The sequence below is a fragment of the Melozone crissalis genome, unplaced genomic scaffold (genome assembly GCF_028551555.1).
Source record: "Melozone crissalis strain CALT ecotype California unplaced genomic scaffold, PUWL_Pcris_2 ptg000231l_1, whole genome shotgun sequence".
NCBI lineage: Eukaryota > Metazoa > Chordata > Aves > Passeriformes > Passerellidae > Melozone > Melozone crissalis.
Genome location: NW_026535993.1, coordinates 2,462,710 through 2,534,069, shown reverse-complemented (window position 1 = coordinate 2,534,069; position 71,360 = coordinate 2,462,710). Strand labels below are relative to the sequence as shown.

At 51.6% G+C, this 71,360-nt stretch overlaps 1 protein-coding gene across 1 annotated transcript; it reads left to right on the top strand.

Annotated features, from left to right (window-relative positions):
• Window positions 1–31,937: 31,937 nt before the first annotated feature.
• On the top strand, window positions 31,938–69,181 carry LOC128949410 (olfactory receptor 14C36-like; the record flags this gene model as incomplete). The annotated part of the gene is made up of 3 exons (XM_054294273.1): window positions 31,938–32,399; window positions 68,583–68,650; window positions 69,124–69,181. Coding segments are annotated over 3 exons (588 nt in total), but the record flags the coding sequence as incomplete, so codon positions are not given.
• Window positions 69,182–71,360: the final 2,179 nt, after the last annotated feature.

Sequence of the window (71,360 nt, the reverse complement as noted above, 5' to 3'; positions counted from 1 at the left end):
GGCCCGTGGCTATTTGGGAGGCAGCTCCTGGTGGGCACCCTCCTCTGCCAGCCTTTTCCAGTCTGCTTGGCCATCCCTCGGTGACAAGGCCCTCTGGCCCACAACCTCGGGGACTGTGTGGAGCTCCCTGGGCACGGAGCACAAATGTCAGAGGCAGTGGGGAGAAGGGGGTCTCACCTGGCCAGAAGAGCCACGGCATAGTGGTGGGTGTCAGCACACAGCAGCGTGTCCCAGCCACAATTGCGTTCCATTGCCACCACCACATCCTCGTGCTGCATTCAGCAGAGCAGGGACTTCAGGGTCCTCACTGCAAATCTGCGTGCACAGCAAAGCCCAGGTCATGCTGGGAACACTGGCTCTTGGCCAGGGACATGGCAGAGACAGGAGGAGTAGGATGGAGCACCTGTTGGGGCTGGTGGCAAGGCCGTATTCCTCCTGGCATTCCTTCCAGAATGCATCAACCTCCTCTGGCATATCCAGAGTGCTCAAGAACACTTGGGAGAGCAGATGTACAAAGAAGCGAGGGAAATACACCGTCACCATGTGTGGGACACAGGGCACCTGGAGGATCTTCCACATCACCACAGTTGCCTGCAAAGGACAAAGACCCCGAGACAGGGCTCAGTGCCGAGGTGTCCGTGTGGCAGGGCCTGAGCAGGGGAGGGAGAGGCCCAGAGACATGCAAGGGGAGCACGGGGCTTGGTGGGCCTGAAGCTGCCCCTGGGCCGGGTTTCAACCCAGCGCCTGAGGCAGGGAGATGCACTGGGGGAAGGAGGATGGAGAGCTGCTGGAGAGGCAGCCTTGGGGCCAGCAAAGGCCATTACAGAAACTCACAGCCAGGACAAAGACACCCGTTTTGTCCCCATCGGAGGTGCACGTGCTGTGCTCTGGCCAGCTCCCCAGGACATCCAGGAGTATGAGCAGTGCCGGCTCTGCAGTCCTGGGCGAGCACATGATGCTCTTCCACATGGTCAAAGCAGCTCTGTGGGGTTAGAGCTCTGTCTCAGGGGGGTCTCAGACATAGCACCATGGCCTGGGCAGCAGTGGGGGCCTGAGCTGGCTGCTAGCTCTGCCTCTGCCCATTGCCACTCACCAGCAGCACCCAGGCAGCCCAGCCCTGTGGGGACAGGCCCCTGAGGGGCAGCGAGGGAGCACGGCAGCAGGCTCGGGGACTGACGTGCTAGGGCTGGCCAATGGAGCAGCCAGAGGGCCCTGGAACTCTCTGTTGGTCAGACACCTGGGCCAGGCTGTACAGGCTGATGGGCTGGTGAGCCCTGAGCCCTCTGGGCAGGTGGGGCCCATACCTGTCACAGGACACGGCCACACGCAGGAGCGTCATGACCACGTCAGCGGGCTGTGCTTCCGTGAGATCCAGCAGGGTCCTGTTCAGTCTGTGCTCAGCAAACTGATTGGCCAGGAGCCACTGGTGGATGTACCTGACCAGGGCAGGAACCTGGAGAAGGCACGGGGAGACTTGGAAAGCTGCCAGAGGGAGGAATGTCCCCAGCGAAATGCTTCCCTTCCCACCACACTGCCATGGACTCAAAGGCTTCCAGTAACCAGAAGGTGTGGTCAAGCAATTGCTGGGAGGATCAAACCCTGGCCACAGGCAGCTTACTTGCTTTGGATTGGTAAAGCCCTCCTCTACGAGCATATCCAGCAGGGCAGCACTGGTCTTGGTTTTGAAGATGTGCGAATATGCTCTGAGCCCAGTGCTCATGGGGCTGGCCTCTTCCTCCCGAATTCTCCTCATTAATTGGCAAACCAGCTGTAGGAGAAGAGCAAGAAGCCATGGATGTTGCAGGGAATGCTCCAAGCGCGGTGCCAGCAGGCCCAGCCCAGGTGAGAATGGCTGCAGGTACCTGGGCTGTTCTGCGGAAGAGGCCGCGGGCGGGGTCCTGCTCTTCTGTGCGCTGCAGGGCTGCACCTGGCAAAGAGCGAGTGCAGCCAGAGCTGAGGGGCTGCAGGAGAGGCCGGAGAACACGGCCCAGCCCTGCGCTCCCCAGGCAGGGACAGCCCCTGGATGGCTCAGGGGATGGAGCACGGCCCCTGCAGGGTGTCTGCCTGGCCCCTCTTCTGTCCTGTCCATGGGCATGTCCCCAGGGACTGGGATGGAATGGGATGGGATGGGATGGGATGCGATGGGATGGGATGCAAAGGCGCCAAGCTGGTGCAGGCACCAACCCTGTGGCCCAGCTCTGGCACTCACCCTCCTGCGGCAGCTCAAGTGACACCACCTCTTTGGTTTGATGTGCTGGGGCAACTCCAGGGCCTTCTTCCTCCTCTTCCAGCCAGGCCAGCTTGGGCACTCTTGGGGGTCTTTGCTCCATGTCAGTGACTGGATTTGTGGCTACTTGCAGGAGAGATGCCTCGGAAAAGCTCCGAGTTAGCAAGTCCTGCAGTCCTGCCTGGAAGGCACCTTCAAGACAGAAGCCTCGGGAAGGCTACAGGACAGAAAGTCCTGCACTGTGGTCTCGAGGGCTCCTGCCACAAGGACAGGAGACTCCTGTCAAGGATTGTGGTCTGGCCTCGAGGGCACTGGAGGCAGGGATGGGAGATGCGTCTGGGGCACCAAGTTCTGTGGTCTGTCCTCGAAGTCAGCTGCAGGATTAACGCCTCGGAAAGGCTCCGGGTCAGACAGGAACGAGTGTGCTGTGCGGGGGCTCCTCACGGCACCGCTCTGTCCCATTCTGCCCCGTCGCGCGATCCAAGCGCTGTGGCGTGGTCTTGTCACCACCAGCTCCTATGTGTCACAAAGGGCCCTTGGACACCCGTTCCATGCCACAGTGACCGTGCTGCACCATGTCACAAAGGGCCCCTGCACACACCCTGCCCTGCCCTGGGGCTGCCCCCAGCCAACCCAAAATGGCCCAGCTTGGAAGGAATCTCTCACACCAAGTGTCTAAGACAGCCCAACAGGGTCTTTAGGAATGGCTCAGTCCATCAGCAAATGCTGCCCTGCTCTGTGGGCTCCGTGCAGCAGAAGGAGCCCCAGGGTTGCTGACGCAGCCGCGCTGGGAAGGGCACAGGACCTTCCACAGAAGCTGGCATGGCCTCCTTCGGACACGTCCCAGCTGGCGAACATCCTAAACCCACGGGTGTGACACAGGCAAGGAACGTGTGGGCCAGGGCACCAATGGTGCTCTGACCCTTTCGGGCCTGGGGAGCTCTGACATCAGCAGGTGTGGCAGAGTCCCTGCCCAAGCAGAGCGGCCACCCCCGAGCCCTGGCAACGCTGGTGCCCATCTCCTGCCCCAGAGGCCTGTGCCCCCAGGGGGCTTCTGTGCCACAGGGAGCCAAAGCCCACGTGCATTGGGGGCTGTGCTCCTTCCTGCAGGGGCTGTTGGCAGCAGCACCTGGAGCAACTGCTGGCAACACTTGGTTTCTGTCAGAAGCTCTTACTCCATGCTGAAATTATTTTCTCATTGAAGTAATTTCCTTCAGCACAAAAACACCTTAGTTGCAAAGTCACAGAAGGACCTGTCATTTAACACTCCTCAATTCAGGAAAGTTTTACTTCCCATTGGTCAACTCACATAGTTCCAAAAAGTTGCAAACTTCCCAAATTCATTGGGATGGGGAAGGTGAAGAGTTGGAATTTTGCTTCCCTTCTCAAAGCAGCAACTCATTTGCCTTAATGTCATCCTCTGAGAGTCACTTTACAGAACATAACACTGCACAGAGGCAAGAAAAGGCCATTCTTTGGTTTGCAAATGGTTTTCTGTGAAGGGATGATAATATCCTAATTCTCTTAAGGATAAAAGCTCTCAAGAAATGAAAGTCCACTCAGTGTTACAAAAGTAGCCCAAACAAATGAGTAGATGGCGAAGGGGCTAATCCTCCCCCTGGTACAGATATCCAAGTGGCCAGTAAAGTACAGCTCTCCTCTCTTGTTCCCTTTAGAAGAATCAGGACCATGAACAGGAAAAATCACAGATATTCTTTCTGCCCTCCGTAATCAAAGCTGTGCCAAACCACAGATGCTGCCTTCAAACTGACTCAAATTCCAGCCTAGACCTCTCACCTTCCAGACAACTCCTCCTCCAACAGCCCACCAACACCAACCTCCCCAAACTCCCCCACAGAAGCCCTCAACACCCCACCAGGACCCCCAGCTGTCCCTGTCCCTCCGCAGAGTTTTCCCCCCTCCAGCAGATGCCCTGGTTCCCTGCACGTGCCGTGGGATGGCACTCAGGAGGATCTGCTCCAAGGCCTTCCCCGGGGGCAGCTCAGGCTGCCAGGCCTGTGGTTCCTGGATCACCCTTCCCACTGAGCCTTCCTGGGCACGGCTGTTCCATTGGCGCCTCTGCGCTCAGCTCGGACTGCTCCACTCAGCCAGGGCTGCTGGTAAAGGATCCAGAGCAGCCTGGCCAGCTCTTTCTCCAGCTCCCTCTTTACTCTCCGGGCAGGTAGAACATCCCACAGGAAAGCAACTGGTGCCACAAGGAGCAGGGGGCCTCAGGCACCTTTGGCAATGGAACAAGGCCTTTGTTTTACATTAGTAAGCACAAGCAATTCACAATAGTATGCAAGTGCTTAGTGCAGACAGACATAAGTGCTAAGCACCAGTTAGCATAAGAAAAACCTGGCTGGCCTAACTTGACATGAGAGTGACTTGACAAAAACCTTTAGACATAGTCTGCCAGAAGAACTAAGGGCAAGCAGGGAATCAGCCCAGTGCAGGAAAGCCCTGAGGAAGACTTTGTGCTGCTTTAGGGCATGGTGACCGCTCCTGGCCAGTGCCTGGACATCAGCTTCAAGTCTAGGAATCTGACACAATGTATTTCTAACCCCCTGCCTATCGAATCACCTCAGCAGTGTAAAGATAGATGGTATTTTTGATACAATTCCTACATTAACCCACTGAAATGTATACATGGTGGAAAAACATTTTAGTGGGGTGCAGACTCCTGCACTCCTGCCAGGTCAATAAAAGGGCTTCTTGCAGACAATGCATTTGTCTGCTGATTTCTTTGAATAAGGGAGAGCCCTCAGGACTGCTGTATCCTGAGGGAACACCCTTGGCCTTGACCTGTAGGCACCTGCACAAACTTAAAATCAGCTGCCTCAGCTACCAGGACCTCTCTTGGCCAGCATCCTGACGTGGATGCAGGGCTGCTGCGAGGCACTGCTGGGACCCAGAGGGACAGGACCGGCTGTCTCGTGTCCATGTAGCACCCCTGACACAGCCAGGGCCATCCCAAAACCAGACAAACACTCACGTGTCAGCAAAGGGGAGCAAGGAGCACTGGCTTCCTGTCAGGGTATCTCAGCTGGCCTTGCTACACAACACGCCCCCATTTTAAGGCCTGCTGATGCCCAGCTGCCAGAAATGCCCACCTTGTTCTCTCCAAGATGCACAGGGAGAGCCAATGAGCAGGATGCCTTGGGAGGCAAACCTTCCAAGCCTTTTCTGAGGCCAGGGACACACCAAGATCAGCCAAGGCTCTCCACACTGCCTGGCCCACACAGCCCAGCTCTGTGCTGGCCCTGGGCCACAGCAGCTTCCACCAGGTAGGAGGCAAATGCATATTGCCAAGAGTTGAAGCACAACAGACAGGGAAAATGTGAAAAGTGTGTGTGTAAAGGCCTTTTAATTCACAGCTCTCAAGGAGAGCTTTGGGGCTCGTGGCTGGACAGAGATGCTCCTGCTAACACCTCTGTCCAAAGGGGGGAACACACCCTACTGCAGGTGCTTGGGTTGGTCTCTGCAGGTCCAGGTGGATGCCAAACCTGCTCTTCACAGCCTTCTCCCTTGCCCTGCCCCTCTGCCAAGTGCAACAGGCCTCAAGGACTGAAAGGAGCACAGCGAGCCAAAGGGGGACACTTGCACCTACCTCACTGGAGCCCTCTGTGGAGCACTTTCCTTGAGAAGCAAGCCCCTTTCCTCCAAAGGCATTTCCCCAAATGTGTGGCTTTCCAGGGAAACACCAACACACCCTTAAGAAAACCTGGCAAGGTTGAATGACTCCAGGTCCTTTCAGGACAGGCACTCCAGCTCCAGCTTGTATTCCCCCTTCTGTGTTTCCAGGTGGAGGTTCAGAGGTGCAGCCCCAGGCCCTCTACAAACACAACCTGCCCGCTGCCTCTTCACTTGCCTCAACTCCTGCCTGCGCTCACAGCAGCAAAACCAGGCTGTTCCCAGCCAGAGCCCAGAGCCCTGTCCCCACAGGACGCTCTTGCCAGCACCTTCCAGGACTCTGCTGTGCACTCAGAGCTTTTCATGCCCACTGCCAACAGGCTTTGGGACAACCTGGCTGGCTCTGCCACCAGCACAGCCCAAACACAGGCAGAGGAAGAAGCAGCAGGGGCTGTTTTGCGGCCATGCCCAAGAGAAACTGGAAGGGTGCCCTCCCTCTGGTCTCACTTGGCTTTCTGGCTGGGTCTGAGCCTGGGGCTGCCATTCCTCGCTTGTGGGGACCAGAAGCACAGCCGGGATCCCGGCACTGCCTGACAGCGCTCCGGGCACCGGCACGGTCACGCGTCTGAGTCTCGGGCACAATGCTGCTGCTTCATTTGCTCTTAGGCACAGCCAAAGCTCTCTGTTAAACCAGAATGTTCTCTGGTTCTGCCCTCTTCCTGATCCTGTGCAGGGATGGAGCACTGCTGTGCTTTCAGGCAGCTGTTCTTGAATTCTTCCAGCATTCCAAGCTCCTTTGCCCTCCGTGGACGCTTGCCATGGAATCCCTCACAGCTGGGTTCAGAGCATCCATTCTCAGCTTGGCTCTTCCAATGTCCAGGGGCTCCAGAGTGCTCAGCAAGATCTGTAACTGCACAGTGTTGTGGAACTGGACCTTCAGCACAGGGACCTTTCCAGCCTGATCTGTCCTCGTTCCTCTGTGTCTGTGCACAAAACACGGCGTGGAAGAGAATGGCAGGAGGAGCCTGTGTGTCCCGGGGCCCCAGATTTGCATCGCTCCAGCTCCACAGAGATGCAGGTAAGGTGAAGAAGCCAAACAGTTTATTAATGGAAGGCAAAGCAAAGGGATAAGTTGGAAGGGAAGAAAGGGGATGGGCAGGTGTGGAAATGCTCTGCAGCCACGGGATGGAGTTTCTCTGGCTGGCACACCCTTGGTGGCTGAGGGCACACAGGAGAGCGGCCGCCCCCTGATCTCTGCCGAGATTGTCTAGGGTGGCGGTAATCTCTACAGCGTTGGTGACACAGCAGAAACCAGAGGTGAAGGAAACAAGGAAGGATCACTTGTCTGAGTTTCCAAGGAGGCTTTGTCTGAGTTTCCAAGGAGGCTTTATTCCTTAAAGGGTCAGGTGCAAGTCACAAAGAAAATGGGTCTGACTAGCATTTTTCAAGAGGGGATGGTGCAAGGGGTGGATACAACTCTCACCCAATGAGGGGATCTTAGGGGAGGAACAGATCACATAGCAACTCCAATAAGGATCATTCAGGGGAGGGAAGAAGCCTCACGAAGCAATCAACCATCGAGACATAGCTAACTGACACAGAACATTCGAGAATACAAGGGGAGTGACTACAGAGACTGACAAGAGTAAGGGGTAGTAGAACTGAGATTGACAAGGCTTATAAGGGAATGAGGGGAGGAGCAGGGAGACTGACACACTGATGGGCAGACAAGTGGCGGGAAAACTTTGTGGTAAACAAGTTGGGACTGAACCATTAGGGGGAACAAAATGGGGTACATGGGAGAAACCATTGGGGTACATGGGAGAAACCATTATAACTGACTAACATAGGAAATCTAACTTTTACGTTAAAATACCTGTAGAACACCAACTACCACAGGTAGGGTCCTAGGGCTGGAGGGAGGGAGCTGTCAACAGGCAGGGAGAAGGCAGGAGCTATGGGAGCTTCCCACAGACTCAGCTGTGCCAATCATCAGCTGTGCCTGGAGCTCCAGCGGGTCTCCTCTGGTCTCCAGGTGGTCTCACCTTCCAAGGGATCTGGAGAGATCTCTGAAGCCAGGCTGTGGAACTTGCAGTTTATTGCAAAGTGTGTGGGGCCTGGGCCCTGCTCAGAGCTGCCAGATGCAGCTGAAGCAGGCCTGAGAGAAGTAAAGAGAGTGGTAAAGAGAGAAGGCAAGAGCGTGGTAAAGAGATGAGAGAGAGAGAGAGAGAGAGAGAGGATGAGAGAGCGAGATTCTCGTTACAATACAATAAATCATCTTCTGTGTTGAATATTCTAATTCTCACTAACCAATCTAGTACAAGATACAAATCCTATAGCATTTACATACAGCCTATAAGAATCATTACATCACCATACTGTGTTACATTTTAAACCCTAAAAACTCCTCTTTGGACCCCTTCTGCCAAGCTAGTGGGGTCTGCTCTGACCCTTGGAGCTGTCTGCAAGCAGGGGGAATTGTTTTATCAAAAGGGGATTACCTTCAGTTGGCCATACCATTGTTTTCCAGTTGTTCAGTAACTGAGGTATCTCAAAGCTTGCTTTCATTTCAATCTTGCTTATAGTTTCTATATCCTCAAAATCTTTTGAAAGGCAATCATATTTATAAGGCTTTCCTGTTTCATCTTCCCCAGCAATTCAGTTTGTTTTATGGCTTAATAATGTTATACGTAGTAAATTATAAAGCCAATCAATAATCAATAAATTTTTTTTTTTTAATTTTGCAACCAAGATTCGGTCTCCGATAGCCACAATCAAAGGGACAGCTTCGAGCCCAGGATTGGCACTGGGTGAACACTGATCTAAACTCTATCGCTTTGGATCCCCTCTGCTTACAAATGTTGTCTCCTTCGGGTTGGTTTTATACAGCTTTTTCCACCTAGGGCAGAGTTTCTCCTATTCTTCTTGTCGCTTCCCATATTTATGTAGTTTCCTTTTCTGTGTGCTGGGCTGGACAGAACTGTTTCTGGGTAGTGATGAATGCTGATCGTCGAGTTACGGGAACATGGCATTGGGATTCATACCCTTGAAGACTCTGACTATCTTGATCATAGATACTTACTGAGGATTCATCGCTTGGGTGTCTCTGGACTGTCCTGGGAAAGGGCCCATCTCTGCACAGAGCCACGTCTTTTTGTTTGCTAATTAGTTTTTTCTCTCCACTGCCATCTGTGATTTCTCAATTTGTGAAGCAATCTCGTCAGCGGCTGCAGCTTGTGGTTTTAAATCTTTAAGAATTTTTTTTGTACAAGCACAACTTATTTCACATATATTTTACACAGGCACGAATTATTCCATAACATATATCACAATAAGGTGAGGAATTAATGGATCTTTAACTTCTGCTGGAAGGCAGGCACATGGATTCAGAGGTATCACACACTACTAGTGTGTGTTTGGGCTTACTTTAATAATGGTACTTGCTGTGAGGAAATGACACTGGGGAACTTTTCTCCCAACCCTTCACCCAGCTCTTTGGGTCTGCCCCACCAGTTTTCAAAGGGTTCAGACCCACTCTAAATGCTAATGATATCATACAGTGGTTGGTGTTGCTGATAGGCCTGTTCTATTTAGTATTCAGAGATAAGGGAAGATTGACCTGGATAAAACCATGCTGGCACCTACCCCAGAGACAAGGGATGCTGCTGCCCCAGAGCCTGGCCCTGCCCCACAGCCCACCTCAGAAATGAACCACCCAGACTGGGTGGGGGTTCTGGTGAAGGAGATGGGCCAGATGCTGAAGGAGCACATTTCCCCAGCTGGTGAGAAACCCTCCCCCTGCCCCAAAGAGGGAGAGTCTGATGGTGCAGCAGTGGAACCCACAGATGTTACAACCGTCCAGGTTCCAGCTGAACTGCAAGGGCAGTCACAGCCAGCAGCAGTCGCCCATGTGGAAACAAGGAGGTCTAAGATGAAATCAGAGCACCCAGATAAGGATAAGAAAGGAGGGCCCCATAACCCACAGGGGAGCCAATGGTTGCCACAGGGGAGCCAATGGTTGAGATCATCACCGAGTCCCTGATGTACAAAAGTCTCTGTAATCTGCACAAAGACATTGTACAATGGGGACGTGAGGCTTATACAACCTGGTTACTCCGTGTCTGGGACCTTATGGGTACAGGTGTGCAACTGGATGGTGATGAGGCAAGAAATTTGGGACCCTTGACCCAGGACTCAGGTGTGAATCAGATTTTTGTAAGGGAGTCAGGGTCCCTTTCTCTCTGGGAGCAGCTTTTAATGAGTGTCAGAGAGAGGTTTGTCCACAGGGAGAGAATGCAGGAGCACCACCATAGAATGTTCTGGAAGACCCTCAAGGAAGGGATCCAAGAGCTGAGAGAATTGGCAATGTTGGAGGTACTCTTTGGGAGGGATGGACAGCATGATAATGACCCAGACAAGGTCAGGTGCACAGGGTAAATGCTGTGGAGTCTGGCAAATCTGGGGCCATCTCAATACACCACCTTCATTGCAATGATTAATGCTGATAACAACCGAGAGACAGTGGGTTCTGTCACCAACAAGCTTAGAAATTGTGAGAGTGTGATCAATGGCCCAATGCAGGCTCATGTCTCTGCTGTGATTAAGAGCCTACAAGAAGACATGAGGGTGGAGGGAGGAAGAACAGTTCCCATATGGCATCAGTGCAAGTCACAGGCCCCCAAGTCAGAGCCCAACATCCCCCAGCCAGAGAGAGAGGGTACACCCCATGGGCTGACCTGTGGTTCTTCTGGCATGACCATGGGGAAGACATGGGAAGGTGGGGTGGGAAACCCACTTCTGTCCTGGCAGCATGGGTGCATCAACTCAAGGAGGGAAACACTAACTGAGGGAGTTCCTCTAAAGTGAAAGTAGCCTCAACCTCCCATGACCGAGCTGCCAGGTGTGATCTGTCAGATCCCCTTGAAGGAACCTCTACCATGTATGCCCAGGAAAGAAATAATAACAAGGGCTAGGGGTGTCCTGCCTCTAGCTGTGGAAGGGGCTAACAGCAGGCCTGTTAGCTAAAGGAGCGAGAAGAAGCTGAGAAGCAAGAAGAAGCTGATAAGGAGTTCTCTCCAAGGCTGTAACCAAGGGGACCAAGAGAAGTGAGGAATGGAAGAAAGATAAGAGAACTTTGCAGCTGGACGAAGTATTTTTAGAAAGTTAGTTGAAATCACTGTAACTTTTCACCAATAGTGTTATGTTGACTTATTGTGGCCAATAGTTAGGATAGAAGAAGCATAAAAAATTGGAAAATGTATAGAAGGTCAGCCCTGTTCAATAATTAAGAGTTGCCACCTGAGACTGCTTGTGGTCTCTGCTTTGTTTTGTGACTGCCTCGACAGCGACATCTAGTCAGGAAGAGGCACAGGAAAACCGGATTTTCTGGACGGTGTGGATCCAATGGCCTGGCACATCAGAGCCACAAAAACACAACACCTTTGTTGATACAGGTGTGCAGTGTACCCTGATACCATCGGGACATGGTGGGGGCAGAACCTGTTTCCGTTGCTGGGGTGATGGGGCGATCACAGCAATTGACCCTGTTGGGAGCCCAGGTGAGCCTGACTGGGAAGGAGTGGCAGAAACATCCTATTGTGACTGGCCCAGAGGCCCCGTGAATTCTGGGCAGGGATTTCCTCTGGAACAACTTTACAAAGACCCAAAGGGACTCAGGTGGGCGTTTGGAATAGCTGCTGTAGAGGCAGAGAACATAAAGCAGCTGAACACTTTGCCTGGACTATCAGAAAGCCCATCTGCAGTAGGACTCCTGAGGGGTGGAAGAGCAATGAGTGCCAATTGCCACCCTGACCGTGCACCGCCAGCAGTATTGAACAAATTGAGATGCCTTGATCCCCATCCACAGAATGATCCATGAGCTGGAGAGCCAAGGGATGGTCAGCAAAACCCACTCACCCTTCAACAGCCCCATCTGGCCTGTGCACAAATCTGACAGAGAATGGAGATTGACTGTGGGCTATCATGCATTGAATGAAGTGACTCCACTGCTGAGCACTGTTGTGCTGGACATAGTGGAACTCCAGAACAAGCTGGAGTCCAAGGCAGCAAAGTGATTTGCCACTGTTGACATTGCCAACGTGTTTTTCTCCATTCCTTTGGCAGCAGAATGCAGGCCTCAGTTTGCTTTCATCTGGAGGGCCGTGCAGTCCACCTGGAACTGACTGCCCCAGGGGTGGAAGCACAGCCCCACCATCTGCCATGGACTGACCCAGGCTGCACTGGAAAAGGGTGAAGCTCCAGAACACCTGCAGTGCATTGAGGACATCATTGTGTGAGGGAACACAGCAATGGAAGTGTTTGAGAAAGGAGAGAAAATCATCCAGATTCTACTGGAAGCTGGCTTCACCATCAAGAAGAGCAAAATCAAAGGACCTTCCCGAATGATCCAGTTCCTGGGTGTAAAGTGGCAAGACAGATAGCATCAGATTCCCACTGAGGTCATCAACAGAAGCACCGCAAAGTCTCCACCAACAAACAAGAAGGAAACACAAGTTTTCCTGCATGCCAAAGGTTTTTGAAGAATGCACATTCCCAAGCACAGCCAGATTGTGAGCCCTCTCCACCTCGTCACCTGCAAGAAGAACAATTTCCACTGGGGCCCTGAGCAGCAACAAGCCTTGGCCCAGATCAAGCAGGAGATCACTCATGCAGTAGCCCTTGGCCCAGTCAGGAAAGGACCAGAGGTGAAGAACGTGCTCTACTCTGCAGCCGGGAGCCATGGTCTGTCCTGGAGCCTTTGGCAGAAGGTGCCTGGGGAGACTCAAGGCCAACTACTGGGATTCTACGGAGGATCCGAAGCCAACTACACTCCCACAGAAAAGGAAGTCTTGGCTGCCTATGAAGGAGTCCAAGGGGCCTCAGAGGTGATGTGCACAGAAGCACAACTCCTCCTGGCACCGCAACTACTGGTGCTGGGGCAGATGTTTAAAGGAAGGGTTCCCACCACCCATCACGCCACTGACCCCACATGGAGCAAATGGATTGGTCTGATCACACAGCGCACCCGTATTGGAAAGCTGAATCACCCTGGAATTTTGGAGATAATTACAAACTGGCTGAAAGGTGAAAATTTTGGTCTCACTGATGAAGGGAATCAGGAGTAAGTGAGAAGGCTAAAGAAGCTCCACCATACAATTAGCTACCAGCAGAGGAAGCGCACCATGCTCTTTTCACTGATGGTTCCTATCGCATCGTAGGGATGAACTGGAGGTGGAAAGCAGCCATATGGAGCCCCAAATGCCAGGTTGCACAAGCTACTGAAGGAGAAGGTGGATCAAGTCAACTTGAGGAACTCAGGGCTGTTCAGCTGTCCCTGGACATTGCTGAAAGAGAGAAGTGGCCAAAGCTCTACCTTTATACTGATTTCTGGATGGTTGCAAATGCTCTGTCGGGTTAGGTGGAAAGAGGCCAACTGGCAGTGTAGAGAAAAATCAATCTGGGCTGCTGGTGAGTGGAAAGACATTGCCTCTTGGGTAGAAAATCTATCTGTGAATGTCCGCCATGTAGATGCCCATGTCCCCAAGAGTCAGGCTAATGCAGAACACTGAAACAATGAGCAGGTAGGTCAGGCTGCAAAGATAGAGGTGTCAAAGAAAGACTTAGATTGGCAACATAAAGGAGAGTTGTTCCTAGCTCGATGGGCCCATGATGCCTCAGGCCATCAGGGCAGGGATGCCACCTATAAGTGGGCACGAGATTGAGGGGTGGATCTAACCATGGACAGTATTTCTCAGGTTATCTATGACTGTGAGACCTGTGCTGCAATCAAGCAGGCCAAGCGAGTGAAGCCCCTCTGGTATGGTGGGCGGTGGTCCAAATACAAGTATGGGGAGGCCTGGCAGATTGATTCCATCACACTGCCCCAGACACGCCAAGGCAAGCGCTACGTGCTGACCATGGTGGAAGCCACCACTGGATGGTTGGAAACCTACCCTGTGTCTCATGCTACAGCCCGGAACACCATCCTGGGCCTTGAAAAGCAAGTTTTGTGGAGACATGGTATGGGAGGATCTTTGTCCATTTGTCCAGGTGTCCATGGAGTTGGGTTTCTTACCTACGTCCAGGCAGTCATTTGGTGACAGGGGTACTCCCACCTAGAATGTTAAGAGCGTATCGTCTATGCTTTCCATGGCCATGCAAAGATTGTCTGGCTTTAATGACTTTGCCAAAGTGACCCAGATGTTTTGATTTGGCTGACGGATGATCCAGCTGGTGGTCACTTGGATACGGATGAGGGCGCTGATAAAGACGATGGCAACGGTGGCACTGGTACTGCTGCGGGGTGCCCTGGAGGGTAACGCAGGAAGAATCATACTTCTTCTTTCCCACTGGGTAGTTTTCACTTGTGGATGGTAAAACCACACATTAGTTGACTTATTTTAAGACATTCTTAAATATTCTTAAGTTCCCTCTATAGTTCTTACCAACTCCTCCCAATCACTCCCTTCTCTTTTTTAAGGGAAGTTTGAGGCAGGGGAAAAGGAGTAGTTTCAAGAGGGGAAAGAGGGAGGGGTAGGGATAAAGGGTCACTGGTAGAGGGATGGAAAAGGGAGGGGTGTGTCTGCATTAGAGATTGACATGGACATAATCAGTGGGATATATCTACGTGTGATGAGTGTCCTTGCCATAATGTTTGGATATGTGAATTTCTTTTTTCTTCATCTCCAAGACAAAGCTGCTTCTGTGGCATGGTGGGAGAGGGAGCTGACTTTGTGTTCATTCAAGGGATTGTCTTCAGGTCTGTGTTCTACATAGGGACTGATAAATCTTCTGGGAATCCACCGGGGTCCTGTATCTGTAGAAACACAAGCATATTCTGTCACCCACATAATGAGAGGCTATGGCCCTTCAACAATTTTAGATTCCTGATTCTGGTCAAGTACTGGTGGTCCTTCTTTGAGGTGTGTGTACATGTTGTTATGAAAGTGCCTTAAGACAGGGGGGTTTGGTTCTTTTTGAGAGCAATTCATGAAATATATATGACATTAGAATTAATGAAATTTGAATAATGTAAAGTACTTTGCAGAGTCTCTTGTATAGAGAGAGCCAGGGGCTATGTACAAATCACAAACGGGAAAGGCACTGCTGTGGAACGTGCCTTGAGCTGTTTTATTTTTCAGCATCAGTCTCATTACATGGTTACGACAATGTGAAGAAGCCAGCAGCTCACATCCCAAACAGCAGACCAAGAACTTAATAGTACAACTTAATTTATAAGTTTTTTAACCAATCCCACAAAGCAAAAGCATATTGACAGCAGTTCTATCCAACCACTATAAGCACATGTACCTCTGGTAAAACCAATGCTTGCTTATTTTGAATACAATACCTGCTTGTAAGCTTTAAAACACAATGCACAGAGCTCCATTATTAAGCTTCAAACTTCCTAATATGTTGCTAGATAAACTTTTCTGTATCTTAGGGAGTTATTCTAGACAAGCGTTAAGACATAGACCATTGTTCTATTTCTCCTTGCTTTTCTACTTTTTAAATAATTTTTCTGCTGACCTATCTCATGGCTACTGCTTAGCTCCAACCACAGTTCTGCTGTCTCTGAGGCCTGCCTTTTGCAGCTTCCCCAAAACCCTCTGATTTTGTGGATTCCCACACTGAACACAAGTTCAGCTATTTTAAATCAAATGCTCACTGATGCAGATAGTATTAGACATGGCACACTGCAAAATAGAGCTGCTACAGATTTTTTGCTGTTAGCACATGGACACAGGTGTGAGAATTTTGTAGGAATGTGTTTTATGAACCTACTCTCTTCCACTCACAGGAAACTCAAACAACTAGAAGACAACATGAAGAAATTAACTGTGAATGATTTGGGCTTGGATGAATGGTTTGAAGGATGGGGAATAACTGGGTGATTGAAAGATATCTTAAAGGGAGCTTTGTTATTACTAGTAGTTATTATTATATTGCTTTGTATTATTCCATTCATAGTGAAATTGGTGACCTGCTTGGTAGAAAAAACAGTGAAAAGGATTTGGCTGGTGCAAGAAGAAGAAGAAGAAGAAGGGGGAATTGTAGCAATGTATCTGAACAACTTGGGCCACACTGTGCATGAGCCATGTTGCTGGTAGTCGTTCTTATCAGAGCCCTCTGGATTTCATCAAGGTTACTAAGACAGAAACTGTGCTAAATGAAGAAAGAAAAGGCTGAGAAACAGAATACCAAGACCACAAGAACTCGATAACAGAAGGCTGTGAACCACCTGAACTGTAACCAGTCACATACTCTGAGAAGCGAGTGCAGAACACAAGGACAAGAGAGAGGCTCCAATGAAGAAGAGCGTGATCAGTGTATGCAGTAGGGTTAGAATGTTTTAATAGGTGCGTAATGTAAACAATCAATGGCTTCTGCTTAATCGTACTGGTTAGTAGTATGGGAGCCCTGTTTGCCTGGGAAGGAGGGAGGATTCTTTTCCATAAAAAGGAAAGCACTAAGCCAGGAGCAGGAGACAAGTGACCCTTGCAGGCCTGGGGCCTCATTGCCTCCTTGTCCCTGCTCAGCAGCCTGGCAGGGGCCGCCCCATGCTCCTGCCCTTGCCATTGCACATCCCCACACGCCAGTGCCCAGCCCGGCAAGAGCCCTGAGCAAGGAGGGAGGGACAGCATCTGCCTGGCCAGGGGCTGGGGCTCAGGCCTTGGCCCTTTGCCTTCCTCAAACACATCCAGCTTTGCTCAGCACCAGAGACACCTTAGCCTTGTTTGTCCCCAGCTGTCATCACTGCCTCCAGTGTTCTGCTCTACCTGGAACCTGGGGACACATTCTCAGGGAGACTTATAAAACTTTTAGAAACTTCAGAGTTTCAATTTAACTTAGAGTTCTTGAGAAGTTTTTTGAACACTCTCTCAGAGATTGAGTCTGATGTAAACAACACCAAATCACTGAGGGGCTCATTAAAGTCCTTGTGCTGTGTTTGTGCTGCTGAGCTTTAAAGGAACAGCTCTTCCCAGGCCCATCTCCTCTCCCAGCCCAGCAGGGCTGAGGGCTCTGCCTGCAGGCACTGAGGGGACAGGAGCCAGGCAGAGACAGGCTGAAGGCAATCAGGATTGGGAAGACATTGAGCTGAGACTTCACTTGGGGAAAGATCTTCACAGCCCTGTGCATGGTGAGTGTGTGTGTGCAGGGCAATGTGCCCTGTGCTCCTGGGGCGATCTCCTGAAGCCAGCACACCCCACAGCCTGGGGGATGTGTCAGGAGGACCCTCCCAGTTTCTCTGTGACACAGGAGCAGGAGGAGGAGGAGGATGTGCTGCAGAGCGGGGCTGCCCTGGGCACTGTCAGAGGGACAGGGCAGGACGGCTCCTGCTGCCAGGGATGGCTGCAGGGACTGAAGCTGGGGCTGCAGCCAGGGCTGCCCAGGGCTGTCCTGCAGAGCAGCTCCTGCAGCCCTCAGGGCTCTTGGCCAGCCCAGGGCATGGGCTACCTGCCAGGGGCAGCTCTCAGCCTGCCTGGCAGCTCGCCATGGACGCTGCAGGGGAGAAGGTGGAGGTGGAAGGAGCCACCCCCATCAGGGCAGATTCCTCCTGCTCTGGAGATGGTGCTGCATGGCCAGGGCTGCTCTCAGCTTCCTCCTCAAGAGAAGGGAAAGGGGCTGTCTGCTTTGTCTGTGTCACTGAGACTCCTGCACTGTCACCATGGCCATCAGCAGATGAGCCTCAGAAAGTGCCTCCTCAGCCTCCTCTCCCTACAGACAGCAGCAGCAGCACCTTGGCTTGCAGCATCTCTGTTTGTCTGGCCTGCCCTTAAGGCCCTGCTGCCAGGGAGATGCCCCTGGGCAGTGCCCTGTGCTGGGAGGTGTCTGCAGGGCAGAGCTGAGACCCCAGGGCTGGGCTGGGCTCTGGCAGCAGTGGCAGGGACAAGGCTTGGGTAAAGAAAAACAGCTCCCAATAGGCACAACTCCAGGCAGCAGAGAGCCACGTCAGCCTTTTGTATCCCATCCTGTCCAGCTGCACAGGGAAAGAGGAAAGGGTTTGGAGAAAATTAGTTTTCAACCACAGAATTTACTAAGTCCACTTTACTTTTCAAGAAAGTTTTAAGTGTGATTATGCTGAAATAGAGAGTGGTAAAAGGAACAAAGTGAACCTGTGTGTTTCCAGCAGGTCTGACTGCACTGGGGCACAGGGAGCCCTTTTTTCCCTCTGAGCTCCGCATTGTTCAGGCTGAGAGCAATGCTGAACAGGAGGCAGTAACTAAGCAGCACAAACCCAAACTCAAATAAAGTTAAGGAAAATTCTCCCACAGGAAGAGAAGTAATTTTCAGGGAATTCCAAATAAAACACATAGGATTGACTCAAAAAATTGGTCCAGTTATTCAAGTCTTCATTTCACAGTCCATGATTCCCAGAGTAAAAAAATTTCCAATCTGGCACTGCCATTTCCTTCTCTGACAGGTGTTAATCCTTTATAAATTACCATACATAGGGCTGCAAATGTCCAACAGCAGCTCCATCAGGCACTTCCTCCTGCTAGCATTGACAGACACACGGCAGCTGCAGCTCCTGCACTTCTGCCTCTTGCTGGGCATCTCCCTGGCTGCCCTCCTGGGCAACGGCCTCATCATCAGCGCCGTAGCCTGCGGCCACCACCTGCACACGCCCATGTTCTTCTTCCTGCTCAACCTGGCCCTCAGCGACCTGGGCTCCATCTGCACCACTGTCCCCAAAGCCATGCACAATTCCCTCTGGGACACCAGGGACATCTCCTACAAAGGATGTGCTGCACAGCTCTTTCTGTATGTATTTTTCATTTCAGCAGAGTTTTCTCTCCTGACCGTCATGTGCTACGATCGCTACGTGTCCATCTGCAAACCCCTGCACTACGGGACCCTCCTGGGCAGCAGAGCTTGTGCCCACATGGCAGCAGCTGCCTGGGCCAGTGCCTTTCTCAATGCTCTGCTGCAAACAGCCAATACATTTTCCCTGCCCCTGTGCCATGGCAATGCCCTGAGCCAGTTCTTCTGTGAAGTTCTTTAGATCCTCAAGCTCTCCTGCCCACACTCCAACCTCAGGGAACTTGGGCTCATTGTGGTTGGTGCCTCTTTAGCTTTTGGCTGTTTTGTGTTCATGGTTTTCTCCTATGTGCAGATCTTCAGGGCTGTGCTGAGGATCCCCTCTGGGCAAGGACGGCACAAAGCCTTTTCCACCTGCCTCCCTCACCTGGCCGTGGTCTCCCTGTTTGTCAGCACCTCATTTTTTGCCTACCTGAAGCCCCCCTCCATCTCCTCCCCATCCCTGGATCTGGCAGTGTCAGTTCTGTACTCGGTGGTGCCTCCAGCCCTGAGCCCCCTCATCTACAGCCTGAGGAACCAGGAGTTCACGGCTGCAGTGCGGACACTGATGACTGGACGCTTTCAGAAACATGAAAAGGCTGGCCAGTTTGCACAAATCATTTGTAATAAAAGTAATCTTTGATTGTTCCTGTTGATTTGGTTTTGACGTTTATTTTCCTGTGTTTTAATCTTTCAATATTGTCCAGAAAGAAAGTCCATTCCTTTTGCCATTTCTCATTTTGTTTCTTTTCACCTTTGCTGTGGCCCCAAGCTGTGTCAATGAGGAGCTGAGCTCCAGTGGCTTTCAATGAAGTAAAGGATCTCCTAGCAAAGTTTTCACCAGAGACCCTTGTTTTGTTCCCTGCTCTGGAGCTGCAGGAACAATGCCTGTGTGCAGAGCTGGGGGCAGATCAATGCTGGTACAGAAGCCCTGCTCCTGCTGGCCACACCATTCCTGATCCAGGCCAGCAGCCATTGGCCTTCTTGCCCACCTGGGCACAGTGCTGCCTCATGTCCAGCCTGCTGTCCATCAGTGTCCCCAGGTCCCTTTCTGCCTGGCCGCTGTCCAGCCACTCTGTCCCCAGCCTGTAGCACTGCAGGGGTTGTTGTGGCCAAAGTGCAGGACCCGGCACTTGGTCTTGTTCAACCTCACCTTGTTGGATTTGGGCCCTGGATCCAGCCTGTCCAGATCCCTCTGCAGAGCCCTCCTATCCTCCAGCAGATCCACACTCACACCCAGCTTGGTGTCAGCTGCAAATTTGCTGATGCTGGACTCAGTCCCCTCATGCAGACCATTAGTAATGATGTTAAACAGGACTGGACCAAACTCTGATCCCTGGGGGACACCATTGGTGACTGGATGCAGCACCATTCCCTCCATTCTCTGGGCCTGGCCTCCAGCAACCTCATAATCCTGGGAAGGGTGACTCTGTCCAAGCTGTGGGCTGCAGCTTTTCCAGGGAATTCTGTGGCTCACAGTGCTGAATTCCTGGTACGCAACATCCACAACCTTTTCGTCTTTCACCAGATGGGTCACCTAGTCATACAAGAGATCAGCTTGGTCAGGATCCCTTGGCCATCCTGTGAGCACTGTATGGTAGCACTCAAGGTGATCTGCTCCATAACCTTGCCATAACATTGGCACCTCCAGTCCTCTGGGACCTCCCTGCTGAGCCAGCACTGATGGTGAATGATGGAGAGCAGCTTGGGGAGCTCATCCACCAGCTCCCTCATCCCCCTGGGATGGATCCCATCTGCTCCCAGAGACACCTGTGAGCATCGGAGTGACTCAGCAGGTCCCCACCTGCTTCCTCCTGGCTTACAGGGGGGCTGTTCTGCTCCCTGTGCCCTTCTAGCAGCTCAGGGTGCACTTGTCCTGAGGACAACTTCACTTATTGTTGAAAATTGAGGCTAAGAGGGGGTTCAAGTACCACAGCCTTTCCCTTGTCTTTAGTTGCTCTATTCCCCACTGCATCCAACAATGAATAGAGGTTCTCCTTACACTTCCTTTCGCTATTAATTTATTTATACAAATATTTTTTATTATTTTTCACCAAAGTGTTCAGGTTAACCTCTAATTGACGTTTCACATCTCCGCTTTTCTTTCTGCTTGGCCTAACGACATTCTAAAACGCACCGAGTTGCCAGACCTTTTTTCCAAAGGTGATGCCCCCTCTTTTTTCCACTGAGTTTCCACAAAAGCTCCATGCCCAGCCAGGACAGTCATTTTCCTCGCTTGCTCATCGTTTGGCACAGAGGGACAGGCTGCTCCTTCCCCTTAATAATTAGATTCTTTAAGTGTGTCCATCTTTCCTGGACACCTTTGTTTTTAAAGGCTGTTTCCTCTTTAAAAATCAGTACCTGACTGAGTACTCTCCAAATCTGCATCCCAAGCAGGCCAAGGTCTGCCCTCTCTCATTCCAGTGTAGACATTTTGTTGATGCCACTCCTTCTTTCACAGGATGTTGAAAACTCTGTTATTTCATGGCCACTGTGCCCCAGGCAGCCTCCAACCACCACATCTCCCACCAGCCCTTCTCTGTTTGTGACCAGCAGGAGACAGAGCTTTCCTTGGGAGTGGGACTGTTACCAAAACTTCAGTAAAATAGAAAAATCCATAATCCCAATGTAGCATTAAGAAGCAGCATTCTTTATTTGGCCAGATGCACAGGGGAAGAGCTCCTCCCAAAGCCGTGCATGCTGAGTGCTGGAAGGTTTCTGTTTATATTCTGTATTTTGCACACATATGCAATGATTGTCCTGGACTAAACACACATATGATAATCATTTCCCCCAAATCATTAACATATTTCCTCTCCACTTTACCCATGCATTCTCCTGTCCTGGGGGTCTCTGGTGGTCCCTGGTGCTTGTGGACCCCAATGTTCCAGTGGGCCTGGCTGAGCTGGCAGGACACTGAGGCTGGTGAATTTCAGTTCTCCTTCTCACACAATGGGCATTCTGTGGTTTCCACAGGTCTGGGGTTTTGGAGAACCAGCATTGTGTGTGCTCACCTGGTGTAGACAATTTATCATCTGGTAACATGGGGTCACAGAGTGGGCTATGACATCACAGAGTGGGTTATGTGAGCTCATCAAGCAGCTGTGACATCATAGACTGCCTCTGTGACATCACAGAGCCGGCTCTGAAATCACAAGGCCGAGGTCTGACATCATAGAGGCGATAATGACAACACAGAGTTGGCTGTGACATCAGAGGCCATCTGTGTGACATTGATAATGAGTTGTGACATCACAGAGCAGGCTGTGACATCACGGGGGGTGGCAGTGTGACATCACAGAGCAGGCTGTGACATCACAGGAGATCTGTGTGATGTCACTGGTTTGGTTGCTCTGCCCCAGCTCCCCCTCACAGTTTCCCCCCAGAAGTCCAATGCTGCTCATGCCCAGCAGGGTCCCTGTCCCCCGGTGTAGTGAACACCACAGGTTTAGCAAAGGCGCCATGGAAGGATCTGAACAATAGGAATGCAGACACAGCAGCAAAGAAGCTTCCTGACTCCATGGACATCTGCCCTATAACCTATCCCTATAGCCATGTAAGTCAATATCTTGTTAACCCTACTATTGGTCACTTATGGTCCCTGTAACCTTTGCCATTGGTCAAGATTGGATTGGGGCCAAGGCTATAAAAGTAGCATACTTTACCCCTAATAACTTAAAAGAAGAAGAAGACCTGAGACCCTTCACGGACCCCTCCAATAAAGCCATCTTTGTGGAACAGCCAGAGTCTTCTTCCTTCTCCTCTCTCTCCATCTGCTGAAGCCTCAAGCCAAGGGAAGCTAACTAGCAAGCAAAGTTGAAATCATAAGAGCTGGCTAATCACTATAAGAGCTGAATATCCCCCTGCTTGCTAGGGGCTGACCCGCAGCCTTGGTCTGAGCGAGCTGGCCTCTGGCACTCCGTCCGCTTGTGGGGATGAGCTCTGGAACTGTGATAGCTTGCTTTAGGATAAGACCAATTAAGGCTTCATTAACCTGGGATCCCCCCAGCCCACCTGGAGCCAGAGCCTCCCTCAAGGATGTTCCACAGGATCAACCCCATAACCTGACACGGGGACAAGGGGCTGGGTTGTATGACCACGACATCAAGGACAGGGATTATCCAGGTCACTGGGGCCTGGTTTGGGGTCCTCAAGGCAGGAAAGAGGTCTGGCAGCTGGAGCAGGGCCTGGGAAGGGCCTCCAAGGTGGGGCTGGAGCCCTTGGGCTGTGAGCAGAGGCTGAGGGAGCTGGGCTTGTCCAGCCCAGAGCAGGGAAGGCTGAGGGGCTCCTCATCCCAGCCTGGCAGTGCCAGCCAGGAGGGGATGGAGAACACAGAGCCAGGCTCTTCATTGGGGGGCTGGTGGGAGAAAAATGCCAATGGGTGGAAGGGGAAAGAGGGGAGATCAGCCAGGACAGGAGGAGATGAAATGAGTCAGGCTGGTTTCAGCATTTCCTCAACACCAAAAGCAGCCTGAGCCCCTTCTCCATCCACCACTGACAGCTTTGCAAAATATGAATTGTTCAGGCTGCTTTGCCGCAACTCCAGGATGGGCATCCTGATACAACAACTTAATTCTATTTACATCTATCACAGAACCGTATTTTTCTCAAGTTAATTTTAGTATGGAAATCACTTGTGGATGGTGGACATGTCAGATGCTGCATGGACGTTGCACATGGCTCAGGGAAGAGCGTGGTTGTTATTGAATTGTATCCTGTTCAGCCATGGTCTGTTGGCCATGAAGAGAAACTTCCTGTGCCTCTGAGTCCCACCAGTTCCTGACCCCCAAAGGACACAAACCTGGTGAGTTCTGGTTCCCAATCCAGAGGGGGCACCTGCACATCGCTCCATCCCCAGAGCAGAGCTCCCTTGTCCCAGAGAGTCCCTGGCAATGCAGGGATGAAGGAAACAGGACAGGCTGTAGGGATCAGGGGCAGGGCACAGCCAGGGATTTGGGGTGGTTGTGAGCCCAGGGCAGGACGTGGCCCTTGGCCTTGGTGAACCTCATCCCATTGTCCTGGTCCCATGGCTCCAGCCTGGCCAGATCCCTCTGCAGAGCTTCCTGCCCTCCAGCACAGCCACACTGCCACCCAGCTTGGGCTCACCTGAGGACTGACTGAGGGTGCCCTCAATGGCCTCATCTGGGGGAATCCACAAAATCAGAGGGTTTTGGGAAAGCTGCAAAAGGGAGGCCTCAGAGACAGTCAAACTGTGAGCAAGGCTAAGCAGCAGCCGTGAGATAGGTCAGCAGAAAAATTATTTAAAAAGTAGAAAAACAAGGACAAACAGAACAATGGTGTGTGTATTAACGCTTGTCTAGAATAACTCCCTAAGCTAAAGACAAGTATATCTAGTGAGATATTAGGAAGTTTGAAGCTCAATAATGGGGCTCTGTGCATTGTGTTTTAAGGCTTACAAGCAGGTATTGTATTCAAAATAAGCAATCATTGTTTTAACCAAAGATACATGTGCTTATAGTTGTTGGACAGAACTACTGTCAATATGCTTTTCCTTTTTTGATTGGTCAAAAAACTTATAAAGTAAGTTGTAACATTACGTTCTTGGTCTGCTGCTTGAAATGTGAGCTGCTGGCATCTTCCCATTGTCATAACCATGTAAATAAGACTGATGCTGAAAAATAAAACCGCTCAAGGCACGTTCCACAGCAGTCCCTTCCCATTTGTGATTTGTACATAGCCCCCAGCTGGCGATATCATCCACATCAGCAATAAAGAGATTTCACTGACCTGGCCCCAATCCTGAGCCCTGGGGACACCCCTGGATGTGACTCCATTCCTCAGCTGCTCTGATTGCCAGGGGTTGGATGGGGGAAATGGTGGGGAGGGGGTAGGGACAAAGTGTGATTGATTGTCAGCCATGAAGGGTCTTGATTTTCGTATGTGTTCAGTCTGCATGAGGAGGTGCTGGGGATCAATATCAACTGGGGATTGCTAATAGCAATCTATAAACAGGAAAAGAGAACTTAACAGGACAAATAATTCTGCCTGCATTGTTTTCAGTATCGTAGATTCAGTTTGAATACACTTCTGAAATCTGTCTAATTAACCACAGAAGAAGGGAAGATTTGAATTATTCCCATGGGCTTGTCTTGTTTGGGTGTTTTGAACAAATGTTTATGAGCCTTTGTCACTGAATTTCTGAACTGAAGAGATAAAGAAAGATGAGGCCTCTGGCAAAGTAAAATTCATCACCAACCTGCAAGTGGCGAGGATCCATCCCCATCAGAGCAGGAATGAACAGAAATGGGCACAGCTTTGTGGCTGCCCCAGCTTTGGGATGGGCCCTGGGCCTGGAGCAGGAGCAGCTCTTGAGGGCCCCAAGGCCGGGGCTCTTGTGCTGCCCTGGGCAGATGGGATGGCAGCAGGGGCTGCAGAGCTCTCAGCATCTCCTGCAGAGGAGAGCAGGGCACCCAGGGAACCTCCTTTCCCTTGGCCAGGCATGTTCCCCCATGGTGGGGCTGAGTCCTGTGGCAGCTGCAGCTGCTGCTGTGCCCTTGCCAGGGGCTGAGGCCGTGGGGCAGTGCCCAGAGCAGCCTGGCCTGAGCAGAGCTGTGGGGCCAGAGCCGGCTGGGCTGGGCTGGGGAGAGGCCCTTGGTGCTGCCCAGAGCTCAGGGCAGCTGACAGAGCTTGCAAGGAGCTGGGCTGGGCTCAGAGAGCCTGGTCCAGAAACCATCAGTGTCCATCTCAGCCTGGCTGAGCGTGCAGGGGCCAAGAAGAGCAGCCCAGGGCCTGCACGTTCTCTGGGTGGGAGCTGAGCTTGTGAGCCCTTGAGCCCTGCCAAGTGCTGGGGCTGCACCTCCAGCTCCAGAGGAGATGGGACAGATGGGAGCACAGACAAATCATTCCTGCTGCATTCTTTCGTGTATCTGCTTATACAGGTGACCTGAATCCATATGTAGAGGAGGTGTTTTGTGTCATATAACACTGGTAGAGTGTTAGGTACAGTGAGAAGAATAATATTATTTAGGTGAAAATAATGTTTCATGCGAAATACACAATGAGAAAAAAAGAGACACATATGATCAGAAGATCATCTGAGTTTTTCAGAGGAGGAGACACTCATTGATGTTCCCGTAGCCAAACCTGTTCAAATTCTTTCCTCAGGACTTCCTCGAGATGAGAGGTGTCCACCAGAGGCCAAGGCCGACCAGAGCTCTCTGTTCTGGCAGCTTTAGTCTGGGAGAGCCCTTGCATATGGGGAATTTTTCAGAGGGAATATCAGTTTTGTCCATGGACACCTGGAAAGAGCGATGGGTCTTTTCCATGGGAAGGGAAGCACAGAGCCCCAGCTCTCCAGGGGCTGATGAGAGGCAGCCCTCAGCATGCCAAGATCAGCTGGACCTGTCAGGTGGCCCCTGGGAGGCCAAACCAGCTAGACCTGTTCCATCTCCCCTTGGTTCCATGAAGCCCTGCAGTGTCACAATGTTCTCCTTGCTTCTGCAATGTCACAATGGCCCCGTGCTTCCATGAGGCCCTGCAGGGTCACAGTGGCCCTTTGGTTCCCTGGGGCCCCACAGTGTCACAATGGTCTGCATGATTCCATGGGGCCTTGAAATTCCACAGTGCTCTCCATGGATCCACGGTGCCCTGCAGGAACACAACGGCCCTTTTGTTCCACAAGGCCCTGAAATGCAGCAATGGCCTCTTGGTTCCACAAAGCCCTGCTGCTTCACACTGGGCCCTTGGGACCATGCGGCCCAGCAGAGCCACAGTGATGGCCTTGGTGCCACGGGGTCCTCACAGTGTCACAGTGGCCCCTTCATTTCACCAGGCCCCACAGTGTCACAATGGTGTCCATGATTCCACAGGTTCCTACAGTGTCACCCCAGGAAGGAAACCACAGAGCCCCAGTATTTCAGGGTCTGTTGAACTGCAGTCACCAGAAGCCTAGGACAGGCAGACCTGTTTGTCCTGGCTGGTTTCTCTGGGAGCAACTCCTGGATATTTGAAATTTTATATGTGGAATCCCAATTTCAGTCCTTTTTGCCTGGAGGAGAAGAAGGTCAGTCCTTTTCCACAGAAAGGAAAGCACAGAGCCCTTGTGTTTGGAAGGCAGGTGAGAGCTGGCCCTGAGGAGACCAAGGGCTGCCAGACTCGTTGGTAATGGAAGCTTTTCTCTGGCAGCAATCCCTGGATATTGGGAATTTTGGAGAGGGAATCCTGTTCTGGCTGTAGATGCTTGAATGAGAAATGCAGCTCTTTTCCATTTGAAAGTCAGCTCAGACCCCAGGGTTTCAGGGGTACATGAGAAGAGACCCTCGACATGCCAAGGGCAGTTGGACAAGTCAGGCCAAGCCAACCAGACCTGTTCCCTGTTCTTTAGGATTCATGGGGCCCTGCAGTATCACGATGGTGGTGTCATATTGGATCCTTGGTTCCATCAGGCCAAGATGTGTCACACTGGCCTCTTGTTTCCATGGGGCTCCAGTGTCACAATGGTCACTTGCTTCCAAGAGGCCTGGCAGTGTCACAGGGGTCTCCTTGGTGCCTCAGTGTCACAATGGACCCTTGGTTCCATGGGGAGTCACAGTGTCAGAAAGGTCCCCTTGGTTCCATGAGGCCCTGCAGAGCCCCTTGATTCAACAAGGCCTCCAAGTGTCATCACAGCCTCCAGGATTCCATGAGGCCCCACAATGACCCCATGGACCTTTGGTTCCATGGGGTCCTGTACTGCTCCATGAATCCTTAGTTCCATGGGGCCCTGGAGTGTCACAATGGCCTCCTTGGTTCCATGGTGCTATACAGTGTGACAACTGCCACTTGGACTGCCAATACTCCAGAGTGTCACAATGGTTCCTTGCTTCCATGAGGCCTTGTAGTGTCACAATGGTTTTCATGATCCCATAAGGCCTTGCAGTGTCACAACAGACCATTGGTTTCATGGAGCCCCAGAGTGTCACTATGGTCCCCTTGACTCCACAAGGCCCTCAAGTGCCACAATGGCCCTTTGGTTCCACAAGGCCTCCAAGTGTAAAAATGGCCTCCATGGTTCCATGAAGCCCTGCTGTGTCACAATGGACCTTGGGTTCCATGATGCCCCAGAGTGTCACTATGGTATCCTTGGTTCCATGGTGTCAGAATGGACCCTTCATCCCATGGACACCCACAGTGTTCACTGCAGTGCCCTTGATTCTACCAGGCCCTGCCATGCTCTAATGGCCCCTTGGTTCCAGTGAGTCCCAAAGTGTCAGAACAGCCTCCATTGTTCCATGAGGCCCCACAATGTCACTGTGCTCCCCTTGGTTCCCCATGGCCCCACAGTGGAACAATGGACTCTTGGTTCCATGACATTCCTCAGTCCCAATGGTCTCCTTGGATCCGCAGTGTCACAGTGGCCCCTTGGCTCCATGTGGCTACGCTGTGTCACAATGGCTCATGGTTCCATGAGGTCACACAGTTTAACAAGGGACCCTTGATTCCATCAGGCCTTGCTGTGTCACAATGGACTTGTGCTTCCATGAGCTCTCACACTGCCAGCAGCAGTCTCCTTGGTGCTGCAGTGTCACCATGGACCCTTTGTTCCATGAGGTCCCACAGTAGCACACGGTAACCTTGGTTCCGTGAGGTTCTGCAGTGTCACAATGGACCCATGGTTCCACCAGGCCTTGCTGTGTCACAATGGCCCCTTGGTTCCAAGAGGTTTCTCAGGGTCACAATGGTCTCCTTAGATCCTCAGTATCACAATGGACCATTGGTTCAATGTGGCCCCAATGTGCCAAAATGGATTTTGGTTCCATGGGGTTCTGCTGTGTCACCATGGACACTTTGTGCCATGAGTTTGTACAGTGTCACAGCTGACTCCTTGGTTCTCTGAGGCCAGACTCTCACCAAATCTCTGAAATATCAGAATGAGTTTCCTTAACACTCATTTGCAATTTCAGAGGGTATCATTTACTCAGGCCAGAGGTCCAACATGGGAAAACTACTAACCTCACATGAATGTGTAATTCTACCAATGTGTTGCTCATATACCGTTGATAAATGTGAATTACAATTTACCCATTTCCATAAAACCCACCTCAAGTTCCCAGATTCCCTCCTTGTTTTCTCTATCCCTGCACCCCTGAGCCAAATGTCTTCTTCTTTTCTTCCAACCATCCTTGATGGGAAATCGGCCCTGCAAGCCTTGTTCCTGTACTAAAAGTTCACAGGCAGGGTAAAAGTGGAATGAATCCTTCTGGTATCAGCCCCAGGCTTTGTGTGGGCAGGCAGAGGCAGGCAGGAGGCAGAGCTGGCAGCAAAGGAAGGGGCCAGCCAGGTGGGGCAGCCAGGGGATGCCAAAAGCCTGCAGGGACAGAGGCGCAGGGCAGGGACACCGTGGGACAGCCTGGGCTGCACACGGCACAGGCATGTGCAGCAGCTGCAAGACAGCCCTGCCAGAGCCAACTTGGGCAGCACTTTGGTCATGGCTGCTGGGCCTGGGCCTGAGGCAGGAGCAGGAGACAAGTGACCCTTGCAGGCCTGGGGCCTCATTGCCTCCTTGTCCCTGCTCAGCAGCCTGGCAGGAGCTGCCCCATGCTCCTGCCCTTGCCGTTGCACATCCCCACACGCCAGTGCCCATCCCGGAAGAGCCCTGAGCAAGGAGGGAGGGACAGCATCTGCCTGGCCAGGGGCTGGGGCTCAGGCCTTGGCCCTTTGCATTCCTCAAACACATCCAGCTTTGCTCAGCACCAGAGACACCTTGGCCTTGTTTGTCCCCAGCTGTCATCACTGCCTCCAGTGTTCTGCTCTAACTGGAACCTGGGGACACTTTCTCAGTCGTGTCCATCTGTGGGACTCATTAAAACTTCAAGAAACTTCAGAGTTTCATTTGAAATTTGAGTTCTTGAGAAGTTTTTTGTGCACTCTCTCAGGGACTGGGCTGATGTAAACAACACCAAATTCCCAAGAGGCTCATTAAAGTTCTTGTGCTGTGTCTGTGCTGCTGAGCTTTAAAGGAACAGCTCTTCCCAGGGCCACCTCCTCTCCCAGCCCAGCAGGGCTGAGGGCTCTGCCACACTGAGGGGACAGGAGCCAGGCAGAGACAGGCTGAAAACAATCAGGATTGGGAAGACATTGAGCTGAGACTTCACTTGGGGAAAGATCTTCACAGCCCTGTGCATGGTGAGTGTGTGGGTGCAGGGCAACGTCCCCTGTGCTCCTGGAGGGATCTCCTGAAGTTGACCCCGGACAGGACTGATGTGACTGTAAGGATGGCTCTGCTGCTGTTTCTGCTTTGCGGGAGGATGTGCTGCAGAGTGGGGCTGCCCTGGGCACCGTCAGAGGGGACAGAGCAGGACGGCTCCTGCTGCCAGGGACGGCTGCAGGGGGTGAAGCTGGGGCTGCAGCCAGGGCTGTACAGAGCTCCAGCTCATGCCCAGGGTGACTTTTCATGAGCTCATTCAGGGCAGGAGTTTCCTGCTTGGGTCTCTGCTTTCCTGAATCTGTGCCCCCACTTTTCCCTGGCTCAGCTTGGTGGCAATAGAAAATTAACTATGCAGGGTAGATCAGGGGCTGAGACACTTAAACCATCACACTGAGCATTCCTGGGCACCTCAGCAATTGCCTGCACCTGTCCAGCCTCCAGATCCATGCAGCATCACCTTTCCCTGGTGCCCAGGCTGGGGGAGCTGTTCTTTAATCCCTGCAGGGCCCAGCAGCTGCAGGGCATGGCTGGCCCAGGGGCTGGGCTGGGCTCTGGCAGCTCTGGCAGGGAAGGAGCCCGGCGCCACAGGAGCAGCTGGGGCTGGGACAGCTCCAGCAGCAGAGCCGTGGGCAGGGAGGGAGGGAGGCAGTGCTGAGGGAAGCCCTGCTGCAGGGCAGATGTGGCACCTGCTGCGCCTGCCCTGCAGGGCAGACTCTGCCCTGAGCAGCACAGCTCTTGTGTCCCCTCGCAGCCAGCACAGCCCTCAGCCCGGTGGCTCAGGGCCCTCAGTCCCTCCTGGGCCGGCAGAGCAGCCCCAGAGATGAAGGGCATCTCTGCGGCCATGTGCCCATTCCCTGCTGACCAGGGCCTGAGGGCCACTGTCCTGCCTTGCTGCTGCCCGTCAGGGCCTGGGAAGGGCTGGCCAGGGAAAGGCTTTTCCTCAGGCCCGGCTCTCTCTCTCTGCTTGCCTTGCCCACTTGCTGCTGGCATTGCTGAGGGGCTCTCTGCAATGGCAGTTCCAGCTGCAGGGCCAGGCCCAGCCCTTGGGCTCCTCCTGTGCAGGCTGAGCACAGCAATGGGGTGTCCCAGCTCCCTGTGCCCGGGCAGCTCTGGGCAGGGCAGCCTGGGAGGCTGGCAATGAGGCCACTCTCCTGACTCTGGGAAAGGCAGGAGCCACTTTGTGTGCCAGGGATCCCTCTGCTCTCAGCAGTGTCTCCTGGCTGTCCAGGGTAACACAGGAGTGGATTTCAGAAAGGTGCAAGTGCAGGGCAGCTGGAACAGGAGAGAGGGACAAAGCAGCTCCCCTCAGTCTGCACTAAGCCTCAGACAATCCTCCTGCCTCTCTGGACTCTCTGTTCTCCCCAGGTGCAGCAGAATCTCTCATTCTGCCTTCTGTTATCCCCATCCCTTCACCCAGTCAGCTCCTCTGCTTTAGGGGTACATTACTTATCCATGTCCCAAAACCAGGACTGGTCCCTGCCCTCACTGTTCCCTGCACCGACTGGGGGTCAGGGCTGACTCTCAGGTGTCCTGCAGGTCAAGGTCCAGCTCCTGACACAACATTGGCCAGCAGCAATCAGGGCTCCAGCAACAAAGGTGAAGGAAGATCTCCTAGACATAGACAAGGGGGAGGTGTTTAGTGGCCAGAATGAGTCTATGCGAAAGGGCTTTGCCTTTTCTGTGAGAAATCTCCCCTCAATTATCACTGTAATTTCTTCTTCAAAAGGTTCCAATGTCCAGAGACAGCAAATGTTCAACAGCAGCTCCATCAGGCACTTCCTCCTGCTGGCATTGGCAGACACGCGGCAGTTGCAGCTCCTGCACTTCTGCCTCTTCCTGGGCATCTCCCTGGCTGCCCTCCTGGGCAACAGCCTCATCATCAGCGCCGTAGCCTGCGGCCACCACCTGCACACGCCCATGTTCTTCTTCCTGCTCAACCTGGCCCTCAGTGACCTGGGCTCCATCTGCACCACTGTCCCCAAAGCCATGCACAATTCCCTCTGGGACACCAGCATCATTTCCTACGCAGGATGTGCTGCTCAGGTGTTTTTCTTTATCTTCTTCCTTGCAAAAGAGTTTTCCGTCCTGACCATCATGAGCTACGACCGCTACATGTCCATCTGCAAACCCCTGCACTACGGGACCCTCCTGGGCAGCAGAGCTTGTGCCCACATGGCAGCAGCTGCCTGGGCCAGTGGTCTTCTCTATGCTCTCATGCAAACAGCCAATACATTTTCCCTGCCCCTGTGCCATGGCAATGCGCTGGACCAGTTCTTCTGTGAAATCCCACACATTCTCAAGCTCTCTTGCTCCAGATACTACCTCAGGGAACTTGGGCTCATTGTGGTTGGTGCATCCTTAGGTTTTGGTTGTTTTGTGTTCATGGTTTTCTCCTATGTGCAGATCTTCAGGGCTGTGCTGAGGATCCCCTCTGAGCAGGGAGGGCACAAAGCCTTTTCCACCTGCCTCCCTCACCTGGCTGTCGTCGCCCTGTTTGTCAGCACCTCATTTTTTGCCTACCTGAAGCCCCCTTCCATCTCCTCCCCCTCCATGGATGTGGCCCTGTCAGTTATGTACTCGGTGATACCTCCAGCCCTGAACCCCCTCATCTACAGCCTGAGGAACCAGGAGCTCAAGGCCGCAATGGGGAGACTGATGACAGGATGGTTTCAGAAACATTAAACTGGTTGCAAATTTCTTGAGGTCACATGTAATAAAAGTCATCTTTGATAGTTCTTGTTGGTTTAGTGGTTGCTATGTTCTCTTCTTTCTTGGGTTTCATTTTTTTAATAATGTCCATAAAGAAATGCCATTGGTTGGGCCTCATTTCATTTATTTTCCCTCCACATTTGCTGTGGCTCACAAACTGTACCAATGCAGAGCTGAGCTCTTGGTGACTTTAAAGGAGCTAAAGGATCTGCCAACAGAGTTTTCACCAGAGTTCCCCCTTCTGTTCCCTTCTCTGGAGCTGCAGCAGCAACGGCTGTGTGCACAGCTGGGGGCAGATCAGGGCTGGCACAGCAGCTGTGCCCAGCAGCAGCAGCACTTGGTGTTGCCAGTGCTGCTGCCGTGGCCCTGCCCCGCTGCCCTGGTGGCCCTGGTGTTGCTGCAGGGCCTGAGTGCTCTCGGGGCCGGGCACAGCCCTGGGGATGGCAGTGCCGGGGCTGCAGCAGGGACAGGCCATGGGCACTGCTGGGGCAGCGCTGACGCCTCAGCCCAGGGCCTGGGGGCTCCAGGCTCCTTGCCCAGGCTCTCTCAAGAACACGCCCAGGCCAATGCTCAGCACAGAAAAGCCCCGTGAGCAGCCCCAGGCTGGCCGTGGGCAGGCTGGGAGCAAACAGCATGGCTGGGGCTCTGCAAGGGCCCTGGGGCAGACGGGAAGGAGCAGCAGAGCAGGCGCTGATCCATCCCCAGTGCGCTGGACAGCTCAGGGCAGCGTCCCAGAGCGTCCTCATGGAGCTGCCAACACCATCCCCCCTCTGCAGCCCTGGCCTCTCCCCCAGCTCACACAGGTGCCCCATCCTTGCAGGCACAGACACGGCAGCACTGGCTCAGCAGCCCCTGTTTGCATTGCACAGAGCAGGGGGAGCACCCCCATGCTGTTGGTGTGAGGACATGAACCTGAGGGAGCACAAATGCCATCAGCCCCTGGGGCCAGCAAGGGCTGGGGGACACCAGGGAAATCACAGGTTTGTCGTGGCCTTTGCAGTCAGCCAGAAAATTTTTTCCCATCAGCTGGGAGTTTCCTGCCCCACTGCAGACGCTGTTGCTCAGAGCCAGGGCTGCCTGGCAGCCACCCCCAAACAGCCCTGAGCATTTCCTATGCTTCACTTTTGTCTTCTCTCCTGGGGTGCCTTCAGTAATTGTCTGCAGGCTCCTGCACTGCCTCGAGCTGCTCCCTTGCCAGAGGCTTCCCAGGCCAGGGGGGCACATCTGGGCTGCTGTGTCTGGCTCTGGGGCTCCCTGTTCTGGGCACTGAGGAGGATCTGCAGAGGCTCTGCAGGACAGACAAGATGGGCTTTGGGGCTGGCAGGAGAAGCTGAGGGACCTGGGCTGCTGGAGCTTCTGAAGAGGAGGCCCAGGGCTCCTCCTGCAACTGCTCCAAGGGTGGTTCCAGAGAGTCACAGAATCAGCCAGGTTGGAAAAGTCCTTGGAGATCATCAAGTCCAACCTGTGCCCTGACACCGCCTTGTCTCCCTGAGCCTCCTCTTCTCCAGGATAAACCACCCAAGCTCCCTCAGCCTCTCCTCACAGGACTTGTGTTCCACACCCCTCACCAGCCCTGTTGCCCTTCTCTGGACACGCTCCAGCCCCTCCATAGCCTTCCTAAATTGGGGCCCAGAACTGGACACAGCACTCGAGGTGTGGCCTCACCAGAGCCGAGTGCAGGGGAAGAATCCCTGCCCTGCTCCTGCTGGCCACACCATTCCTGATCCAGGCCAGCAGCCATTGGCCTTCTTGCCCACCTGGGCACAGTGCTATCTCATGTCCAGCCTGCTGTCCATCAGTGCCCCCAGGTCCCTTTCTGCCTGGCCGCTGTCCAGCCACTCTGTCCCCAGCCTGTAGCACTGCAAGGGGTGTTGTGGCCAAAGTGCAGGACCCGGCACTTGGTCTTGTTCAACCTCACCTTGTTGGATTTGGGCCCTGCATCCAGCCTGTCCAGGTCTCTCTGCAGAGCCCTCCTACCCTCCAGCAGATCCACACTCACACCCAGCTTGGTGTCATCTGCCGATTCGCTGATGCTGGACTCAATCCCCTCTTGCCAATCATCAGTGCAGATATTGAAATCCACGCTGGCTGGCTCTGATCCTGCGACCATCCTGTGGGTGCCCTGTGATGGCACTCGAGGTGATCTGTTCCATAACCTTGCCAGGCACCCAGGTCAGGCTGACAGGCCTGGAGTTGCCCAGCTCCTCCTTCCAGCCCTTCTTGGGGATGGGCTCACATTGGCACCTCCAGTCCTCTGGGACCTCCCTGCTGAGCCAGCACTGATGGTAAATGATGGAGAGCAGCTTGGGGAGCTCATCCACCAGCTCCCTCATCCCCCTGGGATGGATCCCATCTGCTCCCAGAGACACCTGTGAGCATCTGAGTGGCTCAGCAGGTCCCCAGCTGCTTCCTCCTGGATTACAGGGGGCTGTTCTGCTCCCTGTGCCCATCTACAGCTCAGGAGAGCACTTGTCCTGAGGAAAATGTCTTTTTTTTGACAATTGAGATACACAAAGTGTTAAGCAGCTCAGCTTTCTCCTTATCCTTAGTTACTCTATTCCCCAGTGCATCCACTATTGAGTAGGGGTTCTCCTTATTCCTCCTTTGGCTATTAGTTTATTTATAAAAGGTTTTCTTAATTACTTTTTGCAGAAGTGGCCAGGTGAAGCTCTAATTGAGCTTTCATCTCTCCACTTTTCTTTCTGCATGACCAAACAACATCCTTAAAAACTTCCTGATTTGCCTGACCTATTTTTCTGAGTTCCCACAAAACCCTCATGCCCAGCCAGGACACTCATTTTCCTCTCTGGTTCAACTTTGGCACAGAGGGACAGGCTGCTCCTTCCCCCTTCAGATTACTTTCTTGAGGTGTGTCCATCCTTCCTGGACACCTTAGTTTTAACAGCTGTTTCCCTTAAAAAATCAGTACCTGATTCAGTACTCTCCAAATCTGCATCCTGAATAGGCCAAGGTTTGCCCTGCGTAATTCCAGTGTAGACATTTTGTTTATGTCCCTCCTTCTTTCAGAGGATTTTGAAAAAAACTTGATTATTTCATCGTGACTGTGCCCCAGGCAGCCTCCGACCACCACATCTCCCACCAGCCCTTCTCTGTTTGTAAACTGCAAGAGACAGAGCTTACCTTGGCAGTGGAAGTGTCACCCAAAATTCAGCAAAATATTAAAACTCCATAACCGCAATGCAGCATTAAGAAGCAGCATTCTTTATTTGGCCAGATGCCCAGGTGGATAGCTCCTCCCAAAGCTGTGCATGCTGAGTGCTGGAAGGTTTCTGTTTATTTTCTGTATTTTGCACACATATGCATTGATTGTCCTGGACTAAACACACATATGATAATCATTTCCCCAAAATCATTAACATATTTCCCCTCCCCTTCACCCATGCGTTCTGCTGTCCTGGGGGGTCTCTCTGGTGGTCCCTGGTGCTCGTGGGCCCCAATGTTCCAGTGGGCCGGGCTGAGCTGGCAGGACACTGAGGCTGGTGAATTTCAGTTCCCCTTCTGACACAACGGGCATTGTGTGGTTTTCACAGGCCTGGAGTTTTGGAGAACCAGCATTGTGTGTGCTCACCTGGTGTAGACAATTTATCATCTGGTAACATGAGGTTACAGAGTTAGCCATGACATCAAAGAGGTTCTGTGAGGTCATAAAGCAGCTACAGCATCATAGACTGTTTCTGTGACACCACACAGCCAGCTGTGAAATCACAGGGCAGAGGACTGACATCATAGAGCAGCCTATGACATCACAGAGTTGGCTGTGACATCAGAGATCAGCTGTGGGACAGCAGAGGACAGGCTGTGACATCACAGACAAGGCTGTGATGTCACAGGGGGGCTGTCTGACATAACAGCAGGGCTGTGTGAGGTCACTGGGTTGGTCAGTCTGCCCCAGACCCCCCTCACAGATTCCCCCCGGAAGTCCAAAGCTGTTCATGCCCAGCAGGGTCCCTGCCCCCTGGTATCCCCCTGGTCCACCTGGAGCTGCAGCCTCCCCCAAAGATGTTCCACAAGATCAAGTCCCAGAGCCTGACACGGGGATAGGGGGCTGGGCTGTGTGACCAGCACATCAAGGACATGGATTATCCAGGCCACTGGGGCCTGGTTTGAGGTCCTCAAGGCAGGAAAGAGGTCTGGCAGCTGGAGCAGGGCCTGGGAAGGGCCTCCAAGGTGGGGCTGGAGCCCTTGGGCTGTGAGCAGAGGCTGAGGGAGCTGGGCTGGTCCAGCCCAGAGCAGGGAAGGCTGAGGGGCTCCTCATCCCAGCCTGGCAGTGCCAGCCAGGAGGGGATGGAGAACACAGAGCCAGGCTCTTCACGGGGGCCTGGGGGGAGACAAAAGCCAATGGGTGGAAGAGGAAAGAGGGGAGATCAGCCAGGACAGGCGGAGTTGAAATGAGTCAGGCTGGTTTCAGCATTTCCTCAACACCAAAAGCAGCCTGACCCCATTTTCCATCCACCACTGACAGCTTTGCAAATCAGGAATTGTTCAGGCCATTTTATCCCCACTTCAGGACGAGCATCCTGATACAAAAACTTAATTCTATTTATATCTATCACAGAACCACATTTTTCTAAAGTTAATTTTAGTATGGAAATCACTTGTGGATGGTGGACATGTCAGATGCTGCTGGGACATTGCACATGGCTCAGGGAAGAGCATGGTTATATTGAATTGTGTCCTGTTCAACCATGGTCTGTTGGCCACGAAGAGAAACTTCCTGTGCCTCTGAGTCCCACCAGTTCCTGACCCCCAAAGGACACAAACCTGGTGAGTTCTGGTTCCCAATCCAGAGGGGGCACCTGCGCCTCCCTCCACACCCAGAGCAGAGCTCCCTTGTCCCAGAGAGTCCCTGGCAATGCAGGGATGAAGGAAACAGGACAGGCTGTAGGGATCAGGGGCAGGGCACAGCCAGGGATTTGGGGTGGTTGTGAGCCCAGGGCAGGACGTGGCCCTTGGCCTTGGTGAACCTCATCCCATTGTCCTGGTCCCATGGCTTCAGCCTGGCCAGATCCCTCTGCAGAGCTTCCTGCCCTCCAGCACAGCCACACTGCCACCCAGCTTGGGCTCACCTGGGAACTGACTGAGGGTGCCCTCGATTGCCTCATCCAGATCAGCAATAAAGAGATTTCACTGACCTGGCCCCAATCCTGACCCCTGGGAACACCTCTGGATGTGACTCCATTCCTCAACTGCTCTGAGTGCCAGGGGTTGGATAGGGGAAAGGGTGGGGAGGGGGTAGGGACAAAGTGTGATTGATTGTCAGCCATGAAGGGTCTTGATTTTTATATCTGTTCAGTCTGCATGAGGAGGGGCTGGGGATCAATATCAACTGGGGATTGCGGATACAAATTTAAAAAGGGGAAAAGAAAACCAAAAAGGAAAAAACAATTCTCCTTTGATTGTTCTCAATATAGTAGATTCACTCTGAATACACTTCTGGAATCTCTCTAATTAGACACAGAATTCAAGACTTGAATTATTCCCATGGGCTTGTCTTGTTTGGGTGTTTTGAACAAATATTTATGAGCTTTTCTCACTGAATTCCTGAATTGAAGAGATCAAGAAACAGGAGGCCTCTGTAAATGTAAAATTCATCAGACACCTCCAAGTTGCTGAGGATCCATCCTGATCAGAGAAGGAATGAACAGAAATGAGCACAGCTTTGTGGCTGCCCCAGCTTTGGGATGGGCCCTGGGCCTGGAGCAGGAGCAGCTCTTGAGGAGATGTGGTAGATAGGGAGACAGGCGCTCCGGAAGATTACGCGATGTCACGGAAAGGCAGGACCCCCTGTTCACCTAAGATAAGAGATTACCCTAGGAGTGTGGCCCCACTAACAGTAGTGCTAGTAACTTTCCATTCCTTACCCAGTAATTTTCCATTCCTTATTAACCATAGATAATAAGGACAGACCCCCTTTTGACGTAGAGAACCTCTTAGACTATAAAACCCCACGAGAAGAAGTAATAAAGGCCTTTGAACCATCCCCCACGTTGGTGTTAGCGTGTGTTCTTGGCCCGAGCGACCCTGGAGAGTGGGTTGCTTTGCCGTTTCCTCAGAACCAGGTCGCCTTGCCTTCCCGAAGGCAACAACTGGTGCCACAACCCGGGAAAGCTGCAGCGCCCGGGGAACGGGGATTCGCCTGGACAGAGGGTGGCGGCTGTAGTGGCGGGTCTGACTACAGCGGGAGGGACGCCTCCGGACCAGCTTGGGCCATGGGATCCACAGCGAAGGTTGTAAGTCAGGCTCATGAGCAATGGGGAATTAAAGGTGAGCTCAGGAATTCTAATCTTGCTATTGCAAGGCTCTTAGAGCTCAGGACGATCGAATGTCCGGTAAATATATTATATTCGGAAGCAGGGGAGAAGTGCACTGCCGCCTCAGCAGAGGACTCTAAGTCTGCAGGCAGTGGTAAAAACCTCAAAGCGTGGGGGAAAGTAGAAGAGGCCCTACGTGAGACGTTAGAAGAACAGGAGACGCGGGAAGCCGCGCGTACATGTTTATTAGCTACACCAAAGCTGGGGGTGGGGGCCGCGATGCAGACCGCCTCTGAGAGCGATTGGATTGACGGCAGGAACACGCGGGGGCCAGGCGCGTTCCACCCCTTCCCGAGCCCGAGCCCAGACCCCCCGGAGCCCCCAGGAGACCCCCCAGAGCCCCCAGGGGACCCCCCAACCTTCCCGCGGAGCCCGCCGGGTCCTAGCCCCACCGCGGAACCATCCGAAAAATCCGCGGTTTCTCTATCTGTCTCTTCCCCGCCGGTCGCCGATCTGGCGCAGGAGGCAGAGCAGCGCGCGCGATGCTTCTGGCAGGGACTCGCGGAGGAGGCGTGGAACGCGGCTGGATTGTCGGACCCCATAGGGATCGATAAAAACGCCCCCCCACCATATGCGTTTGAAAATGGCGCCGAACCGCGTGGTCAGGGCGGAAAGGAGGAGGCAGGGGTGGAAACGCAGTCAGGCTGCTTAACAACGCATGCGCGGGCGAGCGGGGAGACGGGGCGGCCCCCGCGGAGACGCGTAAGACCAATCAAAGCGCTCTATTCAAATTAGGTCCTTATAGGGCAAGGACCTAACCCAGCAGGAGGCAGGGGGACCTCAGGGGGAGGGAACGGCACCACCCCCGAAGGGAGGAGCGGGGTCGAAGCCGCACAAAACGGCACGGAGTGCTGGAAATTTACCGGCAGTCAACTTCCGGCTCAGAGTCAAGTAACAGCTGCTCAGACAGCTCAGGAGAGCCGACTGAGCCCGGCTGGGACTCGGAAACTGAGAGAGCAGAATTAATGCGGTTTCAAGCGAAACCGAAGAAAGCTTTAAACAATATTGGGAAACAATCGCAACACAAACTCACCGATTGGGGAAAAATAAAAATAGCTTTTGGGGACCGGGCACCGGCAGCCACGATACACGCTTTCCTGGTGAGGATCACCGGAGCGCAGGGAAATCAACAAGGCACATATACCCCGGTTAACCCAAAAGAAGTGTGAGCGGTTGTCAAAGGGATTTCAGAAAAAGGGATCAACTCAGCTGTAGTATCCACTCTTGTGGACGGCCTTTTTAGCAATGACGGTCTGCTCCCTTTTGATATTACACAAATAAGCCGCATGCATTTTGATGGGGCAGAGCGGATTGTATTTAAGCAGGAGTGGTAGGATGACTGCGTTAGCCCAGGCTTCTGGGGAAGGGCATCAACTCAGCGAGCTGTCCCCAGCCGGCACAGCTTTCCCTGGCAGCACCCCCACTCCAAGCACGCCCAAGAGGGATCTGTTGGAGCTGCGGGAAGACGCCTCGCTAGGGACTGTAGATCCCGGCCCCGTGGAAACGGGAGAGGGAGGGGGCACGCGGGCCATACTCAGCGTCCCCCCACTGCGAATGCAAGACGACCCATCTATGCCAACCCCCAGTGGGGCAGGGGATCCTCATACCCCATGCCCCCACAGGGAGCAGTCAGTCTCGCACCCCCGCCAGCAGTACTTGCGCACCCCCCACCGCCACAAGCCGCGCCGGTGTCACAGGGCCACCAGGGGACGCCCCAGAGCAGGACCCCTGGTGGCCTTGGTCATGACAATAGGGAAGGAGCCCCTGATGGTGTGGGGGACATGCCGCCTTTACGGCAGCCAGGATCCCCACGTCATAGGATTTCAGTTTTGGGCAGACACGGGATCAGACTGCACGATTTTTCCCCAAGCACATTGGCCCGGGCATTGGCAATTCAAAGAAGTCCCTCCAGTGAACAGAGTGGGGGGGCAGTTCCGGGCATGGAAAAGCACCCAGCTGGTAGCTATAACACTTCACATGAAAAAGGGACCAGAACAGACAGTAGCAATCTACCCCTATATTTTGCAGAATTCTCCACCCCTGTTAGGAAGGGACATCCTTTCCATGCTCGGATTTCGGATTACAAATTTATCATGAGGGCCACTGCCGTACACCCATTGCTGCCAACCAAATTGACTTGGAAATCATCAGACCCTGTATGGGTTGAGCAGTGGCCCCTGACAGAGCCTCGAGCGGCAGCCTTGCTGGAACTGGTCAACCGCGAACTGCAAAAGGGTCACATAGAACCCTCCACCAGCCAATGGAACACCCCTGTATTTGTGATCCCCAAAAGGTCGGAGAAGGCTATCGTCTCGTCCACGACCTGAGAGAAGTGAACAAGACGATCCGACCCATGGATCCAGTTCAGACACTGCGACCCATGAACTCAGCCATCCCCGCAGGGCAGCCATGTGCAGTACTGGATATCAAGGACTGTTTCTTTTCAATACCCCTGCACCCTGAGGACAGAGAACGATTTGCCTTTTCCGTGGCGTTTCGAAACGGCGAGCGGCCCAACCTTCACTTCCAATGGAGAATACTTCCACAAGGCCTTGTCGACAGCCCGACCATATGCCAAATCACCGTGGACAAAGCACTAATGCCGGTCCGACACTCCTACCCCACCGCAACCATCATCCAGTACATGGACGACATCCTGATCGCAGCACCATCGACAAGTCAAGTAGATCACCTGGTGTCCACAATCACAGAGACCCTTCAGGCCAACGGCTTCGAGATCGCGAGCGCAAAGATCAAGAGAGGACCCTGCATGACCTTCCTGGGAGTAGGAATTACAAGCTCCTACGTGACACCCCCCGAGACGAAGGTCAACCGAGACGTCAAGACGCTCCACGATGTGCAACGCCTGGTGGGATCGCTGCAGTGGCTTCGCAACATTGTCTTGATTTCTCCCGAGGTCATGGATCCTCTGTACGACCTCCTGAAAGGAAAGCACCCCTGGGAACCCAAGGAGCTGACACCGCAAGCCACGAGCTCCCTCGACTTCATCGAAAGCCAGATGTCCACTGGCACACTTGCCAGGTGGAACCCAGCCATGCCACTGGACCTGTACGTCCACTTTACACCGAAGGGGGGAGTGGGAGCACTGGCCCAAGGACTTGCTGAAAAGGCCCGGCCAATCCAATGGGTGGTCCTCGGAAGACCCGCTCGTGCATTTTCCCCAGGAATCGAAAGCATCGCCAGCCTCATCATGAAAGGCAGGAGACTCGCCTTGAAACACCTAGGGACCGAACTGACAAGCATCCACCTTCCGTTTCGCAAGCAGCCGACCACGGAGTCAGCCACAATATCGGAGTACCTGGCCCTTGCTCTCTCCGGCTTCAGAGGAGAAATCTCCTACTCCTCCAGACCACCCTGGACTCAGCTGCTGACCATGGTCGACATGGACATGCCACTGAAGGTCAAGGACAGACCGCAGCCAGGAACAACGGTCTTCACAGATGCTTCCTCCACGACTTCAACCGCAACAGCAGTGTGGCAGGCAGAAGAACAATGGCACTGCGTCAAAGCGTGTGACCCCACACTTTCAGTGCAACACCTGGAGGCAGCAGCAGTGGTTTTGGCGTGCGGACTCTTCCAAGACGAACACCTCAACATCGTAACGGACTCTATATTCGTGGCAAGGCTCTGCCTAGCCATGGCAGGACCAGGTGTGTCAACATCTGCAGAAGCCCTAATGCTGAAAGAAGCATTCTCCTCGCGACAGGGCACCGTGTCAGTCATCCACATCAACAGCCATGACCCAGTCAAAGGTTACTTCCAGATCGGCAACGACAAAGCGGATGCCGCAGCAAAAGGCGTTTGGACCTTGCAAAGAGCTCGTCAACTGCACGAGTCGCTCCACATCGGAGCCAAAGCACTGGCAAAGAGATGCGAAATCTCGACGGCGGACACCAAACATGTGGCAGCCACCTGCCCTCATTGCCAGAAGTCACCCCTTTGGACCTGTGGGGTCAACCCGAGGGGTCTCAAGCCCTCAGAAATCTGGCAGTTGGACTTCACCTTATGTCAACTGCTGAAGCCCCGAGCAAGGCTTGCAGTGACAGTGGACACTTATAGCGGAAGGATCATAGCCACACAGCACCCCAAAACTAACTCCAAAGCCACAATTCAGCACTGGCTGACAGCCATGTCCTGGCTTGGTAACCCCAAGCAGATCAAAACGGACAATGGCTCCAATTTCACCTCCAAACCAGTACAGGAATTCGCCTCGAAATGGGGCATCACGTTAGTGCAAGGCATCCCATATAACAGTACCGGACAGGCCATAGTTGAGAGAGCAAACCAGACCCTGAAAACCAAGCTAGAAGTATTGGCAAAAGCAGAGGGCTTTGCCAATTCCATTCCCCCAGGAGATCAGGCACGTATGCTGGCAACCGCTTTGCTGGCACTGAATCAATTCCCTAGGGGAGATGAAACAAACAGTCCTGTCCAAAAACACTGGGTCACTCGAACGCTAGAAGAGGGCCCACAGGTGGTAATTAGAAACGAGCTAGGCGAGTGGGAACGGGGCTGGAGGCTGATGCTCACGGGGCGAGGGTACGCAGCTGTCAAAAAGGACGGCAAAATCAGGTGGTGTCCACTTAAGTCGATTAAACCGGACCTTCATAGTGAGCAGAATGAGACTGACGAGAATTGCGAGTCTTTGTTTACCGGGCATGCTTGTGGGACGTCCTCGTGACGCGTACATCCCGGTTCCAGACGAAAGTGACAGACCACCAAGCCGTCAGGCAGCGCCCGAGAGACCCGCATGGGTGAGACCCAAGCACCAAGGGTGTTTCTGTGTGATTTTGCTGTTGGGGCTTGTCGCCAGAGGGCAAGCCAGCCCAGACCACTACCCCCATCGGCCATTCAGGTGGGTCATGCGACACCTTAGTAGTGGCAAAGTGCTCAAAGAAATCACCACACCAAACACCCCATCCTTCATGCTCTGCATCACCGACCTGTTTCCAGAATAGCCAAAGGTAAACCCCTATTCCCCACACGTCACACACTCGTACCTATCCTACTGGTGCCCAGCTTTAAACCCTGGGAAAAGCTACTGCAATCACCCAGGGTGGGGATATTGTGGGCACTGGGGCTGCGAAACCATAGTTACAGATGCCAGACCGTCGGGGCCTGGGTGGGATCCACAAGAGCCAGACAAATTCTTACAGTTCACCTGGGCACCCATCGGCTGCAAAACACCCTTCTTCTTTCACGGAAACTTCCATCGAAACCAACATAAAATCCCTAGATTTCGGGCATGCACTGATTACAACATGACGGTCTTGCAGCCAGATCACCCTAGCTGGGCCACAGGCAAAACATGGACAGTAGTCCTTCAAGGGTCAAAAGAGAGGATGAACGTGCAAATTATCAGGCTCCAACCGTCGGCACCCCGAGCGGTCGGACCCAACAAAGCGATTAAAAGCGTGCCGAAAGGGAGAAACGTAACCTACCCCAAAACCTTACCCACAGGGGTCAGCAATGTCCCGACCGGTCAAGCGGAAACCTTTCAGATGAGCCACTTAACCGAGTCAGACTCAGACCCAATCCTTCGTATGTTAGAAGCTACCTTTGTATCCCTGAACGAATCCAACCCTAACCTAAACGAATCCTGCTGGCTTTGTTACGATGTCAAACCCCCCTTTTATGAAGGGCTCGCTCTAAACACTCCCTTCAGTTATTCCTCAGCCGATGCCCCTCACCAGTGCAGATGGGATACCCCTCGCAAAGGAATCACCCTGAGTCAAGTCAAGCCTAACAGGACAATAAGTGGGCAGTCCCATCCGCATCTGGGATGTGGGTTTGCCAACGATCTGGAGTGAATCCTTGTGTGTTCCTTCCCAAATTCAATGACTCTAACGACTTTTGTGTCCAAGTTCTGATTGTTCCTAGGGTCCTGTACCACTCAGACGAAGAAGTGTACCATCTTCTTGAGGAACCCAGCTGGATCCATAAAAGAGAAATAATGACAGGTATAACTATTGCAATGCTGCTCAGCCTGGGAGCAGCCGGAACGGCCACGGGTGTCTCAGCCCTAGCGACCCAGCACCAAGGACTGTCCCAGCTGCAACAGACCATTGATGAGGACCTGCAAAGGATCGAGAAATCCATCTCCTTTCTAGAGAAGTCGGTCTCCTCACTCTCAGAAGTGGTCTTGCAGAACAGGCGAGGCCTGGACCTCCTGTTCATGCAGCAAGGAGGCCTGTGTGCCGCCTTGAAAGAGGAGTGTTGTTTCTATGCAGACCACACGGGAGTAGTGAGAGACTCCATGGCGGAACTCCGGAACCAACTGGCTCAGAGACAGAAAGGCAGGGAAGCCCAACAGGGCTGGTACGAGTCCTGGTTCAATCAATCACCTTGGTTAACCACTCTGATTTCTGCCCTGATAGGTCCATTGGCGATGCTGCTTCTAACAGTTACCTTCGGACCATGCCTGCTGAACAAGCTGGTCCCGTTCATTCAGAGCCACCTGGAACGGACCAACATCCTGTTCTTAGGCCGACGACAATTGCTGTGAATTTAACCAGGGAACACTGCCAATCACAAGATTTTCTGAACTTGTCTGGCAAAAGCTTACTCAGGTTTTCCAAAACCCCCTTTCCCTTGTCAAGTTACAACCTTATACCTCATGTTAGTACCTATGTGTATGACTACCTCATTCATTTGTGAAAAAGGGGGGGGAGATGTGGTAGATAGGGACAGGCGCTCCGGAAGATTACGCAATGTCACGGAAAGGCAGGACCCACCCCCTGTTCACCTAAGATAAGAGATTACCCTAGGAGTGTGGCCCCACTAACAGTAGTGCTAGTAACTTTCCATTCCTTACCCAGTAATTTTCCATTCCTTACTAACCATAGATAATAAGGACAGACCCCCTTTTGACATAGAGAACCCCTTAGACTATAAAACCCTACGAGAAGAAGTAATAAAGGCCTTTGAACCATCCACCACGTTGGTGTTAGCGTGTGTTCTTGGCCCAAGCGACCCTGGAGAGTGGGTCGCCATGCCGTTTCCTCAGAACCAGGTCGCCTTGCCTTCCCGAAGGCAACAAGGACCCCAAGGCTGGGGCTCTTGTGCTGCCCTGGGCTCAGCGTGCCTGGTCCAGAAACCATCAGTGTCCATCTCAGCCTGGCTGAGCGTGCAGGGGCCAAGAAGAGCAGCCCAGGTCCTGCAAGTTCTCTGGGTGGGAGCTGAGCTTGTGAGCCCTTGAGCCCTGCCAGGTGCTGGGGCTGCACCTCCAGCTCCAGAGGAGATGGGACAGATGGGAGCAGAAACAAATCATTCCTGCTGGATTCTTTCTTGTGTCTGCTTATATAGGTGACTTGGATCTATATGTAGAGGAGGTGTTTTGTGTCAGATAACACTAGTAGAGTGAGAAGAATAATATTATTTCGCTGAAAATAATGTTTCATGCGAAATACACAATGAGGAAAAAAAGTCACATATGATCAGAAAATCATCTGAGTTTTTCAGAGGAAGAGAGGCTCATTGATGTTCCAGTAGCCAAACCTGTTCAAATACTTTCCTCAGGGCTTCCCTGAGATGAGAAGTGACCACCAGATGCCAAGGGCAGCCATAGCTCTCTGTCCTGGCAGATTTTGTCTGGGACAACTCTTGCATATAGGGAATTTGTCTGGGGGAGTATCACTTTTGGCCATGGGCACCTGGAAAGTGGGAGAGTTCTTTTCCATGGGAAGGGAAGCACAGAGCCCCAGTTCTCCAGGGGCTGATGAGAAGCAGCCCTCAGCATGCCAAGATCAGCTGGACCTGTCAGGTGGCTCCTGGGAGGCCAAACCAGCCAGACCTGTTCCATCTCCCCTTGGTTCCATGAGGCCCTGCAGTGTCACAATGTTCCTCTTCTGCAGTGTCACAATGGCCCCGTGCTTCCAAGAGGCCCTGCAGGGTCACAGTGGCCCTTTGGGTCCATGGGGCCCCACAGTGTCACAGTGGTCCCCACAGGAAGGAAACCATGGAGCCCCAGTGTTTCAGGGGCTAATGAACTGCAGTGATAAGAGACCAAGGACACACAGATCTGTCTCTCCTGGCAGCTTTGTCTGGTAGCAACCCTTGGTTATTTGAAATCATGCATGTGGAATCCCAATTTCAGCCACTTCTCCCTGGAGGAGAAGGCCAGTTCTTCTCCACAGAAAGGAAAGCGTGGAGCCCCTGTGTTTGGAAGGCAGGTGAGAGCCGGCCCTCAGGAGGCCAAGGCCAGCCAGACCTGTCTGAAAGGGCAGCTTTTGTGTAGAAGCAATCAATGGATATACGACTTTTGGAGGAGGAATCCAAATTTCAGCCACGGGCACCTTGAGAAGGATGTTTCTTTTCAATAGGAAGAAAAGCACTGAGCCCCAGTGTCTGAAGGCAGGTGAGACCCAGCTGTCAGGAAGCCAAAGGCAGCCAGACTTGTCGGTAATGGCAGCTTTTGTGTGGGAGCAATCCCTGGATATTGGGAATTTTGGAGGGGGAATCCTGTTTTGGCCATGGATGCTTAAATGAGAAGGGCAGTTCTTTTCCATTTGAAGGAAAGCCCAGAGGCCCAGGTTTTCACGGGTACATGAGAAGAGACCCTCGACATGCCAAGGGCAGTTGGACCAGCCAGCCCAAGCAAAAACTCTTCCCTGTTCCCTTGGATTCATGGCACCATGCAGGGTCACAGTGGTGGTGTCACATTGGATCCTTGGTTCCATCAGGCCAAGATGTGTCACACTGGCCTCTTGTATCCATGGGGCTCCACAGTGTCACAATGGTCCCTGGCTTCCATGAAGCCTTGCAGTGTCACAGGGGTCTCCTTGGTGCTGCAGTGTCACAATGGACCCTTGGTTCCATGGGGACTCACAATGTCAGAAGGATCTCTTTGGTTCCATGAGGCCCTGCAGAGCCCCTGGATTCAACAAGGCCTCCAAGTGTCATCACGGCCTCCAGGATTCCATGAGGCCCCACAATGTCCCCATGGACCTTTAGTTCCATGGGGTCCTGCACTGTTCCATGGATCCTTAGTTCCATGGGGCCCAGCAGTGTCACAATGGCTTCCTTGGTTCCATGGTGCCACGCAGTGTGACAACAGCTCCTTGGACTACCAGGACTGCAGAGTGTCACAATGGCTCCTTGTTTCAATGAGGCCATGTACTGTCACAATGGTCTCCATGATCCCATAAGGCCTTGCAGTGCCACAACAGACCATTGGTTTCATGGACCCCCATAGTGCCATTATGGCCCCCTTGGCTCGACAAGGCTCTGAAGTGCCACAATGGCCCTTTGGTTCCACAAGGCCTCCAAGTGTAGAAAAAGCCTCCATGGTTCCATGGGGCCCTGCTGTGTCACAATGGACCTTTGGTTCCATAATGCCCCAGAGTGTCACAATGGTATCCTTGGTTCCATGGTGTCAGAATGGACCCTTCATCCCATGGACACCCACAGTGTTCACTGCCGTGCCCTTGATTCCACCAGGCCCTGCCATGCTCTAATGGCCCCTTGGTTCCAGTGAGTCCCAAAGTGTCAGAACAGCCTCCATTGTTCCATGAGGCCCCACAATGTCACTGTGCTCCCCTTGGTTCCCCATGGCCCCACAGTGGAACAATGGACTCTTGGTTCCATGACATTCCTCAGTCCCAATGGTCTCCTTGGAACCGCAGTGTCACAGTGGCCCCTTGGCTCTGGGTGGCTACGCAGTGTCAGAATGGGTCATGGTTCCATGAGGCCATACAGTTTAACAAGGGACCCTTGGTTCCCTCAGGTCATCCTGTGTCACAATGGAATTCTGGTTCCATGTGCTCTCACACTGACAGCAGCAGTCTCCTTGGTTCTGCAGTGTCACCATGGACCCTTTGTTCCATGAGGTTCTGCAGTAGAACACGGTCACCTTGGTTCCGTGTGGTTCTGCAGTGTCCCCATGGACCCTTTGTTCCACCAGGCCTTGCTGTGTCACAATGGCCCCTTGGTTCCAAGAGGTTTCTCAGGGTCACAATGGTCTCCTTGGATCTGCAGTGTCACAACGGACCATTGGTTCAATGTGGCCCCAATGTGCCAAAATGGATTTTGGTTCCATGGGGTTCTGCTGTGTCACCATGGACCCTATGTGCCATGAGTTTGCACAGTGTCACAGCTGACTCCTTGGTTCTGTGAGGCCCCGCTGTCACCAAATCTCTGAAATATCAGAATAAGGGTCCTGAACACTCATTTGCTATTTCAGAGGGTATCATTTATTCAGGTGCAACATGGGATAACTCCTAAAAATGTGGACATGGAATTCTACCAGTGGGTTACTTATGTACAGTCCCTAAATGCGAATTACAATTTACCCATTTCCATAAAACCCACCTCAAGTTCTCAGACTCAGCCCTTGTTTTCTCTATTCCTGCATCTTTGAGCCAGGTGTCTTCTCCTTCTCTTCCAACCATCCTTGCTGGGAAAGCAGCCCTGCATGCCTTGTTCCTGTGCTGAAAGTTCACAGGCAGGGTAAAAATGGAATGAAGCCTTTTGGTATCAGCCCCAGGCTTTGTGTGGGCAGGCAGGGGCAGGCAGGAGGCAGAGCTGGCAGCAAAGGAAGGGGCCAGCCAGGTGGAGCAGCCGGGGAATGCCGACAGGCTGCAGGGACAGAGGCGCAGGGCAGGGACACCGCAGCACAGCCTGGGCTGCACAGGGCACAGGCATGTGCAGCAGCTGCAAGACAGCCCTGCCAGAGCCAACTTGGACAGCACTTTGGCCATGGCTGCTGGGCCTGGGCCTGAGGCTGGAGCAGGAGACAAGTGACCCTTGCAGGCCTGGGGCCTCATTGCCTCCTTGTCCCTGTCAGCAGCCTGGCAGGGGCTGCCCCATGCTCCTGCCCTTGCCATTGCACATCCCCACATGCCAGTGCCCATCCCGGCAAGAGCCCCCTGAGCAAGGAGGGAGGGACAGCATCTGCCTGGCCAGGGGCTGGGGCTCAGGCCTTGGCCCTTTGCATTCCTCAAACATATCCAGCTTTGCTCAGCACCAGAGACACCTTGGCCTTGTTTGTCCCCAGCTGTCATCACTGCCTCCAGTGTTCTGCTCTAACTGGAACCTGGGGACACTTTTTCAGTCGTGTTCCTCAGTGGAACCCATTAAAACTTCAAGAAACTTCAGAGTTTCAATTTAATTTTCAGTTCTTGAGAAGTTTATTGAAGATGCTCTCAGGGACTGAGTCTGATGTAAACAACATCACTACCCTGTGAGAATCATTAAAATTTTCCTAGTCGAGTTATGGGGAAAGATTTCAAAGAACATACGCATTACTATTTCAAAGGATAAATTTTATTTTATTTCTCTTTACATCAGAGGTGATTGCAGCATTCTGTGATTGATATTGACCCAGGGTCACTCCTCAGCAGCTCTGGCCTGCTCACAGAAGCTGTGCCTGGAGCTCTGACCCAGTGTGGACAACCTTGCTCCACACTGTCCAGCCCCATCCTGTCTGTCCTCACTCCCCTGGGACCTGCTGTGCTTGGAGTGCTGGCTGCTCTCAGCCTAAGAGGTGTTTTCTCATTTTGGGTTTTTTTGAAGCAATCTGAAACTCCTGAGTTTCCCCACTGCAAACAGACACGCTGCTCAGGTGTGTGCCAGCCCCAGGTGCCAGCAAAGCCACTGCAGAGCTGCCCTGGGCCAGCTGTGAGGGTGGATCATCAGCCCAAGCTGCACTGGGCCCCTGCAAGGGGCTGTGGCCATGGGCACTGCGCTGACCCCACTGCTGGGTTTGGCTGCCACAGCCACCGAGAGAAATTAAACTGTCCTTGGAAACACTGGGGAGGACTGGGACATACTGGGGAACACTGGGAACGCTGTGGGAGACACTGGGACATACTGGGAGTGACACTGGGGAGGACTGGGAAAAACTGAAAAACTGGGGACACTGGGGTTATTGCAGAGAAGATTGGGGACACTGGGGTACCTGTGGATGATACTGGGAGGGACCGGGAATGAGAGGGAATGAACTCAGGTGTATTGGGATGGACTGGGCTGTACTGGGAGGAACTGGAGGGGCACTGGGGTTGTACTGGATTCTACTTGGGATGAACTGGGCTTTACCAGGCTTATACTGGTCTGTACTGGGAATCAACTCAGCTGTACTGGGAGGGACTGGAGGAGGCTGATTTTGCTGTTCCCGCCTCCACTGCATCACATTTGCCGAGACTCCCGCACATCACCAGCTGCAACCAATCAGCACCAGGGATCCAGGTCTGAGGGCTGTGCCTGGATTGGTAGCATATTTTTTTTTTTGCTTACATCTCCCATCATGCCCTGCGGCCGGATACAGTCCCTTTGCAGCCGCGACTAAAACGCCTGTCATGCCCTGCGCTCCACAGAACCCCGGCTTCCGCCCCCATATGTCCCATAAGTGTCCCCCAGATCCTCCAGGATTCCTCAGTGCTCCCTCAGCGCCCATTCTGGACCCCCTAAAGTGTCCACGTACCTCTGAGTGCTCCCAACCCCACAGATGCCCGGTACAGCCACTTCTGGGAATTCATCTCCTCTCATCCCCCGCGGCCCCAGAGCCCCTCAGAACACAGTCCTGGGCCTAAAATTCCTGCCGTGCCCCGCCCCCTAAAGAGCTCGGTTAGAGTTCTCCGAGCTCCCCCCATGGGCTCCCGAACCCTTGAAGTTGCCCCGAGGACTTCAACTCACGGCTCGGATGCAAAAGTGTCCCCCAAGTGCCTTCCCGCACCCCCAAATATCGTGTTCCAAAACACTTCCGGGACTACAGCTCCCATCATTCTCCGTGGCGCCTGTACAGCGCTATTCCAGACGGGACTTCATCTCCCGTCATGCCCCGCGCCCTATCGAGAGACATTGCAGCTGCGCCCAGAACTCCTGTGATGCTCCGCGGCTCTGTTAAAGTGTATGAAACGCACACATACATCTCCCATCACCCCCCGCGCCCCAGAGAGCCCCCTCGAGCCCCCAAGGGCCCGCCCGGACCCCAAAGGGCCCCAAATTCCCCTCCCTGACCTCCAAGGGCCCCCCTGGATCCCGAAGTGCTGTCCCTGAACCCTGAACTGTCCCTCAGAATCCCTGAGTGCCCCTCCAAGTGCCCACCTGCTTCCCCCAAGTGTCCGCCAGACCCTCAAGTTCTCTCTGAATTCTCTCCCCAGACCCAAAACTGCCCCAAATGTGCCCCAGAAATTTCTCCAGGGACTCCAAAGTGCCCTCACCCCCACCCCCGGATTGTAAAAAGAATTTTAAAAGTATCACAACAAGAATACAAATGTATCTAATTACCAGAAAGAGGAATTAATAAATAACTGCTAAATCTTAATAAATAAATGAAGGTGTGAAAAGCGCCAATCACTTGTTTTTAAAATTTTAAACTTTTAATACTAATATAATGGGTATAAAAATAGTAATGGAATTTGAGTAATAATAATTTGGACACTTTGAAGTAGGCTAATATGAGACAATAATGACAGAGAATTACGGACCTCCAGGTACCTTTTTCTGGGCAGCACGAGCCCAAAAAAGGACACTCATTATCAAAGGATTAACCCTTAACAGCAATAGCCCGTTGCATAGTCATACACTTCCTACATGATGCATAAATTCCATTCAAATACAGTATTCTGTCTGGTCATCAGCAACTACTTCTTTCTTCTAATCCTTACAGCGCCTGTGTGGCAGGAAGATGTTAGTTTCTTCTGATAAGAGGGCAAAAAATTCTTTTTCTCTGACAGATTTAGGTGTCCTTGGGCTGCTATCTGCTGTGAGTGCCTCATTCCTTTCTTAAAAAATCCTACTAACATAGTTCTTATTTTAACTACAAAAGGTATCTTTGAATTACAAGACTACATTTATTATTAAAATGTTAATAGAGCACTAGTAATCAATACATCAAAATACATATGGTAAATATCTGCGTGGAGCCATATAATATGTGCTTTTCACAAAGGGAATTGTCTTACTTAGAAACATCGAGCATTAATTTTCTTGTCTACTAAAAATGTAGCGATTTTTTCTATATAAATATAAAAACTAGGTAATAAAATTCAATACTCTTGTTATAAATATAAATACATATAATAAATATATAAATAATAAAAAAATAACACTAAATAATATGTTACAGAGTAAAAATAAAATAATAAATTTCATGAACATTTTTGGATGTTTTGGGATCTCAGTCCAAGGGGGCGATGGTGAGGTTGGGGGTGTGGACCAGGTTGTCCAAACAGACTCAGCCTGCAAGGGGCTCATTCTTATCCATGCCCAGACCTCCGAAGGAGGCATTCAGCATCAAGGTCACTTGGGGAACGCTTCCGTCACCTCTTCAATGAACTGAAAAATAATAAAATGCACCCTTGATTAAAAACCAATCAGGAGGTGCATTTTGGAATCTCCCTCCTGAAGAGAAGTCCAAACTGACCCCAATCCCTGCACAAGCCCTGGAGACTCAAAGACAATGGAAGGGAGACAAAGAGCTCCTGAGGGCTTTCTGTATTTTAATCAGCCCCATGCTGGATTTGGGGCTGGGTCCAGGAGCCTCAGGAACGCAGAGAAGGATGGAGAAGCTGCTCAAGGAGTCAGCAGCAGAACTCCAAGTGCCTTGGAGCATGGCTGGGTCCCAGGGAGGGAAGGGAGTGCCCAAGGCTGCCCAGGGCCTGGTGAGAGCAGATCCTTGAGGGCAGGATTGCAGGGAGCCCAAGGCTCTGAGCAGGGAACTGCAATGCTGAGCAAGGCCTGGCTTGGCTGCAGGAAGCAGAAAGGCCAAGCCCTGAGCCCAGCCTGGGCCAGCAGGGCCTGTCCCTCACGGCTGCCTCGGGGCTCTTGGTGGGCCAGGGGGATGTGAGGGGCAGCAAGGACAAATGGCATCAACATGCGGCCCCCGCCAGCTGTGATAAATAGGGCCAGGAGACCAGCTCCTTTAAAAGGCCTTTATTAAAGTCAGCTCTGGGTGGGGAACCTGAGGGGTTGTGCACACCGCCACTGCTCCCACTGGACAGCGCTGAGGAGGAGGAGTGCAGCTTTGTCTTTCGGCACAGCTGGGGCTTCCGTCCTCACGAGAGTCCTTAGGAAGGTGATGTTGGCTCATAGTCCAGGGGTATCTTTCAAGCTGGGTACTATCAAAATTATGGTGACAGGACGGAATCCAGCTCTGGTCTAGAGTGGGTGACTTAGTGTGGTTCTGGTGGGTTAAAGTCAAAGTTTATGCGCTGGTTTGTTGTTTTGAGAGGGTTCATATAGTTCCCACAGCCTCTCATTTGAATTCAGTCCGGGTGCACATCCTCTGGGGAGCAGGGGAGCAGGGGAAGTGGTTCCCCATGGGAATGGATACAAATCCCGGGTGAGAGGGAAAGGGGTACAAATACAGAGTATGACGGGGAGAGATACAAATACAAGGTAAAATAGTAACATCTAACAGCGGCAACTAAAGGCAAGTCTTAGAATTCTAACATTCAATGTTTAGCAGCACACTAACATGGGGTACCAGTAGAGAGTATGACGAGGAGAGATACAAATAGAGGGTAAAATAGCAACATTTATCAACGGCAACTAAAGGCAAGTCCTAGAACTCTAACATTCAATGTTTAACAACAGACCAAACACTTCAAATTAAGACCATATCAACTTCATTAACATCAACTACCAATTACTACTCTGAAAAAGAGCTGTCATCTCCAGGATTTTCATTCCTCACAGTATCTCCCCTCTTTCTTTTTGAACGAGTTTAAGCCCGCATCAATTTGTAATTTCTGTTTCGTGGACATAAAATTACGTAACTTCTGATACTGGTCATAAACAGTTTTAGCTGTTTTATGTTCTCCTTCTTGACTTTCAATCATCATTATTTTGGTTTTGGCTTGAGCAGTTGTTTCTGAAACCTCTGTACTAGCTTGAATTGTAGATGATATAATCTTAATTAAACATGGGAGTAGGCAAGGTAAGACTATTAAACTTAATGATGCTGCCACTACTATGAAGATTACTTTCTTCCACCATTTCCCTTTAAAAGACCAAAAATCATCCCACCAACTGGTGCCTATTAGGGGAGTCCACTCCTGATTTCCCACATAGGCTATTTTTCGTATTTCTGTTGAGATGTTTCTTATTACCTCACTTCTACCATCGATTTTCAGGCAGCACTCTGATGAATTAAATTTTACACATATCCCTCTTTCATCAGCTACTAAGTAATCAACTGCAAGTTGAATTTGGTAGATGACAGTTCTAGTTTGGGCCAATTGGTAATTAATATGGTCAAGGACAAGTGATGTTCTGTTGGGCACTACTTCTAGTACTGCCTGGAGTCGAATGATCCTACTGAGCATGTAAATTGGAGTACGATATCCCCAGGATCCATCCTGGGCCCAAGTTGCAGGTCCATATGTGTTAATTATCTCTTCTGCTGTCCAGATTGTTCCCTTCCAGGTTTGTTTTCCCCCCAGGTCAATTATATTCCTTTTTTTCCAGTTAGTCTTTCTCAAATTGTCATACAATGGAACCCCTAAACTTGACCCTGATTCCTTTGGCAATAGAAAGAAAGCAGGTTTGATGACACCTATAGTGCAGCTTCCCATCCAGTCTCCTGGAAGAGTAGTGTAGGCTGTGTTGCCACAAATCCAAAACAGATAATCAGGGGCTTTCCAAAAGATGTCTCGGACTTCCCAAGGGTATTCTCAATATTTACATATTTGTCTTATTCCCCAAAAGGGGTTTACCCCTTTTTCTGCACATTTGTGCAGCCTATAGTCTTCAGGATAAATGCAGCCCTTTTCCTTTTTCCCAGTGGACCATTATTGATTTGGCTCTTGGGGAATCCATCTAGCATTTAAGTCTTCAATCTTTAGATACCTCTTGCATGCCATCTTTCCCACTGGGCTATTATATCTCTTCCCTGTCCTTATTATGCATTCTTCCCCAATTACTTTAGATTTTAAGTCCCATTGTTCTTTCCTTCTTTGTCCTAAAATGTGAGGTTTCTGTCCTGATTGTTCCCACCTTAGAACTTTTAATGGTTCTAAACTAATTCCCTCCCATGGCCAAATTTCTGTCATTTTAGTACTCCCACAGACCCAGCAGTTGGTTAGATTTAGTTCCTTACTAATTCTTTCAACTAGGTCTAGGAATAGGTTCTTCCCTAAGGGCATTTCTATTTCATCCTTTTTGGTGGTTACTGTTAATTTTCTTTCCTGTATTAGATCTTTCAGTCCTTCCTGATTACTTTCTTGCTCAAAACAAAATCAAGTTTTTCCTACAGGGCATTCTCCAAGTAAGCATTGCCTCAATGAGGCAGTGCTTCTCGCAGTCCAATAGACTTTCCCGTCCTCTTGACAGGTAAATAACTGGGAGTAGTTAAAAAATAAGGATTTACATTGGTGTGAAGCCTTATCAGTGACCCAAGGTTCTCCCCATCGTGTAGGGGGTGATAGTACATGGATTTTCCTTACTCCCTATACTTTCCATAAAGAGGAATAACACCAGTCCTCCCAAGAGTCCAGTATGAACCATTGCCATGATCTCACCCGGCCTTGCCTGTTAGGATTGGGGAACTTTCTCCCTTCTCTTTCCTCCCACTTTCTATCAATTTAATAGCTCCTGAGGAATGTTCTGTAGGAGAGTAGGTTTGAAACCCCCAGGGTTTTCCTTGGAGAAAAATAGATTATTAGAACTCTATTGAACCTTTTGAACTTAACTATCATACTAACATTTAATTCTTACAACTCTTCAGCTTGTAACCTTGAACAGTTTAAAAGAGATGGAGGAACCCATTCTCTATATTCAAGATAATATATGAAATCTTTACACCAAACAGTTAACAAAATGTTCACTCTAATCTCTAATCCAATAATAGCATAATATACTCCAAAACAAATGAAGGCTCCAACACAAACTAAAAATTCTACATTCATAAGTCAACAACAAAAACAATAAATAATGATGACTTGAATAAAAACTATAACAATTTTAATATATTAGTCTCTTGTACTTTTATCAGTCTTTCTAAGCAACCTTTGGTCTCTTTCCAAAGGTAACTTTGAGATTGTCCGAGTTCGGGATTGCAACCCACGTGGAACCGTCTGTAGCTGGTGCTGTTGGATCCAGTCTGCTGTTTGGGGGAGTGGTACCGGTCCTTTGACTGGAGTGATGTGAGTCCAGCCTCTTTGTCGTGTCCTTCCTGCAGTGTGCGTCATGAGTAATACCTGGAAGGATCCTTCAAATTTTGGAGTTAATGACGTATTGCTCCATGACTTCATTAGTACCCAATCTCCCGGACTTATTGGGTGCACATCTGTATCAAGGGGGAAGTTTGGGGAAGATTTCCTCTTTTTCTCAGACTCTCTAGGGTCTTTCCAATGGTATCTATTTACTTTCAGGTAGCTGTTTCCCCTTCTAAATAGTCCCCACTATTATATGGAGTCATTAAAAATGGGAGTGCAAACATCATTTCATAGGGCGGAACCCCTATATCTGATCAGGGTCCTGTCGTGGTCCTTAAAAGGGCAAGGGGTAGACATTTGAGCCAGTTCATCTACGTTTCTGCAATTAATTTTGTTAATATATTTGTGAGGGTTTTATTCATTCTTTCTACCCTCCCAGAGCTCTGGGGATACCATGCGGTATGTAATCTCCGTTTTATTCCTAAAGCCTCAATTATTTTATGTAATGCTTGTGCGATAAAGCGTGGTCCCCTATCTGAATCAATATTGTTCACCAACCCGTATCGGGGATTGATGTTGGAATTCTAAGATAATCTTGGCTACTATTTCCACTTTTCCGGTCTCTTTTCTAGTTGGAAAGGCTTCTACCCAATGAGTAAGGTGGTCAACTATTACCAATAAGTGTTTGCAACTCTGTACAGGGGGCATTTCAGTAAAGTCTGAGTGTTTTGGAATAGTCTTTGGGCTAGTTCTCTTCCCCCTTGTATGGTCTGCCTCATCACTTTTTGATTTAGTTTTTGGCAAATTAAGCACCCCTCAGTTACTGCTTTTGCTGCCTCATGTATTCCGATACATAAGTTTTCTCTTAAATAGTGATCACATAACCCTTGGACCCCCCAATGGGTTAATTCATGTATCTCTGTTAACATTTTCTGGGCTAGGGCTTTATTTAAAAGTTTACGCCCATCTGGTGTCAACCACTCCCCTTGGTTCCCCCGATGCATTTTTAATTCTTTTATTGCTTTTAGTTCTTTCTCACTGAATACTAGTTTTCCTTTCCTTTCTTCGCCTAACACTTTGTTTAACCTGAGCAATTTCACTGGCTTCCCTGGGTTTAACGCTGCCTCCTTAGCCACTTGGTCAGCTAACTGATTCCCTTTTTCCTCGATGGTATCCCCTTGCTGATGTCCCTTAACATGTACCACTGCGATCTCTGCAGGTTTAGGTAGAGATTCTAATATTGATCTTATCAGTTCTGTGTGTACTAAGTTTTTTTCCTTTGGAGTTCAGATACCCACGTTCCTCCCAAATCTTTCCAAATGTATGAATGATTCCAAAGGCATACCGTGAGTCAGTGTAAACTGTCCCTTGGCCCCCTTCCAATAAGTCAAGTCCCCTCTTTAAGGCATAGATTTCACAACACTGAGCTGACCAATTAGAAGGCAGTTTGCCCTTCTCGGTAATTCTCATGTCTTCCTTTTCTGTAGTTTCAATTATTGCATATCCAGACATCCTTTTTCCCTCGACTACTCTCGAAGACCCATCAGTAAATAATTTTATTCCATAAGGTAGAGGTATCTTTTCTGGATCTTCCCTAACTTTTGTCTAAAAGTCCACTAGTTCCAAGTAGTTATGCTCGAGTTCTAATAATGGCTCTCCAGAGAGAAACTGCACTGGATTTAGAGTTTTAGAGGTTTCCAGCTCTAGGTTATCAGTATCTATTAAGATTATTTCATATTTTAATACTCTGGAGTCAGTAAGCCACTTCTGGGCTCTTTGGCCTTAAAATTGTTTTTAGGTCATGTGGTGTATGGATTCTTATTTTACATGGCAGGGTCAGTTTTTGAGTCTCTTCAATTAAGGTGGTTGCTGCAGCAACTGCTTGAATACAGGTGGGCCACCTCCTAGCTACCGGGTCTAGCAGTTTGGAGATGTAAGCTATTGGTTTCTTACACCCTCCCCACTCTTGGGCTACCACCCCATATGCAATTCCTTTTTCGGTATTTACAAATAGGTCAAATTCTTTTTCCAGATTGGGCAAACTTAGGACAGGTGCTGAGGATTGTTTATCTTTCAAATTATTTAGTTTTTTGTCATCCTCATTTCTCCATTCTATTGGGTCAGCGTTTACTAATTTGTCATATAAAAATTTTACACTTTGGGTATATTGGTCTAACCATAACTTACAGTACCCAAATAAGCCTAATAGTTTTCTGACATCTCTCTTAGTTTTTGGTGCTGGTATGGATAGTATGCCTGAAATTCTTTCAGGACTTAATTTCTTATATCCTTTCCCAATTATGTGTCCCAGATAAGTAACTTCCGCTTCCACAAATGGCAATTTATTCTGAGATACTTTTAAACCCTTTGCTCTTAGGAAATTTAAAAGGCGTATACTTGTTACCCTGACATTATTCTGTTCCTCTCCAGATACTAATAAGTCATCTACATATTGTAGAATTTGTACTTTACTCTCCGGGGTGAATTGTTCTAAAAGCCCTTCTAAGGCCTGCCCGGAGAGATCTGGGGACTCAGTAAATCCTTGGGGTAGGCACGTCCACCTTAATTGTTGTTTCCTCCTCTTCTCTGGATGTTCCCACTCAAACACGAAACAATCCCTACATTCCTCAGCAAGAGGACATGCCCAAAATGCATCTTTTAAATCTATAATAGTAAACGAGGCATGCTCCCTTGGGATCTGACTCAAGAGGGTGTAGGGATTTGGGACCACTGGATGCCTGGTTATAGTTCTCTTATTTTTCTTCCTTAAGTCTTGGACAAATTGGTATTTTCCACCTGCCTTCTTGATTGCTAAAATAGGGGTGTTGTGGGGAGACATACACGGCTCCAGGGTACCTTCCTCTAATAGCTGCTCAATCACAGGGGTCAGTCCCTTTTATCCCTCAATAGACCTTGGGTATTGCTTTACTTGAACGGGAGGAATTCCTTTTTGCATTTCAATTCTTATTGGTGGGATGTCTAGATAGCCCCTCTTTCCTTCTCCTGCCCAAACCTCTGGGTTTATTTGCTCTGTATCTCCTGATGTCAATTTCATGATCTGGACTATCATTCTCCTATCCTTTGGGATAATCCCCACTCCTAATGAGACTTGTAGGTCCCTTCCTAGTAATATACTTTCTAGATTAGATAAATAGATAAAGTCAGCCACACACTGCCTTCCGTTTCCTTTAATTTCTACGTTTTCAGCTATGGAGGCTCTAAATGGTTTTCCCTCTGCTCCCATCACCTCACAGACCTTCCTCCCAGTCGTCACTCCTGCGGGTAATTCCTTTATACTTGATCTATCTGCTCCGGGGACGTCTCTAAGAGGAAAAAGCTTCTCCACTTTAGATGTTTTAGATCTTGTATTACAGTAAGGTCCCTCCGTGAGGTTACCCTTCTGGGAAGAAACAGGAGGAGTGGGGCTAGCTGAGTCTTACTGGGTTAGAGATGGAGGTGCTCACCTCCCAGTTAGGAGGGTGTAATGGTATAGCACTAGGTAAGGGGAAAGAGACTGAACCCGTAGGAAGGGACACGAGGTGGGGCTGGAGAGACAGTTGAAAAGGCTGAGGGGGAGACTGGAGAAATAACTGGATTAGAGGGAAGTGGGACACGAGTGTTTGGAGCAGGTAAGGGAGTTGAGGTTAGGGTAGAAGTAATAACCATAGGAGTGTTAATCGGAGGTGGTAATGGGATCGGAGCAGCTGCTGATTCTGAGGATGGAGAGGCCAGAGGTAAAATTGCGGGATCTGGGAGAGGAGCCTGGGGCCTTGCCAGGTAAATAGGAGGGAATGGAGGAGGAGGTAAGTAATCAAGGGGGTCCCACTTAACACTAACCTCTTCTCTCCCCTCATTATTTTCCTTCTGTTTTTGTAGTTTACAGATTTTTATACATTGCTGGTGGTATGCCTCTGCGAACATGCAGCATATGTTAACTGCTGAAGATTGGGACTTTCTTGGGTTTTCAGGTGTTGGTTTAATTGGGAACACATCCATGGATCTCTTGTCCCATACCATGGCCACTCCCCCTGCAGGTTTAACTTAGGCCAGACTTCCATACAATAGTGAATAATTTTCATTTTGTCTAAGCCTTTCGTGGCCTCCTGAATTTTGGGAATTCTGTCCATCCCTGCCCCAAAGACTAAAAGAGATGTTAGAAAATTATTAGGTTTGTTTGAGTATTGCAGATTATGGCTTGATCAGTATTAAATCACTAAAAGCGTTAAATTTCCATATGAAAAATTGATAGACTCAGAGCCTGTAACCTGGGCCTCAAATGACGAGGAACAGCTTCGGAATCTGAAAACTAAATTGTCCTCTGCCCCTGTACTGAGCCTGCCAGACCTTTAAAAGATTTTTGACCTATTGGTAAACGTGGAAGAGGGGATAGCTTGCGGAGTCCTTACAAAGGACTGGGGAGGGTGCAGGAAGCCAGTCACATCTCTCTCCAAGTTACCAGATCCAGTAGCCAGAGGGTGGCCAGCCTGTGTGCAAGTGATAGAGGCAACAGCCACCCCAATAGAAGACACACAGAAACTAACCTGAAAGGTGTTGCCTTCTGATGCAAGGCAAGGCGACCTGGTTCTGAGGAAACGGCATGGCGAACCACTGCCCAGGGTCACTGGGGCCAAAGGCGCATGCAGACACCAATATGGTGGACGGTCCAAAGGCCTTTATTGCCCCGTTTCTTGGGGTTTTATAATCTGGGAGGTTTTTCTCTACGTCAGGGGGTCTTACCTTACTGTGATTGGTTGATAAGGAGTGGAAAGTTACTAGTGTTAGGGTGGTCTACATTCTTGGGTGATCCCTTATCACTAGGCATTAGGGGGAGAAGAATCCTGCTGCTTTCCGTGACATCGCGAGATCTTCCGAACGCCTGTCCCTATCTACCACATCTCCCCCCCCCTTTTTCACAAATGAACGAGGTAGTCATATACATAGGTACTGAGATGAGGCATGAGGTTGTTGACAAAGAAAGGGGTTTGGTAAACTTGGGTAAGTTTTTTGCCGGGCAAGTTTAGAAGATCTTGTGACTGGCAGTGTTCCCTGGTCGAATTCACAGCAGTTGCTGCCGGCCTATGAACAGGATGTTGGCCCGTTCTAGGCGGGTCTGAACGAATGAGACTAGCTTGTTCAGCAGGCATGGTCCGAAGGTGACAGCTAAAAGTAGCATTGCCAATGGACCTATTAGGGTAGAAATTAGGGTGGTTAGCCATGGTGATCGATTGAACCAGGACTCGAACCAACCCTGTTGGGCTTCCCTGTCTTTCTGTCTCTGAGCCAGTCTGTTTCGGATTTCTGCCATGGAGTCTCTCACAACTCCCATGTGGTCTGCATAGAAGCAGCACTCCTCCTTCAAGGCGGCACACAGGCCCCCTTGCTGCATGAACAGGAGGTCTAGTCCTCGCCTGTTCTGCAAGACTACTTCTGAGAGTGAGGAGACTGACTTCTCTAGAAAGAAGATGGATTTCTCGATCCTTTGCAGGTCCTCGTCAATTGTTGCCTGCAGCTGTGACAGTCCTTGGTGCTGTGTCGCTAAGGCTGAGACTCCTGTGGTTGTCTCGGCTGCTCCCAGGCCGAGCAGCATTGCGATAGTTATACCTGTTATTATTTCTCTTTTGTGGAGCCGGCTGGGTTCCTCAAAAAGGTGATACACTTCTTCATCTGCGTGGTACAGGACCCTAGGAACAATCAGAACTTGGACACAAAAGTCGTTAGAGTCATCGAATTTGGCAAGGAACACACACGGACTCACTCCAGATCACTGGCAAACTCACATCCCAGATGCGGATGGGACTACCCACTTATTGTTTTTCCTGTTGGGTTTGACAACTTTGGTGCAGACGTTGCCTTTCCGCCTAGCTAGGGTTGCATTGCCAAAGCATCTGCCCCGGCCTGTGACTTGACTCAGGGTGATTCCTTTGCGGGGGGTGTCCCATCTACATTGGTTGGGTGCATCTGCTGTGGAGTAACTGAAGGGATTGTTTAAAGCGACTCCTTCGTAAAAGGGAGGCTTGACATCGTAACAAAGCAAGCAGGATTCGGTTAGGTTAGGGTTAAATTCGTTCAGGGATAGGAATGTAGCTTCTAACATACGAAGGTTTGGGTCTGAGTCTGACTCGGCTGAACGGCCTATCTGAAAGGCTTCCGCATGGCCGGTCTGGATATCAGCGACCCTTGTGGGCAAGGCTTTGGGGTGGGTCGCGTTTCTCCCTTTCGGCACGCTTTTAATCACTTTGTTGGGTCCGACTGCTCGGGGTGGTGAAGGTTGGCGCCTAATAATTGGCACATTCACCCTCTCTTTTGACCCTTGAAGAACTACTGTCCACGTTTTGCCTATGGCCCAGCTAGGGTGATCTGGCTGCAAAACTGTCGTGTTGTAGTCTGTGCATTTCCGAAATTTGGGGATTTTATGACGGTTTCGATAAAAGTTTCCGTGGAGGAAGATGGGTGTTTTGCAACTGGTGGGTGCCCAGGTGAACTGTAAGAATTTGTCGGGCTCTTGTGGATCCCACCCAGGCCCTGACGGTCTGGCATCTGTGACAATGGTTTCGCAGCCCCAGTGCCCACAATGTCGCCACCCTGGGTGATTGCAGTAGCTTTTCCCAGGGTTTGAAGCTGGGCACCAGCAGGATAGGTACATGTGTGTGGCGTGTGGGGAATGGGGGTCTACCTTTGGCTGTCCTGGAAACAGGTCGGTGATGTGGAACACGAAGAATGGGGCATTCGGTGGGGTGATTTCTTTGAGCACTTTGCCACTACTAAGGTGTCGCATGACCCACCTGAATGGCCGATGGGGGTAGTGATTTGGGCTGGCTTGCCCTCTGGCGACAAGCCCCAACAGCAAAATCACACAGAAACACCTTTGATGCTTGGGTCCCACCCGTGCGGGTCTCTCGGGCGCTGCCTGGCGGCTTGGTGGTCTGTCACTTTCCTCTGGAATGGGGATGTACGCATCACGAGGACGTCCCACGAGCATGTCCGGTAAACAGAAACTCGCAACTCTCATCAGTCTCATTCCGCTCATTGTGAAGGTCGGGCTTGATTGACTTAAGTGGACACCACCTGATTTTGCCGTCCTTTTTGATAGCTGCGTACCCTCGCCCCGTGAGCATCAGCTCGTTTCTGATCACCACCTGTGGGCCCTCCTCTAGCGTTCGGGTGGCCCAGTGCTTTTGAACGGGACTGTTTGTTTCATCTCCCCTAGGGAATTGATTCAGTGTTAGCAAAGCGGTTTCCAGTATACTCGCCTGATCTCCTGGGGGAATGGAATTGGCAAAGCCCTCTGCTTTCACCAACACTTCTAGCTTGGTTTTCAGGGTCTGATTTGCTCCCTCAACTATGGCCTGCCCGGTACTGTTATACAGGATACCTTGCACTAATGTGATGCCCCATTTGTAGGCGAATTCTTGTGCTGGTTTGGAGGTGAAATTGGAACCATTGTCCATTTTTATCTGCTTGGGAATACCGAGCCAAGCCATGGCTGTCAGCCAGCACTGGATTGTGACCTTGGAGTTTGTTTTGGGGTGCTGTGTGGCTATGATCGGTCCACTATAAGTGTCTACTGTCACTGCAAGCCATGCTCGGGGCTTCAGCAGTTGACACCAGGTGAAGTCCAACTGCCAGATCTCTGAAGGCTTGAGACCTCTCAGGTTGACCCCGCAGGTCCATAGGGGTGACTTCTGGCAATGAGGGCAAGTGGCTACCACGTTTCGCGTCCGCTGTTGGGATTCCACATCTCTTGGCCAGTGCTTTGGCTCCGATGTGGAGCAACTCGTGCAGTTGACGAGCTCTTTGCAAGGTCCATACGCCTTTTGCTGCGGCATCTGCTTTGTCGTTGCCAATCTGGAAGTAGCCTTTGACTGGGTCATGGCTGTTGATGTGGATGACTGACATGGTGCCCTGTCGCGAGGAGAGTGCTTCTTCCAGCATTAGGGCTGCTGCAGATGTTGACACTCCTGGTCCTGCCATGGCTAGGCAAAGCCTTGCCATGAATATAGAGTCCATTACTATGTTGAGGTGTTCTTCTTGGAAGAGTCCGCACGCCAAAACCACTGCTGCTGCCTGCAGTTGTTGCACTGACAGTGTGGAGTCACACACTTTGACGCAGTGCCATTGCTCTCCTGCCTGCCACACTGCCGTTACAGTTGAGGTCGTGGAGGAAGCGTCTGTGAAGACCGTTGGTCCTGGCTGCGGTCGGTCCTTGACCTTCGGCGGCATGTCCATTTCGACTACGGTCAGCAGCTGAGTCCAGGGCGGTGTGGCAGAATAGGAGATTTCTCCTCCGAAGCCGGTGAGAGCAAGGGCCAGGTACTCCGATATTGTGGCTGACTCCGTGGTCGGTTGCTCGCAACATGGAAGGTGGATGCTTGTCGGCTCGGTTCCTAGGTGTTTCAAGGCAAGTTTCCTGCCTTTCATGATGAGGTTAGCGATGCATTCGATTCCCGGGGAGAATGCACGAGCAGGTCTTCCGAGGACCACCCATTGGATTGGTTGGGCCTTTTCGGAAACTCCTTGAGCCAGTGTTCCCACTCCCCCCTTAGGTGTAAAGTGGACGTATAGGTCCAGGGGCATGGCTGGATTCCACCTGGCAAGTGTGCCAGTGGTCATCTGGCTTTCGATGAAGTCGAGGGAGCTTGTTGCTTGCGGCGTCAGCTCCTTGGGTTTCCAGGGGTGCTTTCCTTTCAGGAGGTCATATGAAGGGTCCATGACCTCGGGAGGAATCAGGATGATGTTGCGAAGCCACTGCAGCAATCCCATCAGGCGTTGCATGTCATGGAGCGTCTTGATGTCTCGACTGACCTTCGCCTTGGGGGGTGTCACGTAGGAGCTTGTGGTCCCCACTCCCAAGAAGGTCATGCAGGGTCCTGTCTTGATCTTTGCGCTTGCGATCTCGAAGCCGTTGGCCTGAAGGGTTTCCGTGATTGTGGACACCAGGTGATCTACTTGGCTTGCCGATGGTGCTGCGACTAGGATGTCGTCCATGTATTGAATGATGGTCACGGTGGGGTGGGAGTGTTGGACTGGCATCAATGCTTTGTCCACGGTGATTTGACATATAGTGGGGCTGTCTACCAGATCTTGTGGTAATACTCGCCATTGGAAGCGGAGGTTGGGGCGCTCGCCGTTCCGAAATGCCACGGAAAAGGTGAATCGTTCTCTGTCCTCAGGGTGCAGGGGTATCGAGAAGAAACAGTCTTTGATGTCCAGCACTGCGCATGGCTGCCCTGCGGGGATGGTTGTGTTCGTGGGTAGCAGTGTCTGAACTGGACCCATGGGTCAGATTGTCTTGTTCACTTCTCTCAGGTCGTGGATGAGGCGATAACCTTCTCCGGACCTTTTGGGGATCACGAATACAGGGGTGTTCCATGGGCTGATGGAGGGTTCTATGTGACCCTTTTGCAGTTTGCAGTCGACCAGTTCCAGCAAGGCTGCCGCTCGAGGCTCTGTCAGGGGCCACTGCTGGACCCATACGGGGTCTGATGATTTCCAAGTCAATGTGATTGGCAGCGGAGGGTGTACGGCAGTGGCCCTCATGATAAATTTGAAATCCTGACTCCTAGCATAGCAAGGACGTCCCTTCCTATCAGGGGTGGAGAATTTTGCAAAATGCAGGGGTAGATTGCTACTGTCTGTTCTGGTCCCTTTTTCGTGTGAAGTGTTATAGCCACCAGCTGGGTGCTTTTCCATGCCCAGGACTGCCCTCCCACTCCGTTCACTGGAGGGACTTCTTTGAATTGCCAATGTCCGGGCCAATGCGCTTGGGGAAAAATTGTGCAGTCTGATCCCGTGTCCGTCCAAAACTGAAACCCTATGACGTGGGGATCTTGACTGCCATAAAGGCAGCATGTCCCCCACACCATCAGGGGTTCCTTCCCTATTTTCATGGCAAGGGCCACCCAGGGGTCCTGCTCTGGGGCGTCCCCTGCTGGCCCTGTGGCACCGGCGCGGCTTGTGGCGGTGGAGGGTGCGAAAGTATTACTGGCGGTGCTGCACAACTCTGCCATTGTGCTGCTGGCGGGGATGCGAAACTGACTGCTCCCTATGGGGGCATGGGGTATGAGGGTCCCCTGCCCCACTGGGGGTTGCTGTAGCTGGGCCGCTGCATATTCCAGGTGGGAGGAGGGTGGATACGGCCCGGCTGCCCCCTCCCTCTCCCATTTTCCTGAGGTCTAGATCTGCATTCCTTAGCTAAATGCCCCTTCCTTCCACATGCCCAGCATGGTCCCCTAAGTCCCCCTTGGCGTGATGGAGCAGCTGCTGATGAGCGTCTTGGCTGGGGGCAGTTTACTGCCAAGTGGCCTGCCTGGCCACACTTAAGGCACGCCATCACGCTGGTTATTGCAGTGTGAACTGCTGCTTGAATGGGAGCTAGGTGTTCTTCCTTTGCAACGTGTCTGATCATGGCAGCTATATTAGACCCCTGCGGCAGTGATCTTAAAATGTCCTTGGTGACTGAGTTGCATTGCTGGCGTAGGCACTCTGCTACCACAAGACCCTTCGCCTCTGAGGGTAATGCAGAGGAATCTAATGCTGCCTGAAGACGGTCCACAAACTGAGTGAAGCTCTCACTCTCACTCTGTTTTATACATGACCATGGGGAGGTTTTGGCTATTACTTTGGAAGCAACACGGATGGCTTCTCGGGCAGCACGGGTTGTTGTCATAACCTCATGGGCCTGCAAGCCCTCAGCCTGCGCCTGGGGGATGATCATAGTGGGGTCTGCTCCCATTAACCTCTGTATGCTGGAGCTGTGCAGTGGATGGTCAGCTCCCGTTACCAAGGCTAGCTGCTTTATGCAGTCGTCCTCCCACTCTTGTTTAAAAACTATCATCTCTGACCTATTGAAAATCATTCTGCAGGTCTGCTTAATATCAAAGGGTAACATGTCGTCCCCTCCAAAAACACCGTCAATGAGTGTGGAAACCATGGCAGAATTAATTCCCTTGTCTGCAATCGCTTTATTAATTGCCTGCACGTCTTTCGGGTTTACGGGGGAATAGGTCCTTTGATTTCCGCCTGCCGCCCCACACGGACCGGGAACACCAGTGTGGCAGACTGACCCCACTCCGTGCACGCTATTTTTATTTTCCGCCAGTCTGTAAGCGGGGTTCAGTCTTTCTCTGATAACCCCTTCACCCACGCGGGAGCGCTGTGACTAGTGACCTTACATGCCGCTGCTCTCTTTCTCTTAAAACTAGAATCCGAATCAGAATTCTCCAATTCCCTCTCGAGCTCGGAGGTCAAGTCCGAGTCTGAGCTGGAAGTCGACTGGCCGGACGTTTCCGGGCTGCTCACCTGTTTTCTCGGGCTCCGACCCTGCCCCTTCTTGCGGGGGTTGGGCCGTACCCTCTCCCTGGGGTCCCCCCGCCTCCTGCTGGGGGAGGTCCTTGCCCTATAAGGACCTAATTTTAATAGAGCGCTCTGATTGGTCTTATGCTCCTCCGCGGGGGCCGCCCCTTCTCCCCGCTCGCCCGTGCATGCGTTGTTAAGCAGGCTGACTGCATTTCCACCCTCCGTGTCTTCTTTTCCGCCCTGACCATGCGGTTCGGCGCCATTTTCAAACGCATAGGGTGGGGGGGGCATTTTTATCGATCCCTACGGGGTCTGACAATCAGGCCGCGTTCCGCGCCTCCTCCGCGAGCCCCTGCCAGAACGCCTGCGCGTGTTCCCCCCCCCCCCGATGGTGAGTCCGCTCGCTGAGGGGGTTCCGACGTTTGCGCCTCCGTGTGCTCGCCCGAGTCAAAATCCTCCGCAGTTTGCGTCACCGCGCCCACCCCCAACTGAGGGGTGGTCAATAAACAAGCTCGCGCGACTTTCCAGGTTTCTTGCTCTTGTTGAGCTTTTTGCAGAGCCTGGATAACTCTGCCCCACGATTTTAGGGCTTTCCCTGAGCCTGAGGACATAGCTTCCTCGGCCAGAGCTTTTGTACAATTATCCCAAACCCCTGAATGGAGGATATCTATCGGGCTTTCTATAGCCCCAAGCTTAATCAGTCTCGGCAATGCAAGACTTAAATCTTTAATCTTACACTCAATACCCCATTGCGCATGCATCTGAGTTACGACCTTTGCTATGGCCTCCATGGTCCACACTGGTCCAGGGGTGTCCCCCCCGCTGCAGACGGTCCCACCGCTGCAGCCGCCGTCCTCTGTCCAGGCGAATTCCTGTTACCCGAGCTTCTTCCCGGGTGTCGGCACCAGTTGTTGCCTTCTGATACAAGGCAAGGCGACCTGGTTTCGAGGAACAGCACGGCGACCAAACTCTCCAGGGTCGCTCGGGCCAAAGAGCACGCAGACACCAATGTGGTAGCCGGTCAAAGGCCTTTATTATCTCTTCTCCTGGGGTTTTATAGTCTAAGGGCTTCTCTACGTCAGAGGGGGTCTGCAATACCATCTATGGTTAGTAAAAAGTGGAAAGTTACCAGGAGTGGAAAGTTACTGGCATTACTATCGTTAGGGGGGCTACATTCCTAAAGTGATCTCTTATCTTAAGAGATTAGGGGAAAAGGAGTCCTACCACTTTCCATCACATCGTGTGGTCTTCCGATTGCCTGTCCCTATCTACCACTTTTCACTTGACTCCTGTTTCATCATCCTTCCACACACTGATCTCTTCAGATGCTCTCTAAACCTTTGGTTTGCTTTCTGAAGGGGAAAGGACTTGTCCTGGAGGAGGAGCAGAGCCAGGCTGCTGAGGAGAGTGGTTGCTGTCAGCTGGCAAGACTGGAGGGACACGGAGGCCAGAGGGGGGGACACTGGGTGAGGAGATGTTCACACTCATCTCCATCCACTGCGAGTTTTCTCAGGCCAAACACACCTGCACTCCTGTTTGTACTGTTTGCTGTACTTGATAAACTGATATATGTGAGTTTCGGGATTTTTGTTACCTTTTTGTATTCTGAAGAGAACTAAAGATGGTTCACATTCTTTTTTTTTTTGTTCCTTCTGCAGTGCAGGCGATGCAGGCAGGGATGGAACAGCAGCATCTTTATACTTGTCAAGTCTCCATCCACACCCAAGGCTCAGCCTGAAGCTCAAAGTGATTTTGTTGCAGGCTTTGAACACTACACCAGCAGGGAGAACAAGAAGCTCAGTGGAGATTTTGCTCCAGAAAAACTGTATCCATGGTCCAAAAGCTAAATATGGAACCATGGAAGTGCACACTGCAGTGGTAGTGGAGCTGGGAATGCTGAATGGTGAGGTTTCCTGTCCTTCTGGCACGAGGAACCAGGCGTTCTCTGGTTCTCCATGGTCTTCCATGAGGACCTCTGGTTCCCCATGGTCCTCCATGAGGATCTCTGGTTCTCCATTGTCCTCCATGAGGATCTCTGGCTCTCCATGAGGATCCGTGGTTCCCCATGGTTCCCCCCAGGGCTGTGCTGGTGCTTGCCCAGAGCTTGCTGTGACAGCAGGCAGCAGTTTCAGGTGGGGCTGCTCTGCTGGCAGGGCCTTGGTGTTCCCAGCAGGGCAGGGCAGGGATGCTCCTGTCCCAGCAGGACACTGGGCATGCAGGTACCACCCCACAGCAGCTGCTCCTCCTCTGCATCACTTCCAGGGGCAAAAGTCCTGTCCTGCTGCGTGGCATGGAGCCCTGCAGAGCCAGCATGGAGGGGACAGGCTGGGCAGCACTGGTTTAATCGTTTTTGCCTGTTCTTGCCATGGAAGCTGTGTACTGGGTGAGATGTGTGTGTTTGGGGAGGGCTGGCCCGACCATTAGCTTGTCAGGGTTTGCAACACTGGCAGCTGGGGAGAAAACTGTTATTAAGTGTAACGTGGCACCTTGGAGATGGAAGCAGGGGGAGACAATAAATACAGCCTTCCATAATGCCATTTTATGGTGTCACTCTTCAGAATTTATTAAGACTTAGTTGCAGCCATGCCTGCAGCCTCCTGTGCTGGAATCCGTAAATTGTGTTCATTTTCTCCAGCACTTGCTCTGACCTGCTGTGTTTTACAAGGGGGGAGACACTGGAGGCGTGGGGACACCCCAGCTGCTTTCTGTAGCCGTTCCCCTGGTGCCAATCCAGCTTTTCTGGGGTTGCTGGGACACCCCAGGCAGTGCTTGGCTGCATGGATGGACCCCAAGTGTGATTTGATGGTTGAAGAGAACACTGAGGGACTGAGGAGCTGCCAAAATCACCACAGCTCCACAGGGAGCAGGGAAGGAGCTGGGCGAGGAGGGAGCCATGGGCACCTTGGAGCACACTGGCACATTGTCACTCCACTGTGGGACCACTCCAGAAGTCTTGGATGTGCTGAGGATGCTGGAGGTGGAAAAGGGTTCACAGGAGCTCCCTGAACTGCAGACAGGGAGATGCTACACCCCTGCTTGGTGTCCTCTTGCACCAGTGTTTTCAGATGAAAACACAAATGAAATCGTGCTCCTTTCGCCCA